Below are 72,089 nucleotides of genomic sequence, written 5' to 3' on the forward strand. Positions count from 1 at the left end.
CCGTCTTATGATAACAACAACTGCTAGCAAAGTGATGCAGAAAAGCTTTGTGAAAGTCCTTGAAACAACATATGGATTTGGTTGGGAGTTGGTTGAACCACCTTTGTGCCAAGCCGGACAGGGTCGTGAGGAACACTCGACACTTGACTCCATCCATGTACTAATGGAAGATAGCTGCGTTTTCAAATTTGAGTAAGTAGTCCTCTAGGTCAGTCACCCCTCCATATTCTCTGATCGAGAGAGGTCGAAAATGAGTTAGCAATTTATCTTCCAAGATTTCTTGGGAGAACATCATGCTTGCTTACTCGAGGGAGCTACTGATCAGTAGGGCTTTTCCTTTACGATGGTTCCGGACGGGTGCATTTTTAGATGATGATCCTTGAGGCCGCTCGGCTCTGCCCATTCTTCAAGGGGCGTGTGGAACAATGCTTGATGATATGCTATCGGTGATGGGGGCACGGTCAGGAGGTTGGTCAGATATACATGTGCTTGCGGGAAGGTAGTTGGGGGAGGCTGGATCGGCTGGAACCCGATCAGGCCTTCCATTTGAGTACCTCACTCGGCTTAATGGCCGGTCGCAGACACAGCTAGCTCATTCAGAAGATGGCACTGGGTCGCTGCTTGCTAGTGCTGCACCATTTTAGCCGCTCGAGTGGCTATCAACAGTTCGAAATCCACCTATGATAGTGTCATGGTGGTGAGTCGTCAAGTCTCATTCATCCTCATGTTTCATATGTAGGCGAAGTTCCCACAGATGGCGTCAAATATGATCCTTTCTGAAATCGATGCTAATGGAATGCTCGATACGTTGCTCGGATGTTAACTAAATGAAGACTCCTCACTATCAAAAGATAACTTCAAAACACTCCTGCATATTAAAAGGAGCATTAGTGACCGGATCAGGGAAGGGCGCCCCGGCGTAGGCCCTCCGACGCTTAAGTCGGTAATGGTAGTGTAGGATTGAAAGAGTGTAGGATTGAAAGAGTGCGATAGAGGGGGGAGGTGAATATCGCACTTTTAAAAACTTTTCTTTTCGTGTTTTAAAGACAATCAAAATATGTAGCGGAAAGTAAAAAACTCATTTGGTTACTTGGTTCGAAGCCTAGGTCAACTCCTACTCCAAGACCCGCGATCCTTGATCGCATCGTTGCGCAATTCACTAAAACTCTTCTTTCCAAAAACCTCAGAAAAAAGTAGTGCGTACAAATAAGTAAGATAGTAACGACCTACTATTTTACTAATACATAAGTATAATTACAAGCTAGTAAAATTATATCGACTTAAGAATGAGTATGCAGCTTGTCGGCACTTCTTAGAGTTGTATCTTGCGTGTGAAGAGTAGTTGTAGCATGAACAGTAGCTTGCGCAGAGATGAACTTCAAACCAATCAGATTTCGTTACCCAACCTAGGACCTCGAGCTCACTTTTATAAGAGTCATCGACGTTCGGTAGACCAATCCTTCGGTTCAGTCGACCGAACCGGCTCCCTTCCATCTTCACTGAGGTCTAATGCTGATTCGATCTTCGGCATTTAATGACAATTAAGTGTTCGGTCGACCGATCCCCTTATTGGGTCGACCGAACATAGATCCTTCCCTATTCACCGAGATCTGGAATTAATATGCTATTAAGTGATGATTGTTCGGTCGACCGATCCTCTGGTTCGGTTGACTAATCAGTCGCTCTTCCTTCTTTGCTTCTGCTCGATTTGAACTGTGCTGAGTCATTAGGGTTCGGTCGACCGATCCTCTGGTTCGATCGCCCGATCAAGCTTTGATCGAACCCTGCTTTGTTTTGGTCTGAATTGATATTTGCTCTAAGTTGGCCTTGTTTGGTCAACTGATCATCTGGTTCGATCAACCGATCAGGTCAAACCTGCAAAACAGTGTTAGACAATAATCCTACAAAACAGATATTAGCACAATAATAATATATCTAATGCATGAGTAATAATAATAGACAGTTTAACTATCTTGATCTCAACTTGGAAACCTTCCCGGTTTCTTCAATTAGATTAACGACCTTAGGTTATTCCTTTCAGGAACACGACCTCACTGTCACTCCTCCAGTTGTATACCTCAACTTACCTGCTAAACATTGATCCTCTAGACCTGTTTGGAATTTACTTGCTTAGTGTTTGATCGCCTGATCCATTAAGACTTTTCCTACAATACTACATTAGCCAATAACAATAATAGTAACACATAATATTATGGTAAACCTAAACTTAGATTTACCGAGATTCGCTGGTCCAGTCGACCGCACGTCCGATCAACCTTGCTTGGAGTTCACTCCTCCAAGACTTCTTGTTACCTAAGGTTATCTCCCCCTTGGATTTTCTCCATCTAGCTTTACTCACCAGAACCTAAGGTTACCACCCCTAGGGTTTTCTCCACCTGGCTTCACTCACCAAGACTCAGTATTCGGCTACCCAGGGATCAGGTCCTCTACACCTATCGAATCCACTTGACTTCCACGATCTACTGAGATTTCCCTTGCCTCAATATTCGGCTACCCAGGGATATGGTCCTCCAGACCTATCGAATCTACCTGGCTTCCACGATCTATCGAGATTCACTTGTCTAGCCTACAACTAGGACTTCCCTTACCTAACCGCAGTTAAGACAAGTCACTCGGTTGACTTCCCACCCTTGCCTAGCTACAACTAGGACTTCCCATGATCAAGCTTAATTAAATATACTTAAACATATTTATTGGACATTAAAATCTTGGAGGTCGATTGCACCAATAGGTAGAAGGTAATGAACAATAGTATGAATGAACAGTGGAAACTGTGTAGTCTCGTGTAATGTGAGCGTACCTATGCCTATAGAGGGAGATTTGTTTTTATAGTGTTACTATTTGTCTGTGCATGAATCTCAAAACATTTTCAAAAAAGGACATGCCATAAAGATGCTTTGACACTTTTCCCAAAATAGATCAGCAATCTCTGTGTTGGCAGGGAGGAAGCTTTTGATACACAGCTTGCATATAGAATATTTGTTGTCCTTCGTGGCACAAAACGACAAAAAGGAATATGAGGTCGTTGGTTGGGGCCCACAACCTGCTTACCTGGCAAACCGACAGAGCTTTTCCCATGACTCGTTCGACAGTTGCTTGGTCGACCGAACATATAGAATGTGTCAAGGACTCGCCCCTTACTCGGTCTATCAGTTTTAACGAAAGAGTTCAACGGACCGAGCATCCATTACGTCCGATCGGATTGTAGTTCCGATAGACTGAAATGCTTGATCGAACTATTAAGTTGTGTTATCTTAAAGAAATCTTGGCCTTAGAGAGTGCTGACTCGTTTTAAGCTATTTGTCCATATTGAGAGGCTTACGTCCGACCAACCAGATGGTTTGGTTGGATAACCTTTTTGGTCGCGATGATTGACTGCGTTGGCTTCAAGGGTTAACTCTTTCTTGACTTTGACCATCATGCCAGCCGGTCTCCTAACTTTGATCTGACTTGGGGAGCCTCACCTCAATCGCTGTATCAGATATTTTATCAAATTTTTAATATATTGAAATTTTAGTATATTAAGGGGGTGTTTGGTTCAAATTTATCAATCGGAATAGTAATGGACTTGATTATAAAGTCAATGGGAATGAGAATCAGGATTGCATTATCAGCGTTTGGTTCAAAATCTAGAATGAATATGATTATAATTGATGATGTTTGTTTCGAATTAACATTAGTAATGAGAATCAAATAAAATTTCAATTTTACCCTTATTAGTTAATGCATTAAAAAATATTAAAAAAATAATATCTTTATTTTTCAAATAACATACATGTTACAATTATCACAAAAGATATTTTAATTTTTGATCAAGTTCAGAATAATAAGCTTTTATCTACGTTTTGATCACAACTATCAGCAACAAAATCCTTATTTCAATTACTTTCTTAACACCAACATGTAGTTGCTCAGGTTCTCGTCTTCACAATTAGATGAAGAAAAATCTTTAAAAACAAATATGTGAGATTAGACTTAAGCAACGCTGTTCAAATCATCTTGCCAGATGCATTTCGTAGCATACCACTACTTCGTTCCACTGTCAAAATATACTGTATAGACCCATCTATAATAGTTTTCTAGGTAGATTATATCGATGGCAGCATATGAAACACGGTAAGTCTCTATTCAGTCCCCTAATGCTCCAACATGGAACTCACTATTAATTCTATATCCTCCATTAGCATATTGAGGTCGGTAACAATCCGATCCTGACATGAATGTTACAAATATATCTTCAATTCATTTTCTTGAATCTCCAAGATTTGGTGAGGAAAAATAGTTTTCATTTGACCACTGGTGCAAGAACCCTTCTCCTGTAGTAATTTCCAATGATTTACTTTGTTGTTTTACTCCCAATTCAAACTAGTAGAGAAAGGAACAGTTCCTAATTAACTTCAACTTATGCATATGATTAAATTGTTGATTGTTTTACTGTCGAGCCTCAATATTGGAAGCTGCCATAGCTCCTACATAAGGAAGGCTTTCGATAACAACATCAGCAAGATCTGAAATAAATGTAGGCTCACATCCTAAAGTAGGAACACGTCCCCAATTCTCAATGCCTGATTTGAGAGCCAATTCTTTATATTCCACATCAATTTCTTCTAGTGTTTCAATATGCTCACTAACAAAACTGCAATGGATGCGAGAAGAAAACAAGTTTATGATAGCTCAAAAGCCAATCAAAACATGCATAATATTCATAGAAACAAATTCTTGAGGTACACAGAATGAATAGATGATACATAGATGCAATAGTAATAGAGAGGGCAGGCAAGGTTTTATATGCAAGGATGAGGCTAGAGTTGAGTGCTCAGTTGTTGAATAAAAGAAGATGGAGGAAGAAGCAGGAACACTGGAGAGAGTAATAGAGGTGAAGAGAAATGGAGGGACAGAGGAAGAAGGCAGAGGAAGAGTGAATCAAGAATGAAGTTGGCAAGTTTATGCATACATCATCTATCCATTTTTCAAGTAACATATTCAAAATATCACCAAACCATTTTAAACAATTATCAAGTAACATATTCAAAATATCACCAAAGACAATTGCAGTAATAACGCTGCCCATAACCATTTTAATACAAAATGAAATGTCTCAATGCAAAACCAACAATGAGAAGCAAAATATAAACCTATCCATAAAACATTAACCTCAATAGTTGAGGATAACAATGTCAAAATCAGGATCCTAATCGACTTTAGTTATATTAAAGTGAGCACATATTCCCTCACTTCAGTGGAATCTAAACTGAATAACAAGTCAACATTCAAAGGATCTTGACAAATTACTTTAGAAGCCTTGTACTTATCTGGACCACTGAACCCATGCTTTTCCAGCAGTTCAAGAACTTGTGGCATTCTTAAGGTTGTATACCTTGCATCCAAGTTGACATTGTGCTAAGGTGACCATCAAGACTCTTCATAAAAGCTCGAATTTCATCATTAAATTCCTTGTACTCAGTTTCAGCAATCTTCACAGGTGTAAACTTGGTCTTCTTTGAAGCTTTATGAACTTGATGAGGACATTTTTTCTTGGCAGCACATGAACTGGAAGAATTAGATGACAATGACTCCATGGTAGATAAAAATTCAATTTCAGTGTTGGAATCACTCTCATCTGTCACAGTCAAAGTAACATCAACATTTCCTAAATTCTGCTCAGCAGCAAGTGGATCTTCAGCCACATCCCCCATTGCTCAATCATTGCCATACACAATATCCAAATCCGTAAAGTAAGGGAATGAGACATTATATAAGCCCTTAGCATCTTTGCGAGTCTGTAAAAAAAAATACAAAGCCAGAATTATATTGTAATTAGATTCTACATAAAATAATAACATAACCTTTTAATTACAGATTCATGAAGGGTTCAAATTTGTCAAATTTGTGAGGTAAATAATAAGATAAGGATTGTGAATCTGTAAAAAAAAACATGGTAAAAAAAAAGCATGATTCAAATACTTGTGAATCTGTGTAAAAAAAAGGTACAACATCAAAGTGACATCAGCATATACCTCTAACCAACAATATTATAAAATTACAAATTAAAACACATGAATTGACATACCTTAATCCATTCGGTATACCATGTAAATTCACATGCAATCTTTTTTTCAACATCATTCCAAGAACATCCACTCTGCTTGCACATTTCATTAATAGCATGGTACCTTCCCTTCAAGAACTTGATCCTAGAGTCAATGTGCTTCACTTCAATTATTAACTGGGGTAACTTTTGCACCATTAATCTTCTTATCTCGTTCATATAATTGTTCTTAAAGCCACCATCTGTTTTCCAAAGAGGATCAATGACCATATCTTGTAAACATCTAATTAAGACTCAACTTTCCTCCTCTGTCCAAAACCGCTTATTCTTGCCTCTTCTGTATTCCACATCATTTGTCTCTTGGTTATGGACATCCACTGTACTACTTTTCGGTTGGAACCCCAAGGTATTTTGATGTGATCAAACAGGCTAAGTTAGGTCCTGCATTTGTTTAACCCTTGTGTCTAAGTGTGCAGGAGCTTAGGAACACAGGAAGTCGAGCGGAAGACACGGCTAGCGAGAAGGACGACACGGGGAGAGAGCCGACGGGCTCGGTGCGTCCGAGGGACAAGGTGACCGCGGAAGAGTACACCGGTGGACGAGAAGAACGTGCGCGGCGTTCGAGGGACGAGAAACCGAGAAGGAAGGCTGCTCGAGGAGAAGGCTGGAACTTGGGTTCGGGTGAGCCCTATTCCGGATGGCCGAGATCACCCAAGCTAGCAGAGCCGGAGTTGAAGGCCCGGACCGAGACGAGATGAACCGAAGCAGAGCGACCGGACTGAAAAAGTCAACCAGAGTTGACTTTTGGGGTCCGAGGCGCCTAGAGCTCACCGGGGCGCCCGGACCCCTCCGGGGCGCTCAGACTGAATATGTTGACCAGATCAAGTCAAACTCGATCTGAACATTGGGGGATAAAGTTTTATCCCCCCAGGGCGCCTCGACCAGTGCTATAAATATAACACTGGTTTGCACAGATCATTTAACTCACTTGTAATCAGTTTTCTCTGTGCTTTCAATTATGTTTCTTTTATTTGTGCTGTCAACGCTGTAAAGAGGCTACTCCGCCCGAAGGAGATAAACAGATAGTGCGCTTACTTTCCTTGGATTAGCAATCCCCTGATTGCAAACCAAGTAAATCTCTTGTGTCTGCTCTTTTCTTTTAGTCTCTTAGTTTTATTATTACAAGTGTCTTTTAAATTAGTTGAATATCCGAGAAGGGTTTTTGGTTTAATTTTTGTAGGCAATTCACCCCTCCCCTCTTGCCGGCCTCCAAAGGGACCTACATTTTCATCATACTGTGGTTCAAAAAATATGTGGTGAAGCAGAGCAGAGATAAGAAAAGCACAAACATATGCAAATGCTCTACAACTCAAAAACATAAATATCAAATAATGTTGAAACTGTTTTAATCAAAATACAACAAAAGCACATCCACCATCTGGTTAGGCAGTATATAAGGCAGCTAACAGAGTCATACAAAATCCTACATTACATTGAAAATGTTCTAATCAAAATACAACAAAAGCACAAAGATATGCAATAGTCATCCCATATTAAAAACTCCATTTCTCCAACTATTAAACATTTCAATTGCCATATTATTTCTGAACGCATTCCGCTGGTTAGTTGGGGCAATTGTTCGTATGTATTCCACTTCATCATCATCATCACTTTCCTCATCTTCGCTTTTTTCATCATCCTCTATAGATTCCTGAGGATCTATACTCATAAATTTGTGAACCAGATTATGGAGTAGACAACAGGAAATAATAATACGGACTTGGGTTTGTATTGGGAAAAAAGAAGGGGATGCTAGAATTTTCCAACGCCCCTTCAACAAACCAAAACACCTCTCAATTACATTTCTTGCTCGAGAGTGCTTCATATTAAAATATTCTTCCGGAGTCTTGGGTCGATGACCATCAAACTCATTAAGATGATACCTATGTCCACGATAAGATGCAAGAAATCCAGAAGAATTACAATAACCAGCATCCACCAAGTAGTAACAACCTTCGGCAATAAAACAATACTAAATGTAAGACTACAATAAACAACTTAATTTAGAAATTTAAAATTAAGGTAATTAGTTAATTCACAACTTTTTATATATATACCTTGAGGTACTTTAAGCCAAGTAGGCCTACTAATGGCATCACGAAGAACACGATCGTCGTGAGCAGAACCTTCCCATCCAGGTAACACATATATAAATTGCATATTTAGGGAACATACTCCCAACACATTTGTCGCTATACCTCCTTTCCTTGTGCGATAACGTTGTTTTTCTTCTTTAGGAGGTGTCATTGGAATAAAAGTACCGTCTAACGCGCCTAAGCAACCCTATATTATTCAAATGAATTAATAAGAAATACTACTAAAACATAATGACTCTAACATGTTACTAAATATTTATCATATGTTATTACCTTAAATGGTTTCCATTTGTCATCTTCACAGCTTTCGGATATAGGTTCTGGTGTTTTGAGTAATATGTGGTGAAGCTTCAAAATTGCATGAAGACACAGATTGAAGTGACGACTCACAGTCTCTTAATTTCGATGAAAAAATAGACTAATTGTTCTGTTTTTCTTGTGATGTGCCAGAACATAAATAAAAAATGCAATAATTTCATCAACGGATGCATTTCTTGTATCTTTTAATCCCCCAATGTCTCTTACCATATCACATAATATCTCAAAGGTTCTCCTATCCATACGGAGTTCACTAATACAAAATGCATCACTCTCTTTTGTAAGGCTAAATATCCATTGCATTCGCTTAATTCGTTTTTCTTCCTTATTTTTTATTCGGCAAATTTTAGTACGTCGATATATTCGATACAAATGTTGATAGAATATGAGAACCAACACAACCATAAGTGTAATATGTGTAGCCCACAATGTGTACATTAAATTTTGACTTCTGCTATTAAAAGAAGGTCATGCCATGTTTTTCTACAACAATACAAGTAAAAAAATATCAATGGAATATAAGAGAAACAAACAGAAACTAATGCATAACTAACAAGTATATATAACAAGAACACAAAGTTTAATAGCAAAAATAAAAAAAAAACATGTCTAGTCGAATAATAATATATATGAAACATTCGTAAATCTGAACTATAGTTCCTTTTTAACGTTGTTGAACCTGGACTAAAGCCCATGTTGACACCAACTATGAGACATGAGTTATGATACAAACATAAATATCTGAGAATTATTGTAAGGTCGTATATGTATGCAATTGTTTATACCATTAGTATAGTAACAAACTCTAATTATTTGTTTTAGTGAGATGATTATCTCCTAATTTGCTGGTGGTAACTTTTTTTCATCAGTCACGCTTTGGTTGCCTAAGTAGCATACCAAGTCACAGCCAAAATGTGAATGTGAACGTTGGCAAAGCACTTAAATTCAACTTTAAAATAAACAGGTTTTTAGTTTGTTTGTTATTTAAAAATTTCACTCCATCAAAGAAAATAATTAATGAATTTGTAATTGAAAACAAAAATCTCAAGTTTTGGGTATCATGTTTCATACTCAATTAACGGATTGAGTATCCTATTTTGGGTGTTTATTTCACAGACCTAGGGATTACATTGATTATGTTCGAGGACACAGATATCTTCGAATCGAGAGGAAAAACATTACATTAAAGGGGTACCTGGTGGTGAGTGTGGGGAGGAGACGCAGTGGTTCGTGATCCAGTTGGAATACCTAGGGCATCGGTACGACGCTACTGGGGAAGGCGAAGGAGTTCAAATTCGGGGAGGAAGGGGATCTTTGAATCCCTGGCGAGGTGGGGCATTCGGCGAGGTGGGGCGTTCGACGAGGTGGTGGCGTTCGACGAGGTGGAGGTGGCGGCGTTCGACGAGGTGGAGGTGTTCGGCGAGGTGGCGATGTTCAGCGTCGAGCGACGTTGGCATCGTTTGAGAATAGGTTGCAAAGAGGAGAGGAGGAGAGAAATGCGATGAGAAATTAGGTTAAGGGTATTTTTGGTATTAATGAGAAATTGTGATTGTTGCAAATACAAGAATGAGTGATTGAAAGGGTGGGATACCGAAATAAGCCATTACCCACTAATAAGGAATCATTCCCTCATTTATATTCCCATTGTTGTAATCCAAACATTAACATTGATTGCTATTTCCATTCCTTACTTCTATTCCCTTAAACCAAACGCCCCCTAAATTTTCTATATGATATAAATTTCAGCCTATTCATAGTAAAATTATTCGATATTTTAATATTGTTAATATGCTAGAATCATAAAAGAAAAAAAATTATATTTGTCCCATTGTCCAACAAATTATTTAGTATTTGATTATTTTAATATATACTAAAATACTAAAAATATTAAATTTTATATCAATATTGATATTTAAAATTTTAATATAATATTAAAATTTATTTTACCTCTATTGGTTATCCGATCTCTACTTAAATAGAAATAAACCGGACCAAACCGTGTGTCACATGGTCCGAAGGTTTGATTAAACCGTTTCAAACAGGAGTCTGGCTATGTTCGACGACATCCACCCCATGGCTAGAAAGACGGAGGCCCGTGGATCGGCGGCGGCGGCATCGGGGAGGCATACTCCGGCCGACGTCGATGGGGTAGCTGCCTCGTCTTTTCTCTGGTCGACGACTGTTCTCGCGCCCTCCACGGCGGTAGCCGTGGCGCTTTTCGCCTTGCTGATCCGCTTGCTGGTGTCGCTCGGCCCGTACTCCGGCCAAGGAACGCCATCCATGTACGGGGACTACGAGGCCCAGAGGCACTGGATGGAGATCACTCTCCACACGCCGACCGCCGAGTGGTACCGCAACACCGCCGCAAACAATCTCTCTTATTGGGGCCTCGACTACCCACCGCTCACCGCGTACCAGAGTCTCGCCCACGCCTTCCTCATCAATGCTTCCATCCCTGAATCTCTTGCCCTCTCTTCCTCCCGTGGGTTCGAGTCCCATAAATCGTAATTTTTCTTGATCACCCTCTTTGCTCGCGACTGTTTCTGTTTTGTGACTTCTTGACCCCCAAATCGATTTGATGGCCCGTGTAGGAAGCTGGCAATGCGGTGGACGGTGTTGTCTTCGGACTTGCTTGTGCTCTTTCCGGCAGCCATCTACTTTGTATCGGTTTATTTTCGGCGCAATGTTGGCGGGGATGCGAAGGGACGGTCTTCCCCTTGGTTTCTTGCGATGATCTTACTGAATCCTTGCCTGATCCTCATTGATCATGGACATTTTCAGGTTCCAAGACTAAAAATTCGAGCTTTTTAAGCAGATACAATTTTTGTTCACTTCAACTCACGCTTCATGGATGCATACAGGATGCTGTGCCTTCTTACTTGACTAGGTGCTATTTACTTGCGTGTATACATTAAGGCAATAAACTAGTAGTGTAGGAATGGAATGAAATCTACTCTCGGTGTTATGCTCAGTAAAGCATTTATTTGGAATTAGCTAGATGGATCATTTTTGGACTTGGCCTTTGCCATGGGCAATATCACTTTTATCTTTCAGTTGTTGATGGGAGCTCAAGCTTCATTGATCTGGTTTTATTTCTACTCAAATTATAGTTATTCATATATTGCAAACGCCCACTGTAGTCATCTCTCGATTTCTTCTTGATTAGAGAGTGCAACTAATATTAACTATATATATGTTTCTAGTCTAGAAGTCACTTAAGAATATTAATATCAAACAGCAAAAGAATATTTGGCGGAATAATTTTCAAGTTTTTCCTTTTGAATTATTGTCACAAATTTGTCTAGAAGTTATTAGTGTGGAAATGTGAACTTATCCATCTATTTCAACTATACCTTTAGCTTCTATTGTATGTTTTCTACCTTTTTTATTTATTAGCCCTATTGAAGTCATGAAGTGTGAATTAACCATTCTAAAGCATTTCCATTGTATCAGAAATACTTCTCTTTTTCTTTTTTCAGTACAACTGCATCAGCCTTGGCTTAACACTGGGAGCCATAGCAGCTATTTTGTCCCAAAAGGAAATTACTGCTTCTATTCTCTTCTGTCTTGCAATCAATCATAAACAGGTATCTTTCTGATGCTAACTATGCTAAAGCAGACACTTTTCCTTCTATCACGAATATGTTTTTTCTTATGTTATTACGTTGTGAAATCTACTATTAAGCACTATGACAATGTTGTAGGTATTTAATGGAATAATGGAAATTTTTGTCTGTGCCAAGTATAAACTAAACAACTAATGCTGGTTGCTCAATCTATTTTCATGTCCTCTTTTTCAAGTATATTTTCTTAAGTCCTCTTGTACTGTTTTCCTTGTAATGCAAAATGTAATTCTATTTAAAGATTATTTATCTAATGCTATAGTACATCAACTATGCTCCTGTTTGGCGGATACTGCTGCTGTTTTACCTTCCAATTGACATAAAAATATCTATTTAGTCAATCTTGATCATTGAATTTTTAATCGAACAAGAATCAAATCCTTGTGTTATCTAAAAGTGACCCACATGGGGCATAAGTGACTTTCAAACTAATGATATAAATCTCTGTTTAAAGACACAATCATTGGTAAAAGCCTGTAGCCTTGATTCCTAAATTTTCTCGCATTGACTATTGATTAGTTATGTATGTGGATATGATTAGCCATGTCTTCAAAATTGATCCTAGCATGTTATATGTTGATATTATCATTAATGGTTGACGATGTAATGACTTGATTGATATAAAACCATTTTATGAATGATTAACATCACACAAAATTGAATGCTGACCAAAGCAGCAGTAAAAATTGACTAATTCTTCTAATTAGCCCCAGATAGGAAGTTAATTTAGATGGCTCACAATACAATTAAAACTGTTATTTAACTAAGAAAACCTGATTAGAAAAAATGATTATTCAAAGAATTGTTCAGTTTACTATTTGCTTAGCATTTACTATTGTAAATATGCTTGGATTTGCAGATGAGTTTATACTATGCACCTGCATTCTTTAGCCATCTGCTTGGCAAATGCTTCAGACGTAAAAATCCCATCTTTGAAGTCTTGAAACTTGGACTTGTGGTTATTGGAATTTTTGCACTTGTTTGGTGGCCTTACATACATTCTGTTCAGTCGGTGATGGAGGTAAATATTCATGTTGACATCGTTTCTATTGAAAAACATTTTACATCATTACTGAGTCTCGGTTTCTTGGTACTCTTTGTTGTTATCTTGCTATCTCCAAATATATATTCCATGGTTTGAAGTTCTCATTGATATAAACAGGTGATTCACAGATTAGCTCCTTTTGAGAGGGGGGTGTTTGAAGATTATGTTGCCAATTTTTGGTGTAGCACCTCAATGCTTATAAAGTGGAAGAGGATATTCACAATAAGTACAATGAGATTTATATGTTCCATTGCAACAATTTTGGCATTTTTCCCGTCATTTGTTCAGCAGATAAAGTCTCCAAGTGATCTAGGTTTCCTCTATAGTTTGCTGAACAGCTCATTTTCATTTTACCTGTTCTCTTACCAAGGTATGTTTATAAAAACCTCCTCTTTGCTATTATCGCATTATCAATTTTAGAGATTTGGTACCTATACAATCTTGGTTTTTGGCAGTGCACGAGAAGTCAATTCTACTACCTCTTCTACCTGCGAGCCTCTTAGCACTCCAAGAACCTACCCTGTTTGGGTGGCTGATAAATTGTTCCCTATTATCAATGTACCCTCTCGTGTGTCGCGATAAATTGTCACTGCAATATGGATCTGTTCTTGCTCTGTTTGCTCTTATATTCTACGCTCCTCATGGAAAGCAGCATGGAAGGGTAGACAAGTCTTCGACAAAACGAGTAGCTCTTTTGACAGTAGGATTAATTTGTTCCGCGGTACTTCATTTGGTTTATTTAGGTTTAGAGCCTCCAAAGAGATATCCTTTTCTCTTTGAGGCCTTGATTATGTCTTTCTGCTTCTCTCAGTTTGTCATCTACACTGTGTACACCAATATCAAACAGTGGATGCTACTGGATCACTCTTCTCTCAAGATGAGAGTAAAGAAGGATTCTTGATCAGAATTATGGTGCAGGAGACAGGTTTAACATTCACTTGTAACTTATAATGATTATTTTTACATGTTTTACTGAGTATTTGATCGATCGGGCAGCTTGTGATATTCACTTCCACTGTTCTGTTTGAAAATTGATTATTTGTAGAGAATGAAATAGAGGAGCAAAGTAGAAATGATTGTTGGTTAGTTTGATTCATTCAATAGGACATTCTTGTATGTAATGGAGAATAGAAATATTAGACTAGTGCGGCTCAATTTGCTCGGTCCAAGCCTAAGCTATCTTCCATCATAGTTGATTCGGTTCACCCTTCCACCTTACTACATTCAACTTGCCTAAGTTATATTTTGTCAAGTTCACTCAGCTTAGTCCATTCGATTTGCTTAACTCTTTTGGTCATCTTGATTCCTCTACTTCACTCATCAAGCAATCAATATTCTATATAAACAAATAAAAAAATATTTGTCTCCACGAGTAAGATTAAGGGAACAAATAAGAAGATTAAAGTTAAAATCTCAGTAGAAATGAATATCCTGGACGTCAACTTTTAAGTATGTATGAGTTATACTTGTTAAGCAAATTAGATAGAAAGAACGTCTACTTCCTACTTTCAAAATTAATGGACAAAACATTGACACTGAATTATATTAAAATAAAATCAAATTTATTTATTAAAAGAACAAAATATTCATTTATGTTTTAAAAATATGGGAATAGTAATATTTTTTTTACAGAAAAAAATTGACTTTTGATTGTTTTTAAAGAACAAAAATAATATTTTGATCGTTTCAGACTTTCAGTTATGTTAATTTGACATAATTTTTTTACTATAAATTTCAATATTTTAGACTTTTAGTTAAACATAAGGTGTAAAATTATATTACAATAAGGTCATGGGTTTATTTCCGAATTTGGGGCTTTTAAATCAATCACATTCACAGTAATAATCCCTAATTCCCTTTCTCCACCTCCGATCGGGAACCCGTCAGTTCTCCTCGTTCCTTCCGAAGATCACAGGTCCACCTCCAACAAAAGCCGAACTTGGAAGATTTGGGAGCAGCGATGGCCACGGGATCCGGCCTCTTCAAGTTCCTGCGCCCACGCCTTCGACCGCAGTCGGACGACATCGCCGCCGCCGCCACCTGGGGCGTCGCGGCTATCACCACCGCCGTTTGGATCATTCAGGTAGGGAGGAGGTTCCTTGATCGCTGTCATAATCTCTCAACTAGATCTATGTTGTTTCCATGTGAAAATAGTATTTTTGGGGTGTTTAAGATTTTTTTTTTTTAAAGAACACATTTCGTCAATCGATTCACATCCTTTTATACATACTGGGAAAAGAATAGATCAAATCCGTCGTGTTATATCTGCCAGAATGCTCTCCTAATCCATCGTCAAGATAGGCAGCATATTGCCGTTTACTCTTACTGCATACTATTTTGTCAATCGATGTTTAGAATGATACCTCGATCAACATTTGAAACCGTCTAGCCAAATAATGATGTCCATGTTAATAATCATATCAAAGTAGAAGTATAGAATTCCAAGTCATAGGTGAGTAATACTTTTCCTGAACCCTTATTCCAACATGTAATGCATCACATCCAACAATATTCAATTTTGTGAAACTCTTGCAGTTCAAAAACTAGTTGTCGTCATTGACTTATTGATTCGTTCCAAGGCTCATTGTGTAGAATTCCTTCCTAAGCTATCCTTCTTCAGAGATTCTGTGATGAGATTTCCAGCAATACTAACATTTTTATCGGCCTCACTTTAAAATGAATCAAGCCTGTGAACTTTCATAGTTCTTTCAGAGACCTCACATTCTTTGATAGGTTTTACCTTTGATTGAATCTGGTTTTAATCCTTGTCACAACAAAACCCAGAAATACCACACCTCTTGCTATAGGAATGAGCATTTCCTTATGGTTCAGTATTTTGCTTTTATTTTTTATTTTTGAAAGATCCAGATTAGATGCTCTTCCTGATATTTGCCATAGTATAGCACAGTTCAATTTATCGGGTTAATGATAAAGACCAAAACCAAAGCCAAAGCCAAAGCCGAAATATTTTTGGTATTGAATCCAAACTAAAACTGTGCCAAAACTATTTCGGTTTGGTTTGCAACCAAACCAAACTTTGTATTTTGCAGTGAGTTTCTATATAACCTAACTTTCAGGAGCAAGTTAAGCAGGGTAAGCACGATGGGGGACTCTTGTTTTATAGCATAAAGTTCATAAGATACCTCCACTTGCTTTTGTATCTCCTTTGCACTAGTAGCTTTTGGAACACAAGCAACTTCGATAAGAAAGCTCATGATATCAAATCAATGGCACGCTTCGGAGGGCAACTGATTCCTAAGTACCTCCTGAATGCATTAAGCATCTCGTGGTCTCCATGTTTAGTTACTGACCCATCATCAATGACCATCCAAATGAGCTTAGGCTGCATTAGTGTTTTTAAATTTTATATTTGCTCTCTTGATGAAAAACCTTTGTCTAATTAATGATTTTGTATTTTTATCTTGGCAGCCTTTTGACTGGCTGAAGAAGCAGCTCTTTGAAAAACCTGAGCCTAAGAACTGAAATTTGTGGACAGCAGCATTGAAGCAATGGAGGATGTCCATGTTGAAATAAAGATGCTTCTCTAAGTTTTTTTTTATGAATTTACTCTGAATGTTTTTTTTTTGCCGAAATAATGTTTGAGAAATCAGTCAAGCTTATATGATTTTGGTCATGCTCTTGTTTTATTGGATTTTCAAAAGTTTTGAGACAGATTTTGGTTGAATTTTTCTGTCAAAATTATTTATGATATTGCTTTTGCAGCTTAAGACTTGAGGAGTATATTTATAAAAAATGATCAAGTAACACTGAATGTGGGATAATCGTTCTAGTCTTATAGAAATTTTTCATCAGCCGTTAGAATAAATCAAAAATTGCTTACAGCGGATGGTCCAAGGGCTCTGTATATTGTGATTGCGCATTCTATTTAGAGAAATTTTTTTATAAATGTGCCATAGTCAAGGAGTGGATCGCGGGTGTTTGGGTGATAATTTGATATTCTTATGTTGTACCGTTGTCCGGATGACTTGAGGAATATATTTATACATCCTTATGTTGTACGTAGTTTAGAATGAGAGTTGATTTGGAAAAGAATCTTAGAATGTCTAGATTGTCTTAGAATGTCTAGATTGGACCGAGAGAGTCTTTTAACGTCTTTCTTTTTATTTTCATCGGAATTATTTCATAAATGTTTAGAAAGAAGGGGAACAAGACACTTGAATATATAAAATTGAATACATTTTGAGACAAAGATTTTGTAAAATTCTGATTTAGCTAGGAGTATGAGTGCCATTTCATTCACAAAACCGTGACTCTAAAATCAATTTGGAATTTTTCACTTTTATTTTAGAAATAAACTTAGAATATTTTTCAACAATTTTTGGATCGAAAAATTCGAAAAACGAAACAAAATATATAGATGATTATTATTGACGTGGCCGATGGGAGACGTAGGATCCGCTGACGTCCCTCTCATCCACCGTAAAAATTTTAGAGCATCCACGTCAATTTCTGATAAAATTTTCCAGTAAAATTTCTGGATAGGATAACTGGTGAATGCTCTTACGATTTATTATTCTTTCCCTATTTAATTTCCGTCCCACCCGATTGAGACCTCTCTTCTTCAGATCTGATCTGAACTGCGGCCCGACTCGCCCACCTCCTTCGTCGTCGTCATCGTCGCCGGAGCCGAAGATGTACATGGCCTACGGATGGCCGCAGGCCATCCCCATTGAGAGTGACGCATCCACCTCCTCTTCCCCCTCCGATCGGGTCGTCTACCTCAAGGCCATCAATCGCCTCCTCCTCGTTGTCTCCTCCACTCACCTCGAGCTCTGGAGCGTCTCCCAGGTACGCCTCGACTCTCCTCCACTCCTCCCATCGCCTGTATTTCGGTTCTGTTTGACGGGTGCGCTCGATCCCGCAGCACAAGGTGAGATTGGGCAAGTACTTCAGGGACGCCGACTCGGTCGAAAGAGAGGGAGAGAATCTCCAAGCGATTTGGAGCTCTGATACCAAGTCGATCGCGGTTCTTGTAAGTGAGGATGGACTGATTTGTGTTGACCTGTATCCGATGATGTTTATTGAGGGCCATATTTCTAACTTGACATTCTTAATATATGGGTAAAATACGGAATCATGTTTTCGGTTTTGACGTCCTACACTTTGGTCTGCTCTTTGTCAATTCTTATGCCTGCTTTGGTTCTGGAATTTGCATAGCATTGCCCATCTGTTGTGTCAATGTTCTGCGAGCACATCTCTATACCATCAGGAACTGAAAAATATTTATGCACGTGTCTAAATTAAGGCAGATTCCTACTATTGGCAGTCAATATATTCCACTTCTTTTAAAGTTAACATACAAGGCTTAGTTAACTCTCTAGTCATCACTGAAATTACCAGAGTTTTACAGTTTGAATTCTGGATTCAGATTTTTTGGCTCTAGATTGTATTTGCTTTCATGAACGCTGAGAAAATTAGTGTCTTAGTATTTTGTATCAAGGGTAACAGAAGTGAGATATCCATTATCAGTTTCAAGAATATTAAGTAAATAATGTATATGGTAAACTGATCAAACCTTACCATGGTGTTAGAATAGAACGTCCTGTGTTCAAATTATGGTAATATTGGTAACTCAGCAATTGTATTCTATGAGTTAATGCATTCACATGTTGGTCCTGTTCCAGCCCACTCAAGTCTGCTTGTGCAATTAATATTATTTTAGGATTCTTATTAGTGCCATTATTTGAATTTTCTTATTTGTTTACTGGTTTTACTGCAGACTTCTTCATCATATTTACATATTTATAAAATCCACTTTTCTGGAAAAAGACTTGTGATTGGTGGCAAGCAAACACCTGGACCAGTTCTTGCTAATATCTTGCTGGTTATCATTGAAAAGGCACCCTTTTCAGAGAAAAATTTAGTAACGTATGATATCATTTCTGAATATCCAAGGCCTTTTATGGCTCATTCAAAAACTTAATTCTTGTTACTTTTTTCATCTTTCTGTCAGTTGCAATTTTGTATGTGATAGCAAAAACATGCTCCTTGGACTTTCTGATGGGCAAATACAACTTGTCTCATGGAATGGGGAGGTATTTGTGGTTGAATTACTTTTTTTAATGTTTTGGTAATTTATAACCTTTATCTCCATGAATCTGAAGTTTCTTTGCCTTTCTATTTCCATTTTTAGATGCAAGTTGTTTACCTGCTATTTCTTCTATATCCAGTTCCCTAGTAGCTTCAGACTTTGTTGCCAACCACCACATGCTGTACCAGATGTATCTTCAACTGCTCTTATAGAGGCGACTAGTGTTCAAGAGTCTACTCAGTGCTGTCCTAGAAGTTCAGCTATTATCCAGCTAGAGTTATCATCACAACTGAGATTGCTGGTAGTTTTGTTCTCCAGTTGCCAAATCGCTCTTTGTTCTATAAGTAAGAAAGGATTAAAGCAAACACAGTCTATTAAAGCTGAGAGATGGTTCAATACAGAGGATGCAGTGTGTGCTTCTGTAGCTTCTGATCAGCAGATCCTTGCAGTAGGATGTAGTAGAGGTGTTGTGGAGTTATATGACCTGGCAGAGAATGCAACACTTCTACGAACAATATCATTGTATGACTGGGGGTAAGACTCAGATACTGTAGTTAGGGTAGATTTCTACTTTGATATATTATTCTTCTCCCCGAGATTTTTGTTTCCTGAAATTGTGTTTTGAGAGCAAGATTGCTCCTTAATTGCATACATATCTGTTCCCCACATGTATTTTAATAAGTTGTAAAATTGTCTTTAATTTTGTGAAGTTGGAAGTTATATTGCTTAATTATGTAACTATTTTTGGAGTCTCACGTTATAGAGTATAATTCAGTCCTGAATCGCTAGTATGGTCATTAAATATTATGTTGGAGTCTTGTGTACATGAGTGTAATATTTCTCTTTTTCTGAATTTAAAAATGCTTATTTGGTACCAGAGATAGCTTCTTTTTTATAGGATTTCTTCCCTCATCCCATTCAAGGGGAGGCCACTGGTTTGATGTATTGCAGCTTCTCTTCTTGATTCAACTTCCTTTCCTCTCCCCATACTCTCATGAAACTGGATCACTGCTGGTTATAGCACCATGCCACCATGGCCAAATCTGCTCATCTTAGCTCTATGCAGTATGAACAGACATCTGATCTAGTTTCATCATTTTGTTGTGTTGTGATTTCTAGATCTTATCTTTTGTTTTGCATTAGATCTCCTTCGGTGCCCAAGGTGGAGCAACCAATAAACCTTGCTTCTCGTTGTGACATAACTCAGCTACTCTTGTTTTGGTGGTTGCTTTGCTCTGCTACAGGGTAGCATTAGTGCTGTGGTGGAGAGATTTGGCATTACTTTGGTGAAGTCATTGGTCAAATCATGCTTCAGGAGAACATAATTTCTATTGTGGCACCACCAAGCATATAATATCTTCTCCAAACACCTAGGATTATTTATCTATTTGTGGATCTACTTTTGTAATTTGTACCGTTAGCTCGGCATCAACTAAGAGTAATGCCCATAGTTCATCCTACTCCACCTTGAAGGTAGTGTTGGAGTTAATAATATAGTCCTGCTGTCTAAAGTATTATACTGCAGTCTTGTATATGTCTATGACTGTAATGTTTCTCTTTTCTCAATCTATTTTTTACTATTCTCATCATGCTTTTAGAATGATAAAAGCCACTAATACCACATCTCTAAATATGGTTATAGAATCCTTTTTTACTGTTGCTACCAGCTTGTTTATAGGTTGCTAAAACAAATGGAGGGCGGAACTGCATGTCCAGTAGTGTTCTAGATGATAATTGACAACTGGTGGATTCTTCTTCTATACCCAAGTTTTGGTTTGATTCATTCACTTTGTTATATAAAACATGGAGTTTCACTTTGCTTATAAACTCATGTATGACATAGCAAGTGTTTGATAACTTACAAAGTTCAAGATTAAAATTTGGAATCCAAGTGAAGATTGCACACTTCCTAATGGAGACATTGGAAGTTCTTTTTGTTGGATCGAAAAGAATTTAGATATCTCCACAATAGCATGATATTGTCCACTTTGGGCCTAGACCCTCATGGTTTTGCTCTTGGGCTCTCCCCAAAAGGCCTCATGCCAATGGAGATATCTTTTCTCTTATAAACCCATGATCTTTCCCATGTGTTTCCAATATGGGACTATGTTTGCAACCTTGCAACCCCAACAATCCCCCCCTCAAACAAAGGACCATGGGCTTCCCACGTCCGATCCTCGACCCACCAGGTCTTCCTGCCCCTCGGTCTACCCGACCTACTAGGACTTCCTGTTGGAGTGTATACTGAAAGCCTAAGCTTTGTTGGCGGTTAAACCTTCTGGCAGTCCGGGCTCTGATACCAATTGTTGGATCGAAAAGAATTTAGATATCTCCACAATAGCATGATATTGTCCACTTTGGGCCTAGACCCTCATGGTTTTGCTCTTGGGCTCTCCCCAAAAGGCCTCATGCCAATGGAGATATCTTTTCTCTTATAAACCCATGATCTTTCCCATGTGTTTCCAATATGGGACTATGTTTGCAACCTTGCAACCCCAACACTTTTGGCATATACGTGTGTGTCTGTGTTTTGCTATTTGTTTTGTGCACACATCCATTGTCTTTTGTTGAGTTTTCCAAACTAGAAGAAATTGTTTTTTCTTTCTTTCTTTCATTTTTTTTTGTATCAGGGAACTTATAAAATGACTATTTACGTTACTATGGGTGGCCACTATCAATGTTACTTGGTATCAGCGTGACATATCCACTAATATGATTGACTCAATGAAAAAAAAATTATAGAAGTGCCTTTCCAATCTGAAAAAGAGATGTATGAAACTTCATAACTCATCCTGTCAAAAGTAATAGTTTTCATGTAATTGATAAATTTTTTGTTTCCTTGTCCATTCTATCTGAAGGTTATTGTTTTTTGTCCTTTATATGAAAAAGTAAAATGAGAGGTAGCTGCTTTATGAGTTACAGGTACTCTAAGGAGGATACAGGTCCTGTATCTTGTATAGCTTGGACACCAGATAATTGTGCATTAGCAGTGGGATGGAAGTTTAGAGGGGTTACAGTTTGGTCCGCATCTGGCTGCCGTCTTATGTGCACGATTCGTCAAACTGGATTGGGTTCAGTTTCATCTCCTATGGTTAAGCCTAATCAGGACTTGAAATTCGAACCTTTATTTGGTGGCACCTCACAAGTTCACTGGGATGAGTTTGGATACAAACTTTATGCAATTGAAGAAAGACCATTGGAGAGGATTTTAGCTTTTTCATTTGGAAAATGCTGCCTTAATAGAGGGCTTTCAGGCACTTCATATGCTCGGCAGATTATATACGGGGATGATAGAGTTCTCATCATACAGCCAGATGATACGGAAGAACTTAAAATTATGCACCTTAATCTACCAGTAATGTCCTATTTGAATTATTTTCTTTGGCAGATGGTTTAGTTATATTATTTACTAAGCCTATTGATACTTGTGAACCAGGTGTCTTATATATCTCAAAATTGGCCTGTTCTACATGTTGTTGCTAGCAAAGATGGTATGTACTTGGCAGTTGCAGGTGTTCATGGTCTCATCCTCTATGATTTGCGTTTCAAAAAATGGCGTGTCTTTGGAGATGTCACTCAAGAGCAGAAAATTGAGTGCAAAGGCTTGTTATGGCTTGGCAAGATTATTGTCGTGTGTAACTATATTGAATCTTCCAACACGTGAGAACTTTAACCTTTCTATTTCCTGTCATTTTCATTTTTCATAGTGTTGCTGATGAATGATAATGAATGATCATTACCATTTAATATCTTCAAACTCAACAGAGGGTATCCAGCAATTTGGCCTAGATTTGTTAACCTGGATAAACTTCTTTTTATGTTTGTAAGCCTCTGTTGCTAAGGTTTTTGATTATTATTGTTTTTTTTTGTCATTATGAGTTTCCTTATAGGCATGCAGAGATTGAGTCGCTAAACACTGTAATTGGAGAAGTTGCCCCTTTTTGTATCATATTTAATTGAACAAATTTGTTTACATAAGTCATATCAAGGCTTTAAATACTTGAGATAGCTATGTATAACTAGCAGTTGTTATGTTTATATGGTTGTTATATATTATTCTTTGATTTTGTTAGATAAAAAAAAGATATAAGAACACTTACCTAGTGTTTTGCCTATGTATTAGATAAAATTAGTTGTTTAGACAGAATTAGTCATATTTAGAGCTTTTGCGCTGAGCTTATGAATACATGTGGTTATCCTTTATGAAATACATACGCTATACGATATTTCTTTCCTTAGATTATACATGGTACCAAAGCCACTTGTTTAGCATTATAGTTTTCCAGAAGAGGTATCCCTTTTTCTTTCTTTCTGTTTTTTTTTCTGGTTGGGGGTGGGGAAGGTACTAACTTCCCTCTCATCTCAGGATCCTCTTTCCTTCCTCTCTCTCATCAATATGAATCCCACTGTCTCTAATGAGCCTTTTTCCTCGGTAAGCCTTAGCGACCCTTCCTCAAGATCCTTTTCTTTCCACTTGAAGCCTTGCATATTCTGTGCTGCAATCTATATATGGTGATGTCAGATCCCATTTGCAGCAGCCATCCTCACCTTCTTCTATGGCCTCAAGCGGCAATCCACCAACCACAGCCACATCTCCTCTACAGAACACAACCAAGCTATGTCATCTTCATTTTTTTCCTTCTACAACCATCTCCTTTCTTTTCCTTCGGCTTCGTCATATTTCTTCTCTTCTTTTCTTCGATTGTTATGTTCATGTGTTGTTGCACCACTTAAAAGCTAGTGGAGACTTGAATAGAGAAATATTTGTTCTCATATTGCTAAACTCTAGTAAAGGATCAAGCTGAATTTGACTATGTATTGCTCCGAGGATGAAAGGCTTGTCACCTGCATGCTTCATCATTTGATTAGGACAAAGGGATCATTTGTTGTGTGTTCCATTAATTCTCAATTAATTCTTTATGCATGCTTCTCATTTCATTATTATTGTGTCTACTTTATATTTGCTATAAAAGTTTCTTTAGTCTGTGTAACAAGATGGACATAGATAACATACACACTAGTTTGAGTGGGAATGTTATATACAGGTATAATAAATAACTTAATTTAATACCTTATACTGTTTTAGATAGATTAAGCTATTTAGATAGAATTAGTTAGAGGTTATAAGTTGAGTCTATGAATACATGTAGTTATTGACAAAACTATTTATTTAGATAGAATTAGTCATGTTGGGGGTGTATGATTAGTTTATAAATACATGTAACTATCCTTTTTGAAATATATATTCAATACAATATTTCTTTCCCTAGATTATACAAATTAATATAAAGACTTTTTGTAACAACAACTAATGTGCTATATGTCCAAACATTTTCTATTATAGGATTAAGCGCAATTTAACTACCCCCCATTATAATATTTAGAAAGTTCTTCTGACGATCCATGAATTGCCAAAATCCTACTATGAATTTGTTAGATTCTAAAAGAGGTCTACATAATTTTGTAGGTATGAGTTGTTGTTTTATCCAAGATATCATCTTGATCAGAGCTCTTTACTTTATCGAAAGACGTTACTTGGGAAACCAATTGTCATGGATGTGCTCCAAGACTATATACTTGTTACTTATCGTCCATTTGATGTTCATATTTTTCATGTGAAGATTTCAGGAGAACTATCACCTTCTAGTACTCCAATTCTTCAGGTAGTAAATTTGGTTATTTTCTAATTGCATCACAATAGCTTTGATTGCAACTGTTATAGCTTACAATCTGTGAAATAAAGACTTCTTTTGTGATTGAAATAATCAAATAAAGAACAGCTTTCTACAGTAAGGGAGCTTTCCATTATGACCGCAAAGAGCCATCCTGCATCAATGAGATTCATTCCTGAGTTCACAGCAGAAAATACATCAGAAAAGAACAATTCTCAACAACCCTCAAGGTACATGGTCCTTTCCTTCAATTTGTTAAGATCAGGCTGAGCTTATAATTGTGATTGCTTATCATATCAGATGTTTAATACTGCGGGCAAATGGGGAACTTTCAGTTATTGATTTGGATGATGGACATGAGCAGTTGCTATCTAATTCAGTTGAACTATTTTGGGTTACTGGTGGCCATTTTGAAGAGAAGTCAAACCTCATTGAGGAAGTTTCCTGGCTAGACTATGGCCATCAAGGAATGCAGGTATATGAGGACTATAATTGTTTTTGGCAGTTTATTTCATAATTACATGCTTATGTCATTTGGAAAAGTTGATGCAAATGTTGGTTGTGTTTTCATAGGTTTGTTTCCTCTTGTATCTGTTCTCAATTGCACTTTTAAGTGTTAATCTCTATGTTATAGGTTTGGTATCCATCACCTGGAGTAGATCCTTTCATACAGGAGGATTTTTTGCAGGTACGTTCTTATCTTGATGTTGGTGGATATAGTAATCTGTTTCTTGTAAGCTGTGAAGTATGCCCTTCCACCTCAAGTCTATATGGCTTAGGCACTCAGCAAGCATCAATACAACCCAAGCTTCTAAAATTCGCTAAGCGCTAGCGCCTAGGCCGCTTAGGCGGGGACTAGGCGCCGCTAGGCGGATTCCAAGTATCAACATAAATTACATAATAAATCACATTCTATAACTCCAACACAATAACAACAAATTTAAAATGAGTATAAAATTACACAACTAATAAAATATCACAAATTTATTCTACTTCTCCATAATTTTCAACAACTCGTTCTTCATCGGACACAAACTCAATATTATCATTGTGAGCCTCTTCTTCTTCGGATGCAAAATCATCCTCACGAAGTTCTCTCACTCTAGAGCTTCTTCGGGGTTGTCTGATAAAATGACTTTCCAAAGGATGAGACTTTGGTCAACCTTCAATTCAATCGCCTCCAAGTCACTAGGAAAGATCAGACAACAATTTTTTCTTCAAATCAATTTCTCCATCCTTTTAACTCTCTGATTTCTCAGAAATGTGGGCTTCTTTATTCGCTCTAATTTATCCGGCTCTGGTTACTCAGTACGATGAAGATGAAGTTTGTACTAACCGCTAGGGCAAGCCAACAAATCGATTTCCTTATTGGACTAAAGTTTAGGGCTTATAAAAAAAAGTTACATTTCAGTTTTTTTTTAATTGGGTTTTAAATTTAAAACCTTAAACTAAAAAAAATCATGAAAATCGACGATTCGACAGATTAGTCAGCGCCTAGGGCCGTCTAATCCCACCTAGGAGCCAAGGTCGCCTAGGCTGGCCGACTAGCATGTTTTCGGCACGGTTGGTTGGCGCCTAGCGCCTAGCGCCTAGGCGGCCGCCTAGACCAATTTTTAGAACGCTGATACAACCTTATGATTATAAGCCTCAATGATAATGCACTGGTTCATTTCATCTTGTAATTAGCGAGATCTTGCATGAGAAATACCTTTTCTTTCTCTAGTTTGTTTTCAAGAGGTCCTTGAATCAGCATAATTAAAGCTGGACAAAGAAAAAGTTCTGATGCTGCCACATTGTACTTAAACATGCTAACTTAAAAAATAGGCGAGCCAGTTTCTGATGGCACATAGATGCATCTGCATTTTCTGTTTTCAACAATGCCAATTATAGGAGCATGCAATTTGTGCATAATTTTAAATATCAATTGTGTTCCATATAAAACAGCCATCATAGTTCAAGTACCCTTAAATCACCTCTTATGGGATGCCTTGTAAGATGTCAGCATTTCATGCTTAGGCTACTCAGCCTTTTGTTTTTTGAGTCAAATCAAGGATTATTTTTTTTATCAAGTTAATTATGATTCAAGTAATTTATTTGTTGATTTTATTTTATGTTATATATATATATATATAATTTTATTTCACATTGCAGCTGGATCCTGAACTTGAATTTGATCGAGAGGTTTATCCATTGGGCCTTCTTCCAAACATAGGGGTTGTGGTTGGTGTGTCTCAGAGGATGTCATTTTCAGCCTGCTCAGAGTTCCCATGCTTTGAGCCTTCACCTCAAGCTCAAACCATTTTGCATTGTCTCCTACGCCATCTTCTTCAGGTACTGATTTTCTTTCAAGCCTTATTGAAAGTGTTCAGATCTCTATGTCAATTCTTTAAGTAGCTATCCTTTTGTTGGTCGTCTTAGAAAACAACTCGGATAGCTCTCTCAAGTTGAACCTGCATGGTAGAGGTTTAAAAGTTTTTGTGAACAAAGTGCTTTTTGATGCAATTTCATTTTGCATCATCATAATTCATTATTGTTTTAGTAGCACTAATATAAAAAGATGTAAACAAGCCAAATAAAAAAGATAATATGCATTTGTCATATGATAAGTGACAAAGAGTGTTTTTTGATGCAATTTTCATCATCAAAATTTAATATAATTTAGTACAACACTTGATAAAAAGATCTCAACAAGCTAAATAAAAAGGATAATATTTATCTACCACATGATAAGTGGAAATAAAATCCAAATAATAAGCAAATTTCTCGTGCTTTATATGGTAAGAAAAATTGTAATGCTTATCTAAAATTCTTCAGAAAGAATTGATGTCTCTTGAGAGAAATGACTATTCTCAGCATGCCCCTATATAGAATAAGAGCAATGCCATATGAACCATATGCATAAAAACCTCATTAATAGTTCTAGGTGAATTGCCCAGCTTGGTTTAACTTTAGGCTTTTCAATGGATATAAACTGTAGTAAAAGCAATTAATCTAGGTCAGGCTTTTGATTCATTAAAAAATCTAGCAATCTGTTAACTATTTCTTATCTCAACAATTAGTTTACTTTTCTGAAAGTTTGTGTGTATAGCTAGCATTCAAAGTGTATATTCTGACTAGTTGTACCTAAACCTCCGTTGCTAGAATTGATAACTTGGCATTTAACATTTGTTTAAACTCAATTTGGGTTTAATACGTTGGATTAACGTATTTGATTGATATTTTGACAAGCTAGGTTGCTTGGACTTTGTAATAAATATCACTTGACCAATGAAAGCAGACAGTTAGGTAATTGTGACTCAAATTATTTAGATCCGTTAGATTGAAAATTAAGGTTATAGTAGTTTTTGCAACCTTCAAGTAGGCCTGTTAAATAGTCAAATTATTGGTGAGATGTAGGATGTTCTTTTACAAGCTTAGAATCAAGGAAGAAGGATATTTAAAATTCAGCTAAAATAAATGTGGCATGCAGAAGGCCTGAGATTGAGATTCTCACATTGGAGTTTCTTGTTTGCATTTCTTCATTAGAGGGGCAAAAATGAAGAAGCATTGCGCTTGGCATGCCTTTCAGCAGAAAAACCTCACTTTTCACACTGCCTAGAGTGGCTTCTCTTTACTGTATTTGATGCTGAGATATCCAGGTATATACTAAATTTGATAGAATTATGGAGCTTGTTATTCATTTAATATAGATAAGCTATTATTTGCAATCTATTGTGAGTAGTTTGTGATGGTCCCTGGAGAAATTCCATGGAGAATCTAAAGATAAAATTAAAGATACCATCTGCTTGCTCGTCTTGAAGTTTGAAGTATTTTGCCTAAGATAATTATTCAAAGCTTTAATTCATTTGCATAGTATCCCTATTCATGAAATATGTTAATCAATGATTTTAGTGCCACTGATACTTCATATCTTTTGTTTTTTTTAGTGCCTATTTATCTACTATCTTGTTTTTCCATGTTAATCATTGTTTTCATTTATTTATGTGTTCCAATGTGCCTAATGCTTTTGGATGTCATCTCAACTATGGAAACAACCACCTGCCTAGTGTTAATTAACTAATTCATTCTCACACCAGAAGTTGGAATTCTATTGCTAACTAAAAGATGTCCATTAGAAACATCATTGCAAGCATAGTTAAGGTATGTTGGGATTAAAAATTTACACGACTTTGGGTAGAGAGTGCTTCAGCAAAGCCAAGGTACACCACAAGATGCCAGTGCATAATTTGGGAGGAGAAGCCTTCTCGCACTATGAACTCCCGAGGAAGAGTGGTTGGGGCTTGATGCCACAAAATCACCACATATGATCAAGTATGGTGCTCCAACTTATGCAATCAGATCTTGAGAGGCAGGAGATGGTTGGGGCTTGCGGGAACTAACCGATTGCAGGGGAGGATCTGTCGCTGTTGTGGCAGGAAAGGGAAGTAACAGAAACCTTAGTGGAGAATTTTTTGTCCCTTCGCAATTCAAAATTCCTTCTTTGTGTTGTGATTGATGCTGATGTCTTTTCTTGTTGCTATCTGCTCATTCCATAAAATTGACTCATTAGCTTTGTCAGACCCAACTCTTGATTCAAAATATTTAGACTAAGTTAATGGTGTTCCACTCTTCTAAACCTTTAGATCCCCTTCATTAGCTTTTTTAAACCCAACCATTGACTCTCCATGGGAAATTGGAACTAAATGAAGGTGACATTTCTCATCAAACGTATTTTCTCCTCTTATTTTTGTACTTTTCTCAACATTATTGGACTTTCCCTTTCTATTCACGGCTAGGTTTTTCATATCTTATGTCTTTGTTGTTTTGTTTTGCATAATATTACATTTATGTGCAAGTTTACTGATAGTATTTCTTTTACTTGTTGCTTCCTGAAACCTTGCTTCAGTTAATGCCTTCGTCTGCCTAATCGCTGTTTGTCTTGAAGATCTAATAATAGAATTTGATTTGTGTATGTTATTAAAACCTTTTTACATCATCTGTTAAGAAAAAAATAAAGTGTCTGAAGCATTAAAGTCTACCACATTGACCTTTCTACTCTTGATATTTTCCACACCTTGAGCAGTTTTCCTTTTGTTGCATCCTAGGTAGAGTTATCAAACGGGCCAACCCGTAGTGGGGTGGGTCGGCCATTTGGCGGAGCTGGGCGGGGGCAGGCTGATCCGTCATCTTGTCGGGTTGGAAAATCTCCAACCCAACTTAAGGTGGGTTGTGGGCTCGGTGGGCCAACTCACGAGCCCACCGAAAAAAAAAAAATATAGAGAAAAGATTAAAATTTTTAAATTTGGATTATGGATTAAGCGGGTCAAACCCACAAGCCATTGAATTTTCCACTTTAGTTTTAAGTTTGGGAGGAAAATTTATTTTTTCTCAACCCGCGGGCCAACGCAAGCCCGCTGCAAGCCGACCCGTGCGGGATTGATAAAATTTTAATTCAAGCTGCTTAAATTATTTGGCTGGGAGGGCCAACCCGACGGGCCCAACCCAAATTAACGGCTCTAATCCTAGGTGTGTCTACTTTATCAAATGCTGTCAAGAACCGTTAAGTGTACAAAAGCCTTTCTTATATACAGGGAACTCTAATATGTTGTATAAACTAACTAATAAGCCGAACATAGTTCCATTTGAGAAATGTTAAATGAATCCAATCAAGTTTATGCACATACCATTAACTAGCAAAATATCACTTTAATAATGTGCTTGAGGAATATCAGTGACAAAGTTTGCTTAATTACAATATTTTAATTATGATTCTTTTGGTTGTGGTAATTATATTAGGAAATGTAATATATTTGCTAAAATTTATGATTCTCCAATTTTACTTCACTTTGCATTCTGCCTATTGAGCATCACGGGATATACTATTCCCTAACAATATACCTTACTTTTTTAAATGTTTCCAGAGCACATTTTAAAATAAAGATTCTACTATCTAGATATGATGCATTTCACCTGCTTTACCTCTATCGTGAGTTTGATTTTATGACTTTTGCAACTAATATCATAGGCAAAATGCAACCAAGGATCAGTTATCCTCAGGGATGTCATCTTCAGGCAATTCACTCTTAGATAAGACATGCAGATTAATAAAGAATTTTCCAGAATATTTGGAAGTTGTTGTTAGTGTTGCACGGAAAACAGATGGTCGCCATTGGGCTGATTTATTCTCTGCTGCTGGAAGATCAACTGAGTATGTCCACATATTACCTATAGATATCTTTTCATTGTTAAATTTACTAAAATACCTTAATTTGGTTATTTTATATGTGAGATCGCTCTTTCCTTCATATAAATTATCTATTTATTCATACCTCGTTTCTTTATAAGTTTACTTTCACTTGTTATTCGAATAGGAATATGACATATAGTTCTTTGGCAGTATAGGCATGAAGGTGATTTCTTATAATAACATGATATATCTGAATTGGCCTATCAATATGCCTGACCCAGTGATTGAAATCTTTAGTTTGTACTCTTTAAGTCTTAAAACCATGATATTTACTCTTCTACCAATGCTAAATCCTGGAAGTGTGCAGATTAACAATAAAATAGCATTTCTACCAGTTAAGTTTGTTAGCAACTAAGTCTGATTGTTTCAGTAATGAAATGTAACTTATGTTTTATTCAGCTGACAAGCTATATTTGAAAGTTATCTTATATATTTGTTATGCCTTCTCGCAAACAATTGCAGAGCACCAAAAATTTATGGTTTATGAGTGGATGTTGTTATTCAAATTTCAAAGAATTTATACTCGACTAAATAGCAAATCCTGGCTATTTATTTTCTTCTTCTTTTGATTAATATGAACATATAAATTTCAGATTTCCCCACATTTATTTTTCAATTCCATTTCACCCTGTAACAAATTGATTTTATCCACTAAGGTTGTTTGAAGAGTGCTTCCAACGAAGATGGTACAGGACAGCTGCTTGCTATATACTGGTAATAATAATCAAATATGGGTTGTCAGTTTTTTTTAATAAACATCTGTGTTGTACATGTTTCAGTTACAATTTCTTTTCTTTTCATCCTACTGAATTGATGAACTGTCTACTAGTAATTATCTCAATACTTTCTACTACTCTAGTTCCTTATCTTAAGAATTTAACAATATGGAATGGGACTCCTTCTGAATAGCTTTAACTTGTGATATGAAACTTAATATGATGTTAAAGTATATATTGTGCTTGGATCTTATCAGTAACTAAAAGAATGTCCCCTGTTAAGTTCAGTCAATCCAAGTGTTGAGCTGGATTAATCTACTCCACTCCAAGCTTTAAGATCTTATTCAATGCTAGATTGCGATGTCTGGTTGTAACTAGAGAATTTCTGTACTTGCCAATGCAATGTGTCATATGAGTTTCAGTTGCCCACCAATCAAGAAAAGGGAGAGAAAGCTGAACAAGAAAAGAAGAGAGGAAAAGTAAGGAGGAATATGTCTCAGTGAGGAGAAGGAAAAGGAGACTGCTCCTTGAAAAAGAAGATGACAAAGATGAGGACTTATCTGGTTTTATCCTCGACAAATCAATAAACTTTAGTGTTAACTGAGGAAGAGTGTTTGATGGCCTTTCCCACTTGCGAGCTCACATGCTAATCCTTTCTCACTTAGCTAATGATGAATGCCCTTTGACATGATCTTCATCATATACGACACCTCTGCTGAGATACCTTTGTTTCGATGAGATTTGGGTGTTGGCACATGAGCAGAACAGTTCTTGCTTGAACTGCTAGATGAAACAAAATTAAAATATGGTGTAGTCTCTTGGCATACAAGTGAGGAAAAGCTCTGAAATTTCAGTCACATTCATTTCACTTCTTAGCTTGAGAATTGGGGGTTCATAGTTTCTTATGGGTATGTGAGTACTGGTGCCAATTCTGATTGTGTTAGTATGAGGCGGTATTGTTTGACACCATGGAGTGAAAAGAAGAGGAAGAATGCGGACATGATATTGCCTCAATAGCCTTAGCCGTGGAACTGAAATGCTTGTGCTTGATTTGCTGCCACCTTATGGCTGGGTTCTTCATCTCCATGTGATCTAAAACCACCATTGTTATATGTATCTGCAAGAATGAACTCGAGATTTAGTCTTTTCTCGAAAACATGAAAATGTTGGAAGCATTTTTCCTAATAGTTAAGGCTTTTGGGATAAGTGGTTACTTATCCCGAGAAATAACCCTAGCATTATAAAAGGAAGTGATATAGTGAAGCTTCACGTTTTTCAATTTAATTGTCAATGTTCAATGTTAGATGACTTTTTCATTTGCAATTTTTTCCTATAATCTGTTTATGCTTTTACACATTGTCTAGGTTATAGCTAAATTAGAAGGTCCTGCTGTGAGCCAGTACTGTGCCCTTCGCCTACTTCAAGTAAGACAATCTACATCTAAGACCTTCATAGATTAATAGGCAAAAAAGAAACAAAAAAATGAATCTTTAAATGCACTTGTAATATTGCAGGCAACACTTGATGAGTCTTTGTATGAACTTGCTGGTGAATTGGTACGGTTTCTTAACATATGGCCTCTTTCAGTTTCCATTGTCCATATACTTTAGCTCTTGCATAAAGTACTTACACAAAATGAAAACTTAGGTACGGTTCTTGCTTAGATCTGGAAGAGAGTATGAAAATTTGGCTACAGAATCTGACACGCTGTCTCCTAAATTTCTGGGCTATTTTCTTTTTCGCTCGACATCCCACAAGCAATCATCTGACTTGAGAAGGTACAGGGGTATCTCCGACTTTATTTTCCTCTTTAATCTGGAATAACCTCCAAAAGGTGTATGCCAATTTTTTGTTTGTTTGAGCAGCAACTCATTCAAAGAGCTTAGCCCACATATTGCATCTGTTAAGAATATTTTAGAGAGCCATGCCACCCATTTGATGTCTGGAAAGGAACTTTCGAAGCTTGTAGCATTCGTTAAGGGTACACAATTTGATCTTGTGGTGAGTTTGTCCCTCAGCTTCAGCCCCTATCTTCAAATCCCACTTTGTTTCCATGAACCACTATATAGCTTAACATAAATTATGCCCAACTTCAGGAATATCTTCAGCGGGAAAGACAAGGCAGTGCTCGCTTGGAGAATTTTGCATCAGGTCTTGAACTAATTGGGCAAAAGGTATTAGCTTTGACAGATATAGTGTATCTGGTTTTCTTTAGGCCTTTGCCAATTTATTTGCAGATTTAGTCTATATTTGGAGTTATTATGCCAAAGGGGAGAACTACACCTGGATGTACTTTTGTTTTTCTAATGAGTTTCTTTTTGTCTCCCCTCATGAGTAGGTCAATTTTCTTAATCGTATTTAATGTTTTCTGCTGCTGTGACTGCTCTTTTGTTATAATTTCTGACATTATTATCAGAAATTGAAATGGATGAAACAGAAGCTCAGAATATAGATTAACCCAGCAAAATAGATAAACAATATAATTTGTATGTTATGTATTGTTTTCTTTGTAAATTGAATCATAGAAGAGACAATTTAACTGAGGACTATCAAAAGACCATCAGCAGTAGAATTAGTTGCCATTCAGAAATGTGCAACATAGCAGCTAGTTTGTTGTAGTTATGGATAAGTTCCCAGGGAATGATAATTGCTTGTCTGAGTAGTTATTTAATAACTTAGCAGTTTTTAGATGACTTGTACTTTCTTTTCATTGGTTTCATAATTTTTTTAAATGACTTGTATGCTTTTACATTTTGGTTTATGATCAATTTATTCCCATGTAACTTCAATAAGCTTCAGAGTTTCTAATTTGCCTAAATGTGACTAAATATGACAATTAGCTAATAATCAAATGGCTAAATTGAATTATCAAACTACTAGAATACATCCTCCCTCATGTTTTCTGTCCACAGCTCCAAATGGATACTCTCCAAAGCCGATTGGACGCCGAATTTCTTTTGGCACATATGTGCTCTGTCAAATTTAAGGAGTGGATTGTAGTTCTTGCTACTCTACTGAGGCGTGCAGAGGTATTTCTATATTTGCATTTTTAATATATGTACATGATCTGTGTACCCCTTGCATGTCTCAAGTCTTTTCTGGAAAACAAACAAATGCAACAATAAAGCTACATTGTGCAGTTGCTCTGTGAATTTTCCTTCTCTTATTGTAGTATTTCTTCCGTGTATTGAAATATTTCATGGATTACTTTGCTTTTACTCATGAGGAATCGCACTATCGATTTATCTTGGTATAAGTATATCGTATGTTGCAATGGCTTTGCATGAGCTTTTCTCAAAGGAGTCACGTGCATGAACTTTCGTAGGTTTTTTTTTAACCCTTATCATATTGGGTACGGATGGAAAGTTAGCTGTGACTCCCTAGCAGACAATTTTTGTTCAATATATATACGGCCATGATTTGCTGGCCGCCCCTGTGTCCGCCCATGCTGGCCGTCTGAGTGCATGCGGGGCGTTTGGAAGTGATCCAGGCACCCGGCTGCACTTAGGCCCCCAGCAGATTGTCTCTCTCTCTCTCTCTCTCTCTATATATATATATATATATATATATATAATCTCCTTTTGCTTTGCTCCACTCTCCCCCTTTTTTGTGCATTTTCTCCCTTTTCTTTCATCTCTCTAAGGAAACACAGCCTATATCTTTCTGTTTACTCACGAGTTTGTAGTTTGGGTTCCTCTCCCTTTCTTAGGTTCTTAGGCTCTTATAACTAATGCTGTTTGTTTTTCATATTTAATTCAGAGTATATTTATTGCGGTTTGGGGGCAGAGCTTCTGAGAATCTAACTTAATTTTGCTTTGTTCAGGTTCTTGTCGATCTTTTCCGCTATGACTTGCGCTTGTGGAATGCCTACAGCCGGACACTCCAGGTTACATTGCAACCTCTGTGTTACACTTTCATTTGAATCTTGAATTCCCCTAACATGTTCATCAAATTCCAGTCACATGCTGCATTCCATGATTACCTTGATCTCCTCAACATGTTGGAAGAGCAACTTGCTTCGTTGTCAAATCTGAAACTGCAGAATGGGTCTGCTGCGGTGTCTGATCCATCATCAAGTTAACTGTAATTATAATCTTCACCCTCGCCACAGCCACGCAGTTTGCATTTATTGATGATAAGGATCTATTCTTGGACAGATGGGGGAATCTTTTTGTTGAGGATGTAAATAGCTCACAGCAAAAGCATTTGGAGTGGATTTTATTCTCCTTTTTCATTTCTTTCAATAAAAGATGCTCCAGAGTTCAGTTTGTTTGTAATATCTTGTATGGAGAGTGATTGTCTACCCTTTCGATTGATTGCCCATGCTTTACATGTTTCAATGGGCGTATATCTCATGAGAGTTTAGGGTATTCTACGTGAAATCAAGTTTAGTTGAGTATATCTGAAAATGCCTGTTCATATTGTCAGTTGTAACATTTTAGATTAGATTACCCTTTTAAAAATATTTTATTTTACACAATTTGTTCTGAACTGACGATCTTGATTTAGGGTTTGGCTATGAATTTCCCAGCTCATTTATTTGACCCTTTTTAATCCCCTTTTTCAGAGTTTAATGGGGTGAAATATGTTTTATTTATTAACCTTTTCTGCCGCTGATACTGGGTAAAATGTTTTCCGTAATTCATCCGTCAATGTCTTGGTGTAAGACTAGTGGTATTGGATAATTGAGGGTGAATAATATTATTTTTTGTTCCAACGTAGTGAGGTATGATGCAGGTTCGTGCTGTGTGACCATACATCGCAAGCATCACGTCCTCAGGACAATTGAGGATGTATGATTTCGTGATCGAGAAGTTTAGAATTCGATTTTTGAGATGTCATTATCTAAGGTTAGTGTTTTAATCATACATGGGATTGACTTTAGGGAGATCGTTGATGTGATAATTTTACATACATCACAAGCATCACAGTTGACCTTTTAGTTGGCAGCACTTAAATTAATTAAATATAGGTGAGCGGGTTCGTTCTACTTAACTAAATCAGCTTTAAGGGTGGATGCCTAATAAAAAATATGGGATTTACATGTATATATATTATATTAATATTTTTATTCTCCCATATTCGTTTTAATAAAAATATTAATTATTTATGAATCCCCGTTATCTATTCATTTATCTTTATTTTTATTATATATTAAAAAAAATTATATTTACACAATTTAAATGATTATTATTTAAAATAAATACTAACAATATTTTTAAATATATTTTTTACCTAAAATTAAAATATATTTATTTAAAATTAAAATATTATTATAAATGTGAAATGAAGAAGTACAACATATAAAAAAAAATTATACTTACATAAAATTAAAATACAACACGGATTATTGTTATATTACGGTCAAATGTATTCAACTAAGTCTGTACGAAGTTGATGATGCATATAACTATCACGTAGTTCGGAATTTGTTTGGAGATAATCATGAAATTTTCGATTTGAACCCTGGAAGGGTTGTGTGGATTCATCACTTTCATCATTATATCAATTTATCACATGACCACCCTCATCTTCAACAATCATGTTGTGCAAAATAATGCAACTTTTTTCTGTACCAATAACGAGCTGAACCTTTGACAATTGCCCATTGAATTTTGGAGCATCCCAAATGCTTGTTCAATATTTTTTCTTGGAGTATTTTGTCTTTCCTTAAACAACATTCTCTTGGGATCTTCCGGGCAAGGAAAAGCTTTCACAAAAGTACCCCATTCCGGATATATTCTATCTGTTAGATAATACTTTTTTTATATATTGAGTCTCGTTGATCGTGAAATTAATCCCCGGGGCATTTCCTTGCAAGATGTTATTGAGTATGGGAGATTCATACAACATATTAATGTCATTATGTGAACCCGCGACACCAAAGAATGCATACCATATCCATAAGTCTTGAAGTGTGACCGCTTCAAATATGATTGTTGGTGATTCATGACCTCTTGTAAACTGACATTTCCAAGCAACTGGATAATTTTTCCATTCTCAATACATGCAATCAAGGCTGCCTAACATTCCAGGGAAGTCGTTCCTCTCATCATGCATTTGAAGAAGACGTTGAACATCATTAGCATTCGACATTCTCAAGCATCGATCATCAAATAATTCAACCATATAACTGCAAAACTTGAAAAGATACTTGATGGCGGTTCATTCACCCATGCGTAGGTACTCATCTGGTTGGCTGGGACTCCATAAAACAATTAGAAAATCACAGTCGTGCATTTTTATAACGGTGACAAGTCTTTTCTTTTCGCAGCATTGTCCCTCTACTAAAAATAAGAAGAATGACTCTCAAGTGCATTAACTATGCGACAAAATAAATCTCTTCGCATGTCAAATCGTCTTCAAAATATTTGATCTAGATACATCGGGTTTGTGGAGAAACTATGCTGCCTGCTAACCTATTAGATGAGTTCCTTTTTCGTTTAGGTCTACATGTAGATTCGCATCTTGATTAGATGAGATGTTGCTTGCCCTTGACTTCGAGGTCCTTGCCTTCTTCGTGTGAACAAGGTGATCAACGGACTGTGTAGTAAACATTGGATAATTTTTTACAATTCTCTATACATGCTCGAGATTAAATGCAATGTCGTTATTTTCCTCGCGAAAATTTTCATATGCAATCGCAATATGTCCTCGTCATTATGGCCGCTACGATATGTACTATAAATACTATTGTAATTTGCATTGAAGCAATGTACCTTTTTTTTTGTATGGTATTGTACCAGTGCGATTGTATGACACTAGCAATTCTAATAGATTTACCTGGAGGTCGATTCTCATTGTAATAGCTTGCAATACATCCCCAAAAAACATCCACCTTCTGATCATTGTCGATGATTAGATCATCACTGATAGTAATAAACAATCTTACTAAAATCTCATCTTCAATCTTACTCCATGTTGACTGCTTTGTTCTAATCGCAATGTCAGAATTTGCCTTCTCTAAATTTACGAGTTCAATTAGAGATTTACGGTCAGAGTCTCTAGAACAAAAGTCAGAATAAATTGTTCATTTTTTGCTAGAGATAAAAAAATCATACCGGTTGCATGTGGAATAGAAGGATAATTTATGGATATGGATTATATAGATAATTTGGTGGATATGGATCATATGGATTTAGTGGGCATGAATTATGTAGATAATTTGATGGATATGAAAAATATGGATAATTTAATGAAATTTATGAATTTTGAGAAAAAGATTTTCTTCCGGAAATGAGGATAATTCATAAAATTTTTAAAATCTTTGGTTATTTTTATCTATTTTGGAGGAAAATAGGAGAAGAATTTTAGAGGTATTTAGGTGTTTGAAAGATTGAAATAATGTGATGAGTATTTATAGATTTAAAATTTAATTTATTTTTAAAACTATCTGTTGAAAAAATCATTGAAAAAAGGTTAAAAAATAAAACTATCTTTGAGAGATTAAAAAACTATTCGTTTGAAAGATTATTTTAATTTTTAATTTTTTTAATAAAAATATATATATTAAATAAAAAATGTTTTTGACCATGTGAGGTGGCCCAACCTTGTGTAAGTGTCCACCCCCACTTACAGACCATGAATAAAAACAGTGCAAATAAAATAATGGAGACGTTCAATATTTTTTGTGGGTCATGCATGTTATAATATTTCATGCATTAATTTTAATATCCCTATATATCCACGTTATAATATGGTATTAATCATCAAATGTGATGCTCTAATATGTTCGTAATAGGTAAATAATCCATGACATAATAGGTTAATTGGATAATATTTTTTAATTTATCAAAATTAATTTAACTTCGTAAATATGTTAATCCGTGCCATTTATTTAGGAAGTTAATTAAATCTTGTCGTATTTTTTTTTTAATTTTGTCCGTATTAATTGTATTTCGAATTAAGTTGAATCACGTTCCCAAATAAATAACTTTTTTACTGAACCGCGAATATAAATTTATAAAATATCCATTTCACGTGCATAGCTTCTAAAATGACCAAATCATGTATGAGATACTGATTTTATCCCTTGTCCATGTTGCTGCTCGTCCATGTCACCGTCCACCTCATGTGCTTGTCTAAAGCAAGAAAAAACATCCTGATCTACTTTAATTTCGCGAACTCCTGCTTTTGCTAAAACTTAATCTTGAATCCTAACTCCTCCCCTCCTGACGTCGCCTACTAGCTTTCGCTTATTTTCGAAGACGAGATTTTAGTGTTTCACCGGCGAAGTCCTGTATCACCGATCTTCCTCATATCTGACTTCTTCACCTCCATGGGCGTCATCATTTGCTTCTATGTTCTTCAGAAATTATAAAGTCTAAATCATATCATCACTAACTACTGTATTCACGAAGCTTCACAACCTAGGTCAAAGTTTGGCTTTACCACCTTTTTCACCACGTTAGCTCATTATTGTCCCAAGCTTCACCACATTCTTCACTACATTAGCTCTTTATTGTCCCATCACGCCACGTCAGTACATCTATGGGAATGTCGAAATATGCATCATCATCTTCCAAGATAAAAATTATTGAGAGTGAAAGTTTTTTTTTTTGAATTGTTAATTTATTTCTCCTTACAGCTTGATTTATGAAAATATTTTTTTTTATATTTAAGCTTGTTAATACTATCAAGATTACTCGCCCAACACATACTTTATCTAAATAAGTTAATACTATAAGATAAATTGTTAATACTATTTAACTTTGGTAAAAGACACAGTTTAATTGAATATTTATCATACTTCGTACCTAAAATGTGTTAAAGATTTCTTAATCTAAATATGTTATATCATCTCTAAACTGAGTACCTTATGTTTGTATAGAATTGATACTGTTGTCAACAAATTCAAAAAATTTAATATTTTTAATATTATAGTGTGTATAGAACTCTTAGTTCATTTACTTAGTTTAAATTATCAACAAATTTAATATATTTTTTAGATTATATGATATTTATGTTTACATTCATTTTAATTTCAAATTGTTAATTATGTTTGCATTCGTTGTATAGAGTTAGTGACTAAATTTAGTTTAACTTTGTTTTACTATTGATATTTTATTGAATTTTATAAATCTTAATTATTATTTTGTTATACGACAAGAAAATAAAAGAAATACAAAGTTCAGAAAACACAATTCAATTATCAGGTTTGCAGGACAAGTTACATTGGATGAGCAAGTTGAGACATTTTATAGATTTTTATTCTGAAACTTTCACAAGAGGAAAGACAAAGGGTCATTCAAGAGTTATACTCCATGAAAAACATATAAATGTTATAAGTAGCCCCTTTTCATTATTCTTGAGCATACCAAAAATTTGTCATCTTAGGGATTATTGGTGAACATATTTGAAAGTTGGGATTGCAAAAAAGAGACATTCAAATTCGCCAACGTGGTTGTATCCTTCACAACCAATGATGTAACATTATTGCTTGGAATCCCAAATAGAGGCAGACATGTCGAGATGGATTCCAATGTTGCCTCTGACGCATTATTCAAAACATTTTTTTCTAAGTAAATACCTAAATCGATCTAGATTGAAAAATATAATGAGGATATATTATATCTGAGTCAATTCAGATTCGGATATTTTGCTATTTTATAAATTTTATATTTTATATCTTTTTTCTTTTGTTTTATTTACTTCTAGTACATATAAGCCATATTTTAGAATTGTAGATATTGTCGATGATTTCGATAATCTAGGAAGTTATAATTGGGTTGAGACTATATATAATTTTATGGCTTCTCAACTCCCAATATTTGGGAATGCTTTTGCATTGAAGACTCCTAGGCATACCCACTCACTGCCTTATATGAAGGGATTTGCTGATTTGCTTACTATAAGTTGTAATTGGTTAGTTAATATATTTCATAAATATTTTAATAGTATCTAATTGTTGAACTATGACACAAGTTTGGTTTCTTGAGCATGTCCCTATTCAAGTGGCAAATAACATTGTAACACTAAGGATAAGTAAGTGGATGTCTACTTATTTTCATAGAAATAAAATAAAGGCTAAGTTAGCAAAAGCCTTACGTAGCCAGACAATCATTATGTGTATTTCAACTCATACTAAATTCATCTTATATAGTTAATGACTTTTAATTAATTATGAATCGTTATTGATTTTGTAGATTATTATTGATATTCTCTCTACCCCGAAGAAGTAAATTTAATTGGCACCCCCTCCTTATTAAATTTGAGTTTATACCACAATAGGATGAGACATCAGCTTCACAATTTCACATAGACTCAGAGGAATAAATTGGATGTGCTCATTGTATTGAAAAGAAAAAACTAATCCAAAAGCTTACCCTTGATAATAAAAGCTTAGTGAAAGTTAATCGAGAATTAGTTGTCATTCTAGGAAGGGAAGGTTTTTCTTATCCAACTAGCCATCCTACTAAAGATCCTCATCCTGATCTTGTTTCAACCAATCTGAAAAGGAGAGGGCGTGAAAGAAGTCACTATAAGCTTAGGTGTGTTGGTGCAACCTTAGGTCAAGGTTGACCTGGTTGACCTGACTCGAGTTGTATTTTGATATTTGACGAGAATAGAAAAGTTCTATTCTGATGTTTGACGAGAGTAGAAAAGTTGTATTATGATGTTTGACAGAATACAAACTTGGGAGATTGTGGGTGCAATCTTTGGTCAAGATTGACCTAGTTGACCCAAGGTGAGTCGACCTGATTCAAGAAATCCTGGTGAGTGAAGCCAGGCAAGGGAAAGTCCTGGTGAGTGAAGCCAGGCAGTTGGAAAGTTCTGGTGAGTGAAGCCAGGCAAGGGAAATCCAGATAGGTCAAGGTTGACCAGACATCTGGTGAAAAGTCCAAGCAGGGAGCTTGGCACGAGAAAAGTCCAAGTATGGAGACTTGGCACGGAAAAGTCCAAGCAGGGAGCTTGGCACGGGAAAAGTCCAAGTATGGAGACTTGTCACGGAAAAGTCCAAGCAGGGAGCTTGCACGGGAAAAGTCCAAGTATGGAAACTTGGCATGGGAAGTCGGAGAGGGCTCGGTAGCTTGTTCTCCGGACTAGGTCAGAGAGGGCTCGGTAGCTCGTTCTCTGGACCGGACGAAGCGGAGAGGGCTCGGTAGCTCGTTCTCCGGACTAGGTCAGAGAGGGCTCGGGAGCTCGTTCTCTGGACCGGACGTGGAAGTCGGAGAGGGCTCGGTAGCTCGTTCTCCGGACTAGGTCAGAGAGGGCTCGGGAGCTCGTTCTCTGGACCGGATGAAGTCGGAGAGGGCTTGGTAGCTCGTTCTCCAGACTAAGTCAGAGAGGGCTCGGTAGCTCGTTCTCTGGACCGGACGAAGTTGGAGAGGGCTCGGCAGCTCGTTCTCCGGACTAGGTCAGAGAGGGCTCGGTAGCTCGTTCTGACCGGACGAAGTCGGAGAGGGCTCGGCAGCGTTCTCCGGACTAGGTCGAGAGGGCTCGGTAGCTCGTTCTCGTGACCGTAGGGTTTAGGGTGGGAGTTTAACCTGGATCGTCGGTGACCGATCCAGGATACGCAGTTGATCGATCGGTCTAGTGACCGATCGGTAATAACGTGTGTTTCATGAATTACCGATCGGTCGGTGACCGATCGGTAATCATCTGACGAAGAAAATCAGAGAAGAAGAGGGGATCGGTCGTGGACCGATCCACTGAGTCTGATCGGTCCACAGACCGATCGAGATCAACGCAACCTTCAGGAAGCGTGCTGATCGGTCTGGGGACCGATCAGCATAGGTCCTGATCGGTCCCAAGACCGATCAGAGAAGGTCTGGACCGATCAGGGTGGAGCCTGATCGGTCCAGGCCCTAGCCGTTGCGACACAACGACTAGTTTATGTGTCTTCTTTTTAGCAGGTTATATAACAGGTCGAGGGCTACAGGAGCAACTCTCTTTTCTTTATGATCTTACTGCAATCAGAGCTTTGCTGAGCTCTCATCTTCCTGAAGCTTCGTGGAAGCTTCCTTCGGCTGGTTCCTGCTGTTGTAGGTGTTTCGTGAAGTTGCTGCTTCATCCAGTCGACTAGAAGGCAAGCTGTGTTTTTACATTCTTACTGCCTTTGTATTGTGCTGTATCTTTGTACTCCTATCTTGCTGTTGCAAGAAGTTTGTGGCGAGGTTTCTCCACCCAGAAGGAGTTTCTATTAGCCGGTTTTTCGGGGTCTCATCCACCGACGGATTGATAGGCTTCGTCCACCTTACGGACACGCCGAAGAGTAGGAGTATCATCTCCGAACCTCGTTACATCATCGTGTTTGAGGTTTGATCTTCTCCACTTTCGTTTCTACTCTTTATTTCCACTGCGCTAACTAAAATTGTAGGAAGAAATGCGAATTTGGGGTCGGCTATTCACACCCCCCCTCTCTAGCCGCATCCGAAGGTCCTAACAAGGTGGACCCCTAAAGATACACCTAATTAGCTAGCATTGGTCCCAGGTAGGAAGAGGGCTAGGAGAAAAATAAAGGAGGGTGAAGGGGGTAACTTGGAGATAAAGTCTAGGGAGGTTGATTTTGAAATGAAAGAAGAAGATAAAAATATATTAGTTGGTGATGAAATTGATGATGAAGATGAGGCTGATAAAATAAAAACAAGGGAGAAGGAAATGAAGACTATGAGATTGAGTGCTATTAAAGTAAGTTAATATTTATGCAGATATATTTAAGTTTGTTTGAAGTAATTGCATTATCTTTAATTTGTCTTTTGTTTATGTTAAATACATTGAGTTTGATTTATTTGCAGTATTTGAAAGGAAAATTCAAAGAAACTAAAAAGAAAAAAAATGAGAAGAACATGTGACCTACTTGATAGAATTTCTTCAAAATCTGAGATGGCTTACTTCTGATTTCCAATGGGAGGAAGACTATTATTCATTGACTATAAATGACTTTTTCACATGTGTTTTAAGCAATATATTTGCAGACAGGAAAGTAATTGATGCATATATTTCATTACTTTTCAGAAAAGCTTTCTTATCCGAAGCTTCCTCGTTCTCGTCTAATAGGTTGTATAATAAATTCATATATTGCTCAACTGGATTCATGGTAAATATTTGACTTCATATTATAATTTTTACTATGTTTGTGATATAATTACATTAATTTATGATTATATATTGAATCTTGCAGTCATCGTATGAATATTTATGAGAAATAATTTTATCTTTTATTATCAAAACAAATCCAATTGATCGAGAAGTTAGATCTATTTTTATACCTATAAATACTAGTCATGCACATTATCATCTAATGGTCATGGACACTGAGGCAAAAACATTCTACCATTATAATTCGTTGTCCTACAACTATAAATATGATCAACATTTCACAGAGCTGGTTAGTATTAAGATATGAAATTTATATTTTAGTATTATAATACTTGTTGTATATTTTTATGAGTGGTTTTTTGTTTGTCCAATGCCCACATCTCTCTAGAATGAAAATATTTTCCAGTGATAAACTGAAGGAGCTGCATAATGGGGTTACAAGAATATCACCCTTTTGAAGAATGAGCTTCTACTAAAGTAGATTGTCCTCAACCGATATTGTCATAAGTAAATTATTACATTATTAGCAAATTTCAATGATAAATTGTCATTATAATTTGGTTACCAATTTAATTTAATGATACTGTAGGAATGATTGTGCCTTCTTTATTATGCAATATATAAGACATGTATTGTACAATATTGATATGAAATTCATTCAAAAAGGCAATCATAAATTTAGAGTGGAGGTTGTTGTAGGTCCTTTATAGTGCGGCCGACAAGAGGAGGTGATTTGTCCTGAAAATGTAGACATTTCTCGAACTTTTTAACTAAGTTAGACAAACACTGGTATAAAAAGAAATAATAAATTAATTGATGAAATAATGAGGCACATAATTTATTTGGTTTGCAATCAAAGATTGCTAATCCAAGACTATGAAAAGCTCAATAGAATTCTTCTTCGGACATAGTGGCCTCTTACAGCGTTGACAACTCACAATCAAAGTAGTAGAACAAAAAAGAAAATGAATTCGTATACAAGTGATGTTTTGTACTACTGAGACTATGACTCTATTTATAACCTATTGGCCAAATCTGACTGTTTACTGACGTGGTAGCTCCGAGCGCCTAGAATGGCTCAAGGCGTCTGGGTGTGGATAACACTTTACGTCGCAATAGTTCGTAAAGGATAGACTTTTTCTGGTCCGAGCGCCCGGACCGGTCCGAGTGCCCGAATGCCCTTGCTCAGCCTTGAATTTGAGGAGGTGCGCCTGGGCTGCCCCAGGGGCTCCAAGCGTTGACAATTCACAATCAAAGTAGTAGAACAAAAAAGAAAATGAATTCGTATACAAGTGATGTTTTGTACTACTGAGATTATGCCTCTATTTATAACCTACTGGCCAGATTTGACCGTTTACTGACGTGGCAGCTCCGAGCGCCTGGAATGGCTCCATGCGTCTGGGTGTGGATAACACTTTACGTCGTAATAGTTAGTAAAGGATAGACTTTTTCTGGTCTGAGTGCCCCGACCGGCCTGAGCGCCCGGACCGATCCGAGCGCCCCGACCGATCCGAGCGGCCGGACCGGTCCAAGTGCCCGGATGCCCTTGCTCAGCCTTGGATTCGAGGAGGCGCGCCTGGGCTGCCCCAGGGGCTCCAGACACCCGGACTAGTTCGGGTGCCCGGACTGTTCAAGCGCTTGGACTTGATCCAGGCGCTCGGACAGTCAACTTGTTGTTGACTGTTCGGATTCTTCTCTATTTTGGCTCCGTTCGCTTGGGTGATTTGGCCATCTAGAATAGGGCTCACCTAAACCCATTTTCCAACCTTCTCCTCGAGTAAGCTTCTGGTCCAACTTCTTGTCACTCGGAAACGTCATGCGCTTCCTTCTCGTCCGCCAGCGTACTCTTCCGTAGCATCTCTTCCCTCGGATGCACCGAGCCCGTCGACTCTCTCCCGTGTCATCCTTCTTATTAGTTGCATCTTTCGCTCAACTTCCTATGCTCCTAAGTTTCTGTACACTTAAACGTAAGATATCAAACATACACAGTACCTAACTTAACTCGGTTAACCATATCAAAACTACCTCAGGGTACCTACAATCTCCCTTTTTTGATGTACATCGACTTGAATTAGAGTTAGGATAAAAACATAAAATTAATAAAATGACGATTAAAACTGGAATTTTGTAAACTATAAAATTACAAATATAACTTCCCCCTAGACTTAAACTCTCATTTCTCATTCTTCCCCTTTGATCATATAAAAAAAATGAAGTATGGGAAAAACAAACTTACGTAAAAATTTGAAAATTTTATAAGGGTTAAAGAAACAAAATTCTAAACAAAAATTTTTACAAAATATTTTTCTAAAAATATGAATTTCCAAGATTTAATAATTATACATGAAAATTTAATTTAAAAATAGGTTTCATACTTCAAAAAAATTTGAAAATTTTTATTAAGGTTCAATAGTAGTATATAAATATTCAGAAAAATTTTCATAAATTTTTTAAAAAATATTTTAGCATAAATGAATTATTTAGCATAGAAACATAGTTTTTGTAAGTTAAATTTTAAAAATCCATTTTTATTGAAACAAATATCTCAATTTTTTTTAAGTATTGAGAATGGAATGCACAATTAAAGAAAAATTAAATTTTTTAAAAATAAGTTTTTGAGTATTTTTAGTTTTAAGAATAAGGTTTTCAGTAAATAATCCATACAAAATTCATTATTTATTAAAAAATTTTCCAAAAAATATTTTCAAATATAAATTTAATGATTATATTACTATAAAAAATTTGAATAATAATTTCAAAGAGAAAGATTATACAAAAAATATTTTAAACAAACATGATTCTTTTCAAAAATAAATATTTAAAAATAGTTTATTAACCTAAAAATTAGTTTGATTTTTCTTTTTATTCAAAATATAACGGTAATTCTCTAAAAATTTAGGTTTATTAAAAATACATATTTGAATATTTTTAAATTTTAAATTATGATTTTTCAATAAAAAATTCATAAATACTTTTTTATTGAAAATAAAATTCTATAAAATTTAATATTAAGAGATTATTCGTTGGAAAAAATTTAGGAATAAATGTTAATAGTTAGCATACGGACTTAATTTTGAAAATAAAATTAATATTCCTAAATATATGATATGCATAATCATATTTTTATACTAAATAAGATTTTGGGACCCAAAATAAATTTTTACCTATATGATTGATAAGAAATTTCTTCGGAACATATTTTTATGATATTTTTCTAATTTGACCCTTATGATGTTTTAGGTCTAATTTAGATTTCTATAATTTCTTGAAATATTAGAATTAACTCATGTACAATATTTTTGATTTTTTAATTTGGCCATTCAATTTTTTATTTTTATTTTTTAGTTTATCATACATTTATAGAGGACATGCATTCGCTAAGATTGTTTTCAATTCTAAAATTTCCTTTTTCAAATTATTATTTTTAGATTTAAGTTTATCTAATGATCTAGTCATAGATTTAATACCTGAATATAATTGGTCAGGAGATAGTAAACATACTTTATTTCTTCCTCCTCACTGTAGGTTTCTTCTAAGGAATCTCCCATTTCATCTATGCTCTCCTCCTGGTGACTTGCCATCAGTGCAAGTCCAGTGTACTCCTCCAGATCAGATTTTGATGACGACTCGTCCCAAGTTGCTTTCAAAGTTTTATGCTTTGTTGTGCTTGGTCCTTTCTGTAAGTATCCCGGGGTAGTTTTGATGTGGTCAACCAAGTTTAGTTAGGTTCTGTTGTGTTTGATCCTTGTGTCTAATTGTGCAGGAGCTTAGGAACATAAAAAGTCAAGTGGAAGACGCAGCTAGTGAGAATGATAACATGAGAAGGGAGTCAACGGGCTTAGTGCATCCGAAGGACGAAGTGTTGCGGAAGAGAACACCGGTGGATGAGAATAACGTGCACAATGTTCGAGGGATGAGAAGCTGGGGAGGAAGTCTGCTCAAGGAGAAGGCGAGAGTTAAGTTCGAGTGAGCTCAAATTTCGAATGGCTGGAGAATCACCTACGTGAAGAGATCAGCATTGAGCTGAGTTGCCGTGTGGAAGGTGTTAGGACCATTAGCGGCCGGCTAGAGAGGGTAAATAGCCCCTACACAAATTAAACAAACAAAAAGACCTTTCTCGGATTTACAGCTTGATTAAAAGAACACTTGCATAAGTAAGAATAAAGAAGAAACTAAAAAAGAAAGAAACACCGAGATTTTACTTGGTTACAACTAGGGAGATTGTTAATCCAAGGAAATTAAACCACACTAATTTCTCCTTTAGGCGGAGAAGCCTCTTACAGCATTCAAAGCTTACAAAACAAAGCTAAACAAGAACTAGGAAGTGTACAGGTGTTGTTTCAGACTATTCAGTTGTTCTCTTAGTTTCTGGGAGCAGGGCTGCTTATATAGCCTTGTTCGTGCGCTTGGAAGGGTTTCAGGGCCTGGAATGAGATAGAAATCTATCCCCAATGCAACGTTCAAATGCCACGTTGAACTAATAAAAATCGGGTTCTGGGCGCCTCGGACAGGTCCGGGCGCCCTGAATTGGTTCGGGCGCCCCAACTTGGTCCGGGCGCCCCAAGGCCAAAAATCAGCCCTTTGCTGATTTTTTGTCCCGGTCTCCTGCTTCGGTTCCGCTCGCATCGGTACGGATCTTCTACTCTAGTTCCGCTCATTTGGGTGATTTCTTCCATCCGGAATAGGGCTCACCTGAACCTAACTTCCGGCCTTCTCGAGCAAGCTTCCACTCCGGCTTCTCGTCTCTCGGAGACATCACGCGCCTCCTTTGTTAGGACCAAATATGTTGCTAGAGGGGGGGGGTGAATAGCTCGACGCGCTCCTCGTGTTCTTCGTTGATTGTTTCTTCAATGATATGCAGCGGAAATACAAGAAACAAAACATACAACGCTAACACGAAGGATTTACTTGGTATCCATCTCAAGAAGAGGTGACTAATCCAACGATCCACACACTCACACACCCTCCACTAATAAAAACCCTCCTTTACGGTAACTACCGAAGGCGGAGAAGCCTTACAAGCTCTCAGTACAAGAAGAAGGAAAGGGAAAATAAGATACAAGCAAAAGCTTACAAGTTTGCACATGAAACCCTAACCTAACTATGACCTGTTGGTACATCATGCCTAGTATCCGGTCACCCTTGACCTGCTAGAACTCGCTCACCAAGTGTCCGGTCAATCCCTTTGACCCACTTGGAATTTTCCTCCTCGTGCCAAGTATCCAGTCAATCCCTTTGACCTACTTGGACTTTCTGCACCAGGTGTCTGATCAACCTTGATCCACCTGAATTTTCTCGTGCCAAGTATCTGGTCAAAACTTTTGACCTACTTGGACTTTTCTCAATTATCTGGCTTCACTCACCAGGACTTTCAATCTACCTGGATTCACTCACCGGGACTTCCAATCTGCCTGGCTTCACTCACCAGGACTTTCAATCTGCCTGGCTTCACTCACCAGGACTTTCCTTCTGCCTGGCTTCACTCACTAGGACTTCCCTTTTGCCTGGCTTTACTCACCAGGACTTTCCTTCTGCCTGGCTTCACTCACCAGGACTTTCCAGTCAAGTATCCAGTCAACCTTGACCTACTTGACTTTTCTTCACAATCTCCCCACATGAACAATTGCCCCTGCAATCTCCATGTGTTGTTTACATGTATTGTCAAACATCGAAACCCAAACATAAAGACTCGAGCTTGACTTAGTCCAAGCTCAGTCAACTTGGTCAACCTTGACCTGAGGAATATTGCACCAACAATCTCCCCCTTTTTGATGTTTGACAATACCACATTTAAGTTAGGCTAATCTCATAGCCTCAACTCCCTTCATGCCACTAGGTAATGAAGGCGTAAGTTAAACCCTACGTGCTCCCCCTAAGAGGGCAAACTCCCTCTTAGATAATGAAGGCCTAACTTAAACCCTTTCATTCTCCCCCTATTGGCACACATCAAAATAACCAAACTCTCCCCCTGAAGAGTTACCTAATGTTGTTCACAACTTCACTTGTTGCTCACAACCCGATAACGAAGGTCCCATACCCTTCACTATCATTAAATGCTCATCCTTGAGCAGACAACCCTTGAATAACGAAGATATCCACTCTTCATTATTTTCAAATGCTCAACCTTGAGCATTTCCGCGAAAGAAGGTTAACCACCTTTCAAAGTGTATGAAAAGTATTTTTCATGTCCTTAAAGAGTAACTCCCACTAAAGACATGCACGAAACTTCTATCATTGCACCAACAATGACTTAGAATCCCTAAACCTTTAGGAAACCCAAAATTAGAAGTTTTGAGATTCATAAATTCAATAATGAAACCAAACTTCAACCTAAACTTCGACTTAGTCTTCCTTAACCAATCCATCCTTGTTTTCATCATGAAAACTCCCCTTAAATGTGTATAAATATGTTTTGAGGGGTTTGGAATGGTTACCTAGACTAAAGATGGTCCAAAATGCTGAAATCAGGCTTTACCAGCCAAAATCAGCATTCCCAATCGATTAGAGTTGGGTCCCAAACGATTGAACCTGCTTGAATCGATCCACTGATCGATTCAGACTACGTGGATCGATCGGCTGATCGATCCAGCGAGCTTCTAATCGGGAGAAATGCCTTCCCAATCGATCGCCCGATCGATTGAGGCACTCCAATCGATCGGTTGATCGATTGAAGCTCTGAAAAGGATGAAATTCAATTTCAGTCAATTTCAGAAACTCCCCAAAAATTCTACAAAATTCAAAAAATTATGAAAATTCATGTAGACATTCCTTAGGGCATATATTATCATGGAAAAAATAGTTTTGTAAGAAAATACTTCATATTTTCCAAGATTGACACAAACTAGAAAACTTGTAAAAACTTTTGTGTTTTCTTCTAATTTGTATCTAACTTTTCAATGATGAGTACTATCAAAAGATAGGCTTCATCAAGGTTTTCCAAAAGCATATTTGAAATCAATTTCAAAACCAATTTCCAACCATGTTCTTTGGGCTCAATGCACATGACTTGTACATTAGCTTTCCCAATGATTGGAAAATACATAATTATGTGTTCGATGAACTTAAAACTCAAAATAATGCACTAAATCAACATCTTGAGTTTTGTTCATCATCCTAGCATCTCACTTGTATTTAATGTGTACTAAACCACATACAAGTCACCTTATAGTTCTTTTGTGAGATGTAAAGTTTAGTTTTGTCCTAATCTAGGGATCATGCATATCTACCTAGACATTTTGAGGTTATGAACATCCACCAAGGATGTTATTTGTTAATAATTGTCATTTGTCCTTAAATTTGCAAGGAAATAAAATAGTGCATGATATGTTATGGCATACATTAAAAAGAAATAATTTTTCAAAAGAAATTTTCTATAACTACATGATGTATGTATGACATGACATGGTATTTTATGTTTTTCATAATAAGACATGAATGTAAAAATAAATAAATATGATGTCATGACATATAAAAGGCAAACAATTATGGCAAGTTTTAGCATACATAAAATACCTAGATTACCTATCTAAGTATCCTAAAACCTTGGCTAACTTAAAATTTAAGTCCTAGATTGCCCTTAAGTCCCTAATAAAATGTCAAACTCCCAACTTGACATTTCTTTTACTCTTAATTTGTTGTGTCAATTGAAATTAACTATATTCCTCAAATTTTGGCACAATCTACTCTTCCAAGAGTAACTCCCCCTTTGAGTTAAGGCATAGATTGCCTTTAATCCCTTAAGAAACTACCAAAATATCAACTTGGTAGTTCTTATTATTATCCCAATTGTGCCAATTTAATTTAGAAACACAGTTCCTCAAGGTTTGACACATTTTACTCTTACAAGAGTAACCATTTAAAAATAAGGCCTAAATTGCCCTTAACTTTCTAAGAAAATACCAAAATCCCAAATTTGCATTTCTTTTACTCATATTTTGTTGTGCCATTGAAAATACATCAAAACTTCTCAACTCATAGAACATATTACTCCAATTAAGAGTAAATGATAATCCTTTTCATTTTCAAAGGTTAATAATAACCTTGAAAATGCTCCTTGAGTGTCAACTTCATTATGATTAGGTTAACTACCCTTTCAATTTGAGTTGACACTCTCTAACTCATCTATGGGGTAGAGAAAATGCTCCTAGGAACCCAAAATCTATTGGTGCTCCTTGGATGCTCTAGATATTCACTAGGGATAACTTCCTTAGATACCTTCCTAGTGATCTTGTTAGGCTTCTTAGAAGCCTTGGTCACACTTTCTAGGCCAACCCTAGGGATTTCTTCCCTTGTGACCTTTTTAGTGACTTTGTTAGACTTCTTAGAAGTCTTAGTCACCTTAGTTACAAAAATACTCCTAGGGATAACTTCCCTTGTACTTTTGACTTGACCCTTAGACCTAGACTCGGTTTCATAGCTATATGGAACTCTATGGTAAGCAATTACATCCTTCTTAGCCTTAAGTTTGTATCCCAAACCTTTATGACCATTGGATGACTTTTGTTGTCCTAAACCTAGGTTTTGCTCATTTTGCCCTTTTAGGATATTTTCCATCCTTTTTAGGGTCTTTTCCATTTTATCAAGTCTTGACCTCAAGACTTGATTTTCTTTCCATAAATCCTTAGTTTTTGATTTTTCGTTAAGTCCATGAGCATTTCTATTTCTAGGCTTATAACCAAAATCCTTAGAGTTATTGCCTAAATTCTTATCTACCTTCCTAACCCGAGATGTGGTAGTCTTAGCATGGAGAGCCATATGTTTTTCTTTAATACTATTATGCTCCCTATCTTGTGGTAAATAGCATTAAAATGATAAAAATTAGAATTAACATGCTTTTTACCATTATTTAAAGAGATAGGCTCAATAAATGATACATTTCGTTTTACCTTGGAGGCTCCCCCTTGAGATGTACTTCCTCCTTGAGCCTTGACCGCTCTCTTCCCCTTGGGACATTGACTCCGATAATGTCCCTTTTGATTGCAAGAGAAGCACACAATGTGCTCCTTGCTCTTCTTTGTTCCAGGGATGGTCTCCTTAGGCTTCACCTTGCCCTTTAGTGTCACTTGGCCCTTCTTCTTGGCCAATTTGGGGCACTTGCTCTTGTAGTGCCCATGTTCTCTACACTCAAAACATATAATGTGATTTTTATTTTTAATTGAAACATTTATACCTTCATGTGTAGGGATGACACTTGATCCTCCATTTGATTTTGCTTGACTTGTGGAGGTGGAAGCTTCTTCATCCTCTTCTTCTCTTGACTCGGATGTGGAGGCTTCTTCTTGCTCCAGTGTCAATGATGTACACTCCCCCTCAATCCTAGAGGTGGAGGTTTCTTCATCTTCATCTTGTACATGGAACAAGGAGTATGCCCTCTCCTTGCCCTCTTCATTGCATTCCTTTGAAAATGAAGCTTCTTGAACTTCTTCTTCGGAAGATGAGCATCTCTCACCTTCGGAATTCTCCTCCTCTTGGGCTTGCTCCAATGAGTCACCCTCTTTGGATTTTTCTTGGCTTGGTATAGTGGAGGGGATCTCATGAATCTTGGCCAATTTGCTGCATAGCCCTTTGGCATCTTCAAAATCTCCAATTTGCTCCAAGATGTTGCTCGGTAATAGATTGACCAAAAGCTTGGTCACTTTGTCATTTGCCTCACATCTTTGGATTTGGTCTTGGCACCACTTGCTCCTCTTGAGAATTTTGCCCTTTGAATTCTTTGGAGCTTCGAAGCCTTCCATTAGAGCAAATCATTGCTCTATCTCCACCATTAAGAAATTCTCGATCCTTGATCTCCAAAGATCGAAGCTCATCATTGTGAATGGTGGAGGCACCCTTGTGTCGAAACCAAGACCATCTTGGAATTCCATTTGAAGTTGAGCTTGATGATGAAGTCTTTGACTTGAAGAATTTTGCTCCAACTTCTTCATCCTCTAGCTCTTTGCCCCTTCCGGCGATGATTCCGATGAAGAGCGGCCTCGCTCTGATACCACTTGTTGGGACCAAATATGTAGCTAGAGGGGGGGGGGGTGAATAGCTCGGCGCGCTCCTCATGCTCTTCGTTAATTGTTTCTTCAATGATATGCAACAGAAATACAAGAAACAAAACATACAACGCTAACACGAAGGATTTTCTTGGTATCCACCTCAAGAAGAGGTGACTAATCCAAGGATCCACACACTCACACACCCTCCACTAATAAAAACCCTCCTTTACGGTAACTACCAAAGGCGGAGAAGCCTTACAAGCTCTCAGTACAAGAAGGAAGAAAGGAAAAACAAGATACAAGCAAAAGCTTACAAGTTTGCACACGAAACCCTAACCTAACTTCTTCCTCGCCTCTTGACTTGGACGTGCACCAGCACAAGCCTCTAAGAACCTTCAAGAACTGGTGATCTGAACCTGAGAGAGATGCTATGAGGATCAGAGATGGAAGCCGTGAGTTCTACCGAGAGAAGTGCTTGCCAACAGCTATATCCTGCGCCAACGGTTGGATCCCGATCGATTGGATTGCTCCCAATCGATCGGGGAGGCTTTGGATCGATCGGTCGATCAATCTAGAGCGCCTCTGTGCTCTCGGGAAACACCTGGATTGATTCACCGATCGATCCAGGGCTTATTGCGCAGAATCGCACCTCCCAATCGATCGCCCGATCGATTGGGAGCTCTGGATCGATCGGCTGATCGATCCAGCGCTGTTTTGTGCGATTTCGAGCCTCTCCCAATCGATCCACCGATCGATTGGAAGGAGGCTTGACGTGAAGACTTGCCCAATCGATCAGCCGATCGATTGGGCATGAGCCAATCGATCAGTTGATCGATTCAGCTCATGATTTTGCCCAAAATCAAGTCTAAAGCCCCCTAAACCAACATCCGGTCACCTATGACCTGTTGGTACATCATGCCTAGTATCCGGTCACCCTTGACCTGCTAGAACTCGCTCACCAAGTGTCCGGTCAATCCCTTTGACCCACTTGGAATTTTCCTCCTTGTGCCAAGTATCCAGTCAATCCCTTTGACCTACTTGGACTTTCAGCACCAAGTGTCTGATCAACCTTGATCCACCTGAATTTTCTCGTGCCAAGTATCTGGTCAAAACTTTTGACCTACTTGGACTTTTCTCAATTATCTGGCTTCACTCACCAAGACTTTCAATCTACCTGGCTTCACTCACCAGGACTTCCAATCTGCCTGGCTTCACTCACCAGGACTTTCAATCTGCCTGGCTTCACTCACCAGGACTTTCCTTCTGCCTGGCTTCACTCACCAGGACTTTCAATCTGCCTGGTTTCACTCACCAGGACTTTCCTTCTGCCTGGCTTCACTCACCAGGACTTTCAATCTGCCTGGTTTCACTCACCAGGACTTTCCTTCCGCCTGGCTTCACTCACCAGGACTTCCCTTCCGCCTGGCTTCACTCACCAGGACTTCCCTTCCGCCTGGCGACTTTCCTTCTGCCTGGCTTCACTCATCAGGACTTTCCAGTCAAGTATCCAGTCAACCTTGACCTACTTGACTCTTCTTCACAATCTCCCCACATGAACAATTGCCCCTGAATCTCCATGTGCTGTTTACATGTATTGTCAAACATCGAAACCCAAACATCAAGACTCGAGCTTGACTTAGTCCAAGCTCAGTCAACTTGGTTAACCTTGACCTGAGGAATATTGCACCAACATCCTTCTCGTCTGCCCATGCACTATTCCGTAGTACTACATCCCTCAGATGCACCGAGCTCGTCGACTCTCTCCCGTGTCGTCCTTCTCGTTAGCTACGTCTTTTGCTCGACATCCTGTGCTCCTAAGTTCCTACACACTTAGATACATGGTTAAACACAATAGGACCTAACCTAACTTGGTTGATCACATCAAAACTACCTTAGGGTACCAACAATCTTCTCTTTTTTGATGTGAGTAACCCAAGTTAAGTTAGGGTAAGCCAACATAAAGTAAAAGCAATAAATTTTATTTAAGGTACCTCCCCCTAGACTTAATCTTTCCTTCTCTCCCTTTGATAACATAAAAAAATGGGGTACCTCAAAGTTTAAGGGTTAAGTTTCTTAACAAAAAACTCTGAATAGTTAAAAAACTTTGAAAAAGAATTTTGGTAAAGCAAAGTTTTTATATATTAAAAAAACTTTGTAAGACAAATAACTTTAAAAAACTTTAAGTTTTGTTAAAATTTCTAAGTTAAGTTAAAAAAATGTTTAAGTAACTTTTAAAGAATTATTTAATCACAATAAAATACATTATCAGTTAGTCAATTAAACATTTTATTTCATTAATTGACTTCTAGACTGTGGTGAGACACTAGGCCTTCTTGGTTATTAGAGCAGCAACCACTTTCTAGACAAAGTCTCTTAAGGAAATCAAAAATTTAATCTACTCTCTAAAAGCCCTAAGTTCAAATTAAACTTAATTTATACAGGTTTTTGGAACCCAATATAGGTTCCTACTAACTGGTTAATCAGAAATTTCTTTAGAACATATTTTCTAGATAATTTTTTGATTTAGCCCCTATAAAGTCTAAAATGCCAGCTTAGTCTATTATAATTTTGGGTTTTAACATTTAAGCATGCTTGTTTTGTCAAGTCTTCTACTTATATTTTTAATTTATCATTTTCTAATTTTAATTTATCAAAATCTTCTACTGAATAAGATTTTTCTAAAATCAATTTCAATTCATTGTTTTCTTTTTCCAACATGCAACAATTTTTTATAGTAATTTAACAAACTTGAATAATTTTTCGGGAGGAAGAGATCGTACCTGACTTACCTTGTCGATCCCGTTATCCATAGCCCCCCCTGAACTGCTGCTTTCTTCTGATGTAGCTCCCCCTTCATCGATGCTCTTGATACTCATTTCAAACGAGCTTGCTTCGTGTTCATCTGCTTGATGGCTTGCCATTAACGCAAGTCCGGAGAAAGCCTCAATCTCTGATTCGGACAACGTTTCATCCCACGTCGCCTTCAGGTTTTTGTGCTTGTTCGTTTGGACGGGCTTCTTGTTCTTATCCTTGTCCTTGTTCTTCAATTTAGGGCAGTTGTCTTTAACGTGCCCTTCTTCATTATAGTGGTAGCATATGATTTTTCTTCTCTTTCTACCCTGCAGATGGTTGGATATTCTAGATTTGAATAACTTTTTAAATTAATTTACCATCATCGTCATCGAGAGAGGATTCTGAGTCTAGTTCATCCATCTTTGCCTTGAGGGCAATATTGTACTTCGGCTCCTTCGAATATGTACATCTCGTTTCATGGACTTCAAATGTTGAAAACAATTCTTTTAAGGTGACATATTCTAAATTTTTAGATATATAGTAAGCATCTACTAATGATGCTCACTCAGTAGTTCTAGGAAATGCATTAAGCACGTACCTTAGCAAATCTCGGTTGCTTACCTTTCCTCCGAGATTCGTGAGTCCGGTGATTAGTTCCTTCATTCTCGAGTGAAGATGTGCAATGGTTTCTTCTGCTTCCAATTTTATGCTACTCAGCTGGTTCCTTAGTAGATCCCGTCTCGCGAGCTTGGCTTTGGGCGCCCCTTCATGTAGCTCAAGGAACTTCTTCCAAAGCTCTTTTTCTGAGTTGTAGGTGCCGATCTGGTTGACTTCTTGTGGCAGTAGGATGCTCAACAGATGGAACTCTACTTTGCCGTTTGCCACGAAGTCGGCCTGCTCCTTTTTCGTCCATTGTATTCTTCCTTACCTTCAGATGCTACAAAATCGAATTTCATTATTAAAAGCAATTCAAATTGGTTTTAAAGAATACCTCCATTTTCTTTTTCCAGCTTACGAATTCCCCTCGAACTTTGGTGGGTGGATGCTCAATCCGGCCATCTCGTACGGTTCGTTCAATGGTTATTCCTTCTGAAGTGAACTCGCTCTGATACTACTTGTTAGGACCATTAGTGGCCGGTTAGAGGGGGGGTGTGAATAACCTCTGCATAAATTAAACAAACAAAAAGACCTTTCTTGGATTTACAACTTAATTAAAAGAACACTTGCATAAGTAAAAATAAAGAAGAAGCTAAAAAGAAAGAGGCACCGAGATTTTATTTGGTTACAACTGGAGAGGTTGTCAATCCAAGGAAGTTAAAGCACACTAATTTCTCCTTTAGGCAGAGAATCCTCTTACAGCATTCAAAGCTCATAAACAAAGCTAAACAAGAACTAGGAAGTGTACAAGTGTTGTTTCAGACTATTCAGTTGTTCTCTTAGTTTCTGGAAGCAGGACTGCTTATATAGTCCTTAGAGCGGAAAAACGGGCCAACCCATGGCGGGGCGGGTCGGCCTGTGACAGGCCGACCATTTGGTGGGGCGGGACGGGCCGACCCGTCAACTTGGCGGGTTGGGAGATTTCCAACCCAACCCAATCTAAGGCGGGTTGTGGGTTTGGAGGGCCAACCCGCGGGCCTATCATTTTTTTTAAAAAAAATTAAAAAATATTTTATATTTTCAATGTTTTACTTCGGAAATATTTCATCATCCAAATGTATCCATAAACATGTATTTTACATATAAATGAACACAAACGAGTAGTTATGTGGGATAAAAAGTATTATTTTTATTTCAAAATTATAAAAAGAAAGATAATAAATTGGCAAAAAAACTTAGTTTACATGTGTTTCTCAACCCGCGGGCCAACCCAAGCCCATCGCGGGCCGACCCGCGCGGATCGCGGGCCTAGGCGGGTCGGCCCGTGGCGAGCTTGGGTTGATAAAATTCCAACCCAACTCGCTTAAATTGTTTGGCGGAGCGGGCCAACCCGACGAGCTCAACCCAAATTGACGGCTCTAATAGTCCTGCTCGGGGCGCCTAGAAGGGTTCCAGGTGCCTGGAATGAGATAGAAATCTATCCCCAATGCAACATTCAAATGCCACATTAAATTGGATAAAAATCGGGTTCCGGGTGCCATGGATTGGTCCGAGCGCCCCGACTTGCTCCGGACGCCCCGGGGCCAAAAATCAGCCCTTTGTTGATTTTTGGTCTCGGTCTCTTACTACGGTTTCGCTTGCATCAGTCTGGGTCTTCCGCTTTAGTTCCGCTCGTTTGAGTGATTTCTTCCATCCGAAATAGGGCTCACTCGAACCTAACTTCTGGCCTTCTCGAGCAAGCTTCCTCTCCAGCTTCTCGTCCCTCAGAAACATTGTGCGCCTCCTTCTCGTCTGCCGCATACTCTTCCACAGCATTTCATCCCTCATAGGCACCGAGCCCGTCAGCTCTCTCCCGTGCCGTCCTTCTCTCTAGCTGCATCTTTTGCTCGGCGTCATATGCTCCTAAGTTCCTGCACACTTAGACACAAGCTTAAACACAACAGGACCTAACCTAACTTGGTTGATCACATCAAAACTACCTTGGGAGTACCAACAGAAGGTGTTGGTGATCTTATGGTTGCCTAGAAGGGGGGTTGAATAGCTTGGACACCCCCAAGTCATTTTCTTCTCTACAAGATTAGTTTGTGCAAGCGGAAATGAAACTAAAACAAGAAAGCAATAAAAAAAATACAAATGTAACACATTCGATGTAACGTGGTTCGAAGATTGATTGCTCCTACTCCACAGCTTATCGTTGAGATGGATGATCCCTTAATCCTTCGGTGGATTAGTTCCCGACAATCTCTGGCTAGAGCTTTCTCATTCTAAGTGGAGCAAACCTCTCACAATGGTCTCTTCCTCTTTATAAGATGAAGTTTAGGTTGAGGAGAGAAAGAGAAAGACTTGAGAGCTTTGGATAGAGACTTAGGAGTTATTCAATGAGCATGAGTAACCTCCTTCATGTCCCAAAGCTCCTCTTAAATAAGAGGAGAGAGTTGATCACAATATCAACTCATCTCGGCATCAATCGACTAACATTTCTATCAGTCGATTGGTGCTACCGTTGGATGTGGCCAATGGCTACATTGTAGAATGCCAACTACCACAAACAACTACTTACCAATCGACTAGTGAAAGTATCAGTCGACTAGTCCTTGTCGGGTGAGCAAATAGAATACTTTTGTTCTCTCCCAGTCGATTGATCAATCGACTATACTGGTTGACTGATCAGTCGACTATACCAGTTGACTGTAATTTTCATCAATCAACTTGTCTTGGTTATACACTCACACTTATCCTTTCCGCAGTCGCCCTTGAAGCCCTCTTTCTCGGCCTTCATCACTCAGATGCACCCTAGCTCGCGGCTCCTCTTCGTGTCATCCTTCACGTTGCCTTGAAGTCTGCTTCCCTCAGCTCTACTCCATTGCTCCTTGTCCGGCGGCCCCTCGGATGTTTTCCACATCATCCTTCGCCGACTGAAGGATCTGAGCCTTTGGATGAGCTTCCCAAACTTGGCCGCACTAAGTTTCTCATGTGTTTCACCAATTTCTGCAAGACTCAACCATATATCAAACCAATATGAAAGTCTAACTTAAACTCTTTGATACACACATCAAAACCATGATCATACCGATCAAACTTAGGTCGATTTCACCAACAAAAGGCACCTTCCAAATGATTGTTTGCGAAGATAAACTTTATTTTCACACAGATAGAACTTGCCACACTGGAGGTGCCTTCCACCATATTGCAAGCACCTTCCAGCTTCAGATAAGATTTTTCAGGGGCTATAAAAAGACTCCTAAACCTAGGAAAACTACAGCGACTGAACTATAAGTCTTGTATTCATTTCTTAATCATTTTGTGAGCTATAAACGTTTATAAGAGGCTACTCCTCCTTCAACAAAGGAGTTTTTCTAGTGAAGCTTTCTTCAACGCCTTGTATTAAGGTTGTAACTAAGTAAATAGATTGTCCTCTTATTTTTTGTTCAGTTTTTTTAATTCTATTTAGTATACTTGTGCTACTAACTAGAGTTAAAAGAATGAGAAAGGTTCACTTTATTTTTAACAGACAATTCACCCCCTCTTGCCGATCCCACTGCACCAACAATTGGTATCAATGCCAGAACACCTCAGAAGGATTAACCGTCAACTGAAGCACCGAGACGATGGCCGAACTGAGTATCTACCTGTCGAAGTTCGAGGGAGAATTCGCGTTATGGAAGAAACGCATGGAGGTATTTTTTAAAACTAATTTTTAAATTCTTTTGATAATTAAATATGATTTTGTAGCTCCCAAATACCCACAAGGAAATGAAAAGGAAGAATACCAATGGACCAAGAAGGAGCAAGCAGATTTCATAGTGAATATATGAGTTGAGTTCCACCTACTCAGCATACTTCCACCCCAGGAAGTAAATCGGATCGAAGATTGTGAATCTGCAAAGAAGCTTTGAGAGAAGTTCTTGGAGTTTCACGAAGGAACTTCTGAAGCAAAGCTTGCGAGACGGGACCAACTCTGGAACTAACTGACGAACCTCCAGATGGAAGAAAGAGAAACAGTTGCACATCTGCACTCAAGAATCAAAGAATTCATCACCGGACTCACAAATCTCAGAGAAAAGGTAACGAACTAAGATTCATTAAGATACACTTTAAATGTATTTCCTAGGACACCCGAGTGAAATCTTTTTTCCACCTTTGAACTTCACGAATCTAGATGTGCAGATATGAAAAGGGAGCCTAGTCTGATCATTGCCCTGAAGGCAAGAACGGATGATTCAGACTCTTAAGTGTCAATTGATGAAGATGTAGCGACTCTAATGGTAAGAAAATTTAGTAAATTTATTAAATCTAATAAATTTAATAAATCACAGGCAAAGAAGCACTTTTAGAGTAAAAGAAAGGTCAGATGCTACAACTGCTAAGAAGAAGGGCACATCAAAGATGATTGCCCAAAACTAAAGAAAAAGGAGAAGGATAAGGGCTAAAAACCAACAAGATTGAAGTACAAGAATTTGAAGGTCACATGAGATGAATCATCATGCTCCGAGTCCAAGATTGAAGCCTACGCCGGACTAGCCCTGATGATAAATCACTAGAGGGGCATTGAAAGTTCCTTAGATATGAGCATCGATGAAGGGGGAGTATTAGAACACGAGGTAAGTGAGGTACATGCACTATCTTTCAAGCAATCTTTTGAATTTATCAAAATGCTTTCTTAAAACATGTGCAAGTTAGAAAAAGAAAATATGAACTTGAAAAGATAATTAGCCAATGCATGCCCACTAAAATTATTTGATAATTTAAAATTAGAAAACAAAAAATTAAAAACATAAATAGAGAGATTGAAAGATAACCATGCATGTTCTAATTACTATCAAAAATTAAGATTTATAAATTATGGTAAAATCAACTGGTACATTAGAAATCACCAGTGCCAAATTAGAAAAATATCACAGAAATATATCCCTAAGAAATTTTTAATTAACCCAGTAGGTAGGAACTTATATTGGATTCCAAAAACATGCTTAGATTAAAGTGTTATATTCGAAAGATAGACCTAGAATGTTCAGGAAGAAAATTGAATATTTAATTTCTTTAAAAGGCTTTGTCTAGAAGTGGTTGTTGTTCCAATATCCAAGAAGGCATAGTGCCTCACCGTAGCCTAGAAGCTAATTATTGAAATAAATGTTTAATTAATTAACTGAAATAGAAGTTTTTTTCCATCTTATTACTTGCTTAAAATAATTTCAATATTGTTTAAATTTTTTTTATGACCATTCAACTGTATAAAAAAATTTAGATTTTTTTTCAAAATTCTAAAAACTTCTTGAACTTTTTTTCTATCCCTTAGACTTCTGCTGAAAATTCTTTTCAGTTATTTGCGTAGACTACCCCTAGAAAAATATTTCAAAATTCACTAAAAAGTGTATTTTATTTTTTCTCAAATTTTTTTGCTGTGATTAAAGGAGAAGAAATAAGTACAAGTTTAGGGGGAGTTAAGATTTAGAAGATTTAGAATTTTTATTTTACAAGCATTTTTTTTATTTTGTAAGCAATTATTTTATTTTATTATAATTTTTACCCTAACTTGAACTTGGGTTGATGTACATAAAAAAAGGGGAGATTGTAAGTATCTCGAGGTAGTTTTGATGTGGTCAACCAAGTTCAGCTAGGTCATGTTGTGTTTGAACCTTGTGTCTAAGTGTATAGGAGCTAGCAACACAAGAAGTTGAGCGGAAGACGTAGCTAGCGAGAAGGATGACACGAGAAGGGAGTCGATGGGTTCAGTGCATCCAAAGGACAAGGTGCTGTGGAAGAGTACACTGGTGGATGAGAAGGACATGTGCAACGTCCGAGGGACAAGAAGCTGAGGAGGAAGTCTGCTTGAGGAGAAGGACGGAGTTAAGTTTGAGTGAGCTCAAATTCTGGATGGTCGGAGAATCACCTACGCAAAGAGCCTCGTGAAGAGATCAGTGTTGAGCTGAGTTGCCATGTGGAAGGCGCCTTCCATGGCTGGAAGACGCCTTCGATGAATAGTATGAAGGCGCCTTCCATGGCTGGAAGGCGCCTTCCATGGCTGGAAGACGCCTTCGATGAATAGTATGAAGGCGCCTTCCATGGCTGGAAGGCGCCTTCCAGCCTTTGAAGGAATCTTCCAAGTGATTGTTTACGAAGATAAACTTTATCTTCGCATGGATAGAACTTCCCACGCTGGAGGCGCCTTCCACCCTATTGAAGGCACCTTCCAACCTCAGATAAGATTTTTCAGGGGCTATAAAAAGACCTCTGGACCTAAGAAAAATACAACAACTGAACTACAAGTCTTTTATTCACTTCCTAGTCATTCTATGAGCTGTAAACGTCTATAAGAGATTACTCCACCTTCAACAAAGGAGTTTTTCTAATGGAGCTTTCTTCCATGCCTTGGATTAACAACCACGTAGGTTGTAACCAAGTAAATAGATTATCCTCTTATTTTTTATTCAGTTTTTTATTCTGTTTAGTATACTTGTGCTACTAACTAGAGTTGAAAGAACAAGAAAGGTTCGCTTTATTTTTAATAGGCAATTCACCCCCTCTTGCCTACCCCGTTGCACCAACATTTTCTTGTTGTCCTTCTTCTTTAGCTTTGGGCAGTCATCCTTGATATGTCCCTCTTCATTACAGTTATAGCATCTTATCTTCCTTGCTCTTCTCTTCTGCACTTGATTAAATTTATTAGATCTAAAAAATTTCTTAAATTTCCTTACCATAATGTTGTTTCGTCATCGTCGAGGGAAGTGTCGGCGTCTGATTCATCCTTTTAGCTTTTAGGGCAATGTTGTTTGATTTATCTAAGTCCTTAGTATCTACACAATGAGACTCGTAAAATTTAAAAGTAGAAAATAAACTTTCAAGTGTACTTGCCTAGAGATCCTTAGAGATGTAGTAAGCATCTACTAAGGTTGACCACTCTTGAGTTCTCAGAAAGGTGTTAAGTGCATACCTTAAAGAGTCATGATTTGTTACCTTTTCTCCAATGTTGTTGAGTTGGGTGATCAGATCTTTGATCTTCGCATGGAGTTGGGATACCTTTTCTCCTTTGTTCATCTGGAGGTTCGTCAGTTGGCTTCGTAGGATGTCCTGCTTTGCTAATTTGGCTTCCGATGTACCCTTATAAAGTTTCGAGAATTTAATCAAGAGATCTTTAGTAGAGTCATAGCTTCCGATCTCTCTGAGCTCCTGGGGTGGAAGAATACTAAGCAGATGGAACTTTACTTTTTCATTACCCACTAAGTCGGCTTATTTCTTCTTCCTCCACATGTACTCTTCTTTATCGACTCTGTGTTGATCTTTAGGTGTTATAAAATTATATTTTATAATTAGCAAAATTTCAAAATTGGTATTGAAGAATACCTTCATGCACTTTTTCCCCATTGCGAAGTCTCCCTCAAATTTGGGCTAGTAGATGATGGATCCGACCATTTCTTCTGCTTTGGATGGTTGTTAGTCCTTCTGAAGCGAGCTTGGCACTGATACCAATTGTAAGTCTCGTTATGGTGCAACCGGCAAGAGGGGGTGAATTGCCCTGAAAATACAAATAGACCTTTCTCAAACTTTTGAATTAAGTTAGACACACACTTGTATAAAAAAGAAATAATAAACTAATTGATGAAATAACGAGGCACGTAATTTACTTGGTTTGCAATCAGATGATTATTAATCCAAGACTATGAAAAGCTCACTAGAATTCTCCTTCGGGCGGCGTAGCCTCTTACAGCATTGACAGCTCACAATAAAAGTAGTGGAACACGTTGGCCAGTTAGAAGGAGGATTGAATAGCCTGCATAAATAAAAACAAAACTACCTTCTCGGACTTTCAAAAGAACACTTGCATTAATTAAAGAAAGAACTAAAAAGGTAGAGACATAAGAATTTTTACTTGGTTACAACCGGGGAGATTGTTAATCCAAGGAAAGAACCGCACTAGTATCTCCTTCAGGAGGAGAAGCCTCTTACAGCAAAAACGTACAAAAATTAGAAGCTAAACTAAAAATGGAAGCGCACAAGTGTTGGTTTGATAATTGCTTGAATGAATGAATAGCTTCTGGACTAAGGTTGTATTTATAGCCTTAGTCGGGGCGCCTGGAGCGTTCCAGATGCCTGGGAAGGGGATATAACTTTATCCCTTTCACATAGATCATGTTTGACCGTGATTTGGATAAAATCCAAGTCCGGGCGCCCGGACCAAGAAAGTCAACAATGTTGACTTTTCGGTTTGGGCTCTCTGCTCCGGTTCAGTTCGCCTCAGTCCGGGTCTTCCGCTCCGGCTCCGCTTGCTTGGGTGATCTTGGCCATCCGGAATAGGGCTCACCCGAACCCAACTTCCGACCTTCTCGAGCAACCTTCCGCTCCGGTTTCTCGTCCCTCGAAAATACCGTGCACCTCCTTCTCGTCCGCCCGCGTACTCTTCCGCAACATCTCGTTCCTCAGATGCACCGAGCCCGTCGGCTCTTTCCCGTGTCGTCCTTCTCGCTAGTTGCATCTTTTGCTCGACTCCCTGTGCTCCTAAGCTCCTGCACACTTAGACACAAGGTTAAAACACCACAGAACCTAACTTAACTTGTTGATCACATCAAAACAATCTTGGGGTTCCAACAATCTCTCCCTTTTTGATGTGAGCAACCTAAGTTAAGCTAGAGTAAATAGACATAAAAGGAAAACAAGTAATATTGCAATAAAGTGCAAGAAAAATAAAAAAATTGTAATCTACCTCCCCCTAGACTTCACCTTTTCCTTCTCCCCCTTTGATCACATAAAAAAATGGGGTACCAAGAAAAACTCTAAGGGTAATAATTTTGAAAACTTTGAAATTTTTGAAAATTATCGATATCATCAGAAATTTGCTATAACTTATTTCAATACTTAGAAAAAAAATTCTAAGTTAAGAAAAATTCTAAGTTTAGACAATTTTGAAAAAAAAAGAATTTACAAGCATAAATATTTTTGAGAACTTTTCTAAAAAAATTGTAAAGCAATAAAATTTTTATAAGTTAAAAATTCTATGATTAAAAAGAATTTTAAGTAATTTTTAGAAAAAAAATGTTCGAAAAAACTTTTAAAGCATTATTTAATTTCAATTTTAATGCTTTATCAGTAAGTTAACTAAACATTTTATTTCAATATTTTGACTTCTAGGCAGTGGTGAGACACTAGACCTTCTTGGTTATTGGAGGAACAACCACTTTCTTAGACAAAGCCTTATAAAGAAATTTAACGTTTAATTTTCTCGCTGAAAGCACTAAGTCTAATTCAAAGTTTTAGATTAAGTAAGACTTTGGAACCCAATATAGCTTCCAGTCAACTGGATTAACTAAGAATTTCTTAGGGACATATCTCTTTGGAATATTCCTAATTTGTCCCTTGTGATATCTATAATACCAATTTAAATTAGTGAATTTTCTATAGCTTGTATTTGATGAATATATATGATTTTTCAAGTTATCTACTTGTATTTTCAAATTTTCATTTTCTAATTTTACTTTGTCTAATTCTTCTAATGGGCAGGATTTAACTAGAATTACTTTTAAATTTTTAATCTCTTTTTCTAACTTACAGCAATCCTTAGTTAATAATTTGACAAACTTAAATAATTTATTGGGAGGAAGAGATTGTACATGACTTACCTTGTCGATCTCGTTATCCGTGTCTCCCCCTGAACTGCTGCTTTCTTCCGACGTAGCTCCCCCTTCATTGATGCTCATTTCAGACAAGCTAGAATCGTAGTCCTCATCTTGATGACTTGCTATTAATGCAAATCCGGAGAAGACCTCGACTTCCTATTCGAACGACATATCGTCCCACATCACTTTTAATGTCTTGAATTTGTTTGGTTGGACAGGCTTCTTGGACAGGCTTCTTTCCTTTGTCCTTGTTTCTTAGCTTGGGGTAGTTGTCTTTGACGTGCCCTTCTTCGTTGTAGTGGTAGCATCGGATCATCCTTTTCTTTCTACCCTGTGGATGGTTAGTTTTTCTATATTTACATAATTTCTTGAATCGTCTTACCATCATTACCATTTCTTCATCGTCGAGAGAGGATTCTGACCCTTCTTCATCTTTCGATGCTTTTAGGGTGATGTTGTACTTCGGCTCCTTAGTATCTGCACATCTCGATTCATGCACTTCAAATGTGGAAAATAATTCTTCTAAGGAAATAGTTTCTAAATCCTTAGATATATAAAAAGCATCTACTAGTGGTGCCCATTTAGTATTTCTAGGAAAAGAATTGAGTGTGTATCTTAGCAAATCTCGGTTACTTACCTTTTCTCCGAGATTCTAAAGTTCGGTGATGAGCTCTTTAACTCTCGAGTGTAGATGTGCAATTGTCTTGTCTTCTTCAAGTCGTAGGTTGGTGAGCTAGTTGCGAAGTAAGTCCTGTCTTGCGAGTTTGGCTTCGGACGTCCCTTCGTGTAGTTCAAGAAACTTCTCCAAAAGTTCCTTTGCTGAATTGTAGGTGCCGATCCGGTTGACTTCTTATGGAGGAAGGACGCTAAGCAGATGGAACTCTGTTTTGCTGTTTGCCACGTAGTCGGCCTACTCCTTTTTTGTCCACTAGTATTATTCTTTACCTTCGGGTGCTACAAAACCAAATTTCATAATTAAAAGTAACTCAAAGTCTATTTAAAAAAAAAAAATACCTGCATTCACTTTTTTCATCTAGCGAATTCCTCTTCGAACTTCAGCGGGTATATGCTTGGTCCGACCATTGATTCGGTGCTTCGATCAACGGTTAGTCGTCCTAAAGCATCTTGGCTCTGATACCACTTGTTGGAATGCGTTGGCTGGCTGGAAGAGAGGTTGAATAGCCTGCACAAATAAAAACAAAACTATCCTTCTCGGACTTTCAAAAGAACACTTGCATTAATTAAAGAAAGAACTAAAAAGGTAGAGGCACAAGAATTTTTACTTGGTTACAACCGCGGAGGTTATTAATCCAAGGAAAGAACCGCACTAGTATCTCCTTCAGGCGGAGAAGTCTCTTACAACAATGATGTACAAAAAATAGAAGCTAAACTAAAAATGGAAGCGCACAAGTGTTGGTTTGCTAATTACTTGAATGAATGAATAGCTTCTGGACCAATGTTGTATTTATAGCCTTGGTCGGGACGCCTGGAGCGTTCCAGGCGCCTGGGAAGGGGATAAAACTTTATTCCTTTCGCATAGATCATGTTTGACCGCGATCTGGATAAAATCCAGGTCCGGGCGCCCGGATCAAGAAAGTCAATAATGTTGACTTTTTTTTAATTTGGGCCCTCTGCTCCGGTTTAGTTCGCCTCGGTCCGGGTCTTCCGCTCCGGCTCCGCTTGCTTGGGTGATCTCGGCCATCTGGAATAGGGCTCACCCGAATCCAACTTCCAGTCTTCTCAAGCAACCTTCCGCTCCGGCTTCTTGTCCCTAGGAAATGTCGCGCACCTCCTTCTTGTCTGCTCGCTTACTCTTCTGCAACACCTCGTCCCTCGGACGCACCGAGCTCGTCGACTCTTTCCTATGCCATCCTTCTCGCTAGTTACATCTTTTGCTCGACCCCTTGTGGTCCTAAGCTCCTGCACACTTAGACACAAGGTTAAAACACCACATGACCTAACTTAACTTGTTGATCACATCAAAACAATCTTGGGGTTCCAACAGAATGCACTGAGCCCGTCTACTCTCTCTTATGTCATCCTTCTTTCTAGCTGCATCTTTCGCTCGACTTCTTGTGCTACTAAGTTTCTGCACAGTTAGGCATAAGGTATCAAACACACACAGGACCTAACTTAACTCAATTGACCACATTAAAACTAGCTCGGGGTTCCTACAGTTATATTATTAATCAGTAGGGACAAATTTTATAAATTCAAAGTAGAATGAATTATCAAACTTATTATTGATGAGTTTTAGTATGTTTATAAATGATGTATTGTAGTATGTTTGTAATTGAAATTTGTTTGTTGCAAATTTATACTTTATCTAATTATTTGTTATGAAATTTGTTTGGTCTAGATTCTTGTTTATTCATTATTATTTTTCTAAAATATTATGTTGTGTTGTTTTTGTATTGGATTGTTTAAAATTATTGTATTATGTTGTTCTAAATTAATCTTGAATTGGATTGTGTGTAAAATCTATATATTGTTCTTGTATTGGATTGATATTCGATTGTTTAAAAATGTTGTGTTGTGTATAAAAACTCTAAATTGATCTTGTATTGGATCGTGTTTAAAAATGATGAGTAGTTCCTATATGGGATTGATATTGAATTGTTTAAAATTATTGTGTTTTGTTGTTCTAAATATGTAATGACCCGACCCTCTTGGCCCATTTGGCGACCCTCGGGTCGTCGACCGTCGGCCCTTATGTCGTCCGCCCATTTGGCGACCTCTCATGTCGTCGACCGACGACCCTTTGGCCGTGCCGTTACTCACTAGGACTTTCCACCCCTGACCAGTGGATTTTTGCCTCCCCCAGGATTCGAACTCTAAACCTCCAGGCTTAAGTATTAGAATTTATGAATCCTGGTAACCAAGTGAGATCAGTATAAGCCTGGAGGTTACTAGGATTCATAAACTCTAATACTTAAGCCTGGAGGTTTAGAGTTCGAATCCTGGGGGAGGCAAAAATCCACTGCCAGGGGTGGAAAGTCCTAGTGAGTAACGACACGGCCAAGGGTCGTCGGTCGACGACATTAGAGGTCGCCAAATGGGCCGACGACATAAGGGCCGACGGTCGACGACATGAGAGGTCGCCAAATGGGCCAAGAGGGTCGGGTCGTTACAATAAAAGGAACCTCCAGGCTTAAGTATTAGAATTTATGAATCCTGGTAACCAAGTGAGATGATCTCACTTGGTTACCAGGATTCATAAACTCTACTACTTAGCCTGGAGGTTTAGAGTTCGAATCCTGGGGAAGGCAAAAATCCACTGCCAGGGGTGGAAAGTCCTAGTGAGTAACGGCACGACCAAGGGTCGTCGGTCGACGACATGAGAGGTCACCAAATGGGCCGACGACAAAAGGGCCGCTAGTTGGGCCGCCACAAGGGCCGCCCAATAGGCCAAAGGGTCGGGTCGTTACAAAATAGATCTTATATCGGATTGTATAGAAAATTGTTATGTTGTTATTGTATTTGACTAATATTGAATTGTATAAAATTGTAGTGTTGTGTTGTTCTAAATCAATTGTATAATGTGTAGAATTTTTGTTTTGTGTTGTGTTATTCATTATGATGTATCAGATGTATCATAATGGTGTCAGAGGGCATGAATATAGTCAATCAACTAGCCAGAACACATAAGACAATTGTGTCAGTCAAATCTGAAGTCATTTATTGTGCTCGAATTGTGTTCAAAAATTTATAACTCTGAATACATTGTATCATAATAAGGTTTGAGGGTATTTACATATTCGAGAGACCAACTCGAACACATAGGATTCGAGCACATGTCGATCCGATGTATTTTGGGCCATCAGTCGATTCTGACCAAAATCGACTGATAGACTTCACCCATAGAAGGAAGTTCAAAGATCTTAAATATGGTGTGGGTTAATGATTATCATAAAATTTTTATTTACATTGAACTTACGACATCATTCATTGTGTTCAAATCATGTTCAAAAATTTATAACTCTCAATACGTTGTATTGTAATGAGGTTCGAGGGCATTTATACATTCAGGAAACCAGCCTGAACACATAGGATTAGAGCACATGTCAATCTGATGTAGTTTGGGTCATTTGCTGATTTTAATCAAAATCAGCTGATGGACTTCGCCTATCTAAAAAAGTAAAATTTTAACACCATGCCATCGAACCTCATTACATAAAAAGAAGTTCAAAAA

At 37.6% G+C, this 72,089-nt stretch overlaps 3 protein-coding genes and 1 long non-coding RNA gene across 4 annotated transcripts; 3 read left to right on the forward strand and 1 right to left on the reverse strand.

Moving 5' to 3' along the window:
• Positions 1-7,613: 7,613 nt before the first annotated feature.
• Positions 7,614-8,290, reverse strand: LOC122041078. Its single transcript, XM_042600649.1, has 3 exons — positions 8,188-8,290; positions 7,913-8,083; positions 7,614-7,789 (listed from the first exon to the last, which is right to left on the reverse strand). The coding sequence occupies exons 1-3, from the start codon at positions 8,288-8,290 to the stop codon at positions 7,614-7,616; spliced, it is 450 nt and encodes a 149-aa protein (XP_042456583.1).
• Positions 8,291-10,576: 2,286 nt separating this feature from the next.
• LOC121973202 (probable dolichyl pyrophosphate Man9GlcNAc2 alpha-1,3-glucosyltransferase) lies at positions 10,577-14,272 on the forward strand. The gene is made up of 6 exons (XM_042524771.1): positions 10,577-11,048; positions 11,136-11,325; positions 12,024-12,131; positions 13,027-13,188; positions 13,330-13,582; positions 13,668-14,272. The coding sequence occupies exons 1-6, from the start codon at positions 10,597-10,599 to the stop codon at positions 14,111-14,113; spliced, it is 1,611 nt and encodes a 536-aa protein (XP_042380705.1). The 5' UTR covers positions 10,577-10,596; the 3' UTR covers positions 14,114-14,272.
• A 757-nt stretch (positions 14,273-15,029) lies between these two features.
• On the forward strand, positions 15,030-16,897 carry LOC121988510. Its single transcript, XR_006114042.1, has 2 exons — positions 15,030-15,295; positions 16,642-16,897. It is a non-coding gene; the product is annotated as an uncharacterized LOC121988510 (long non-coding RNA).
• An 863-nt stretch (positions 16,898-17,760) lies between these two features.
• On the forward strand, positions 17,761-36,358 carry LOC121973214 (guanine nucleotide exchange factor subunit RIC1-like). The gene is made up of 23 exons (XM_042524778.1): positions 17,761-18,021; positions 18,098-18,205; positions 18,953-19,101; positions 19,187-19,268; positions 19,404-19,798; positions 22,187-22,619; positions 22,701-22,924; positions 24,732-24,927; positions 25,045-25,166; positions 25,237-25,411; positions 25,571-25,624; positions 27,088-27,267; positions 28,462-28,574; positions 30,941-31,123; positions 31,819-31,876; positions 33,243-33,302; positions 33,393-33,434; positions 33,526-33,656; positions 33,744-33,879; positions 33,975-34,052; positions 34,791-34,907; positions 35,702-35,764; positions 35,837-36,358. Exons 1-23 carry the CDS (start codon positions 17,866-17,868, stop codon positions 35,957-35,959), a joined length of 3,378 nt encoding a protein of 1,125 aa, XP_042380712.1. The 5' UTR covers positions 17,761-17,865; the 3' UTR covers positions 35,960-36,358.
• The last annotated feature ends 35,731 nt before the right edge of the window (positions 36,359-72,089 follow it).

Source organism: Zingiber officinale, chromosome 1B, assembly GCF_018446385.1.
Source record: "Zingiber officinale cultivar Zhangliang chromosome 1B, Zo_v1.1, whole genome shotgun sequence".
Classification (NCBI taxonomy): domain Eukaryota; kingdom Viridiplantae; phylum Streptophyta; class Magnoliopsida; order Zingiberales; family Zingiberaceae; genus Zingiber; species Zingiber officinale.

Excerpts from the sequence above, each read along its gene's own strand:
- LOC122041078 (XM_042600649.1), bottom strand. The coding sequence starts at position 8,290 with ATGCAATTTATATATGTGTTACCTGGATGGGAAGGTTCTGCTCACGAC. Across the intron at positions 8,084-8,187 it reads TTGGCTTAAAGTACCTCAAG|GTTGTTACTACTTGGTGGAT; the intron begins GTATATATATAA and ends TTATTGCCGAAG. Across the intron at positions 7,790-7,912 it reads TGTAATTGAGAGGTGTTTTG|ATCCTCAGGAATCTATAGAG; the intron begins GTTTGTTGAAGG and ends TTATGAGTATAG.
- LOC121973202 (XM_042524771.1), top strand. The coding sequence starts at position 10,597 with ATGTTCGACGACATCCACCCCATGGCTAGAAAGACGGAGGCCCGTGGA. Across the intron at positions 11,326-12,023 it reads TTGATCATGGACATTTTCAG|TACAACTGCATCAGCCTTGG; the intron begins GTTCCAAGACTA and ends TTCTTTTTTCAG. Across the intron at positions 13,189-13,329 it reads CTGTTCAGTCGGTGATGGAG|GTGATTCACAGATTAGCTCC; the intron begins GTAAATATTCAT and ends TGATATAAACAG.
- LOC121973214 (XM_042524778.1), top strand. The coding sequence starts at position 17,866 with ATGTACATGGCCTACGGATGGCCGCAGGCCATCCCCATTGAGAGTGAC. Across the intron at positions 19,269-19,403 it reads TTGTCTCATGGAATGGGGAG|TTCCCTAGTAGCTTCAGACT; the intron begins GTATTTGTGGTT and ends TTCTATATCCAG. Across the intron at positions 27,268-28,461 it reads TCCTACGCCATCTTCTTCAG|AGGGGCAAAAATGAAGAAGC; the intron begins GTACTGATTTTC and ends TTTCTTCATTAG.